Source organism: Lathyrus oleraceus, chromosome 5 (genome assembly GCF_024323335.1).
Source record: "Lathyrus oleraceus cultivar Zhongwan6 chromosome 5, CAAS_Psat_ZW6_1.0, whole genome shotgun sequence".
NCBI classification, from domain to species: domain Eukaryota; kingdom Viridiplantae; phylum Streptophyta; class Magnoliopsida; order Fabales; family Fabaceae; genus Lathyrus; species Lathyrus oleraceus.
This window is the reverse complement of record NC_066583.1, coordinates 337,906,872-337,978,960: the sequence shown is the minus strand read 5'-3', so window position 1 is coordinate 337,978,960 and position 72,089 is coordinate 337,906,872. Positions and strand designations below refer to the sequence as shown.

At 38.0% G+C, this 72,089-nt stretch overlaps 1 protein-coding gene and 1 non-coding gene across 2 annotated transcripts; one reads left to right on the top strand and one right to left on the bottom strand.

Moving 5' to 3' along the window:
* Window positions 1-33,011: 33,011 nt before the first annotated feature.
* Window positions 33,012-33,644, bottom strand: LOC127080534 (uncharacterized). The gene has a single exon (XM_051020852.1). The coding sequence runs from the start codon at window positions 33,642-33,644 to the stop codon at window positions 33,012-33,014; it is 633 nt and encodes a 210-aa protein (XP_050876809.1).
* An 11,813-nt stretch (window positions 33,645-45,457) lies between these two features.
* Window positions 45,458-45,564, top strand: LOC127088795 (small nucleolar RNA R71). Its single transcript, XR_007790611.1, has one exon. It is a non-coding gene; the product is annotated as a small nucleolar RNA R71 (small nucleolar RNA).
* The last annotated feature ends 26,525 nt before the right edge of the window (window positions 45,565-72,089 follow it).

Sequence of the window (72,089 nt, the reverse complement as noted above, 5' to 3'; positions counted from 1 at the left end):
TTTGACTGTGCCATATATGTTTGACCGGCCACGTCTGATTAATGAAACGCAGAGTTTCATATGCTGCGCGCCACTTTTTGAATTTTCCTGCAGTTCGATTCTGGCTCACCACAATTATTCAAATGCATTTCATATTTATTTTCTTTTCCCTCCATATATTCATGTACCATGCTTCATGCATTTTTCATTTTTTCTCCATCTTACAAAATCCATAAATAATTGAATAATGCTCCAAAAAATATGTGGTTTTTTGCATCATGTTACATTTTTTGTCTACTATTTTATCATCATTTTTCCATAAATTGTGCATGGCTGGAAATTGTTTTTGTGCTAGAGACTTGAACACATGTCCATTTTGTACCTTGCCTTGATCATACTTTTGTGAAATGCTGAGATTTTATCCAATGCTCATGAAATTTTGTATGCTATAACTACACATCTTGCTTGACATTTTGGTGTTGAGTTGGTATTTTCATCATGTGCCATTGCTGTTTTATGATCATGTTAAGGTAGGTGTGACAATTTGTGTCACACCTTGTGATGTTCAACTTGATTGATGTATTTGCCATGCCATATGATATCCAATTGCCTTGATTTTTTGTATTCTGCATGCTATAGATGTTGTGATTGCTCATGATTTGTTTTGGAATTTTTGGATTGATTTCTGATTTAATTGAGATTTTTCATTCTGGGTGGTCATATGTGAGCTTTTACATTGCCTTGAATTTCATTTGATCATGAAATGCTTGTTCCTTATCCAATGCTTGTGAAATTTTGCATACTATTTCTAGACATGTTGAATGTTGTTTTGGCTTTGGTTTGAGGTTTTTACCATAATCCATCTCTGTTTTATTCCTATGCTAAGTTGGTGTGACAATTGGTGTCACACATGTGCTTGTTATGCTTGCCTTGACTTATGCTATGTGATTGCCATGCTTAATGTTGTCCAATGCCTCTAATTTTTTGTGTGATGATCAGGTTGTGTGTCCTGTTTGCTCATGAATTTTGTTGAGATTATTCGAATCATTTTTGAATTAATGTGCATTTGTTCATTCTGATGTCACAATGTGGTTACAATTTGCATACCTTGTCATGTTTGGTTCATGAAATGAATTTGGTTAATGATATTTACATGAGACCTTTTGGAGTATGTTCTTGATTGAATGAAGTTGATTCATGTTAAATTTCATGTTCTGTTTTGAATGTTTGACCCTCTTTTGACCCTAGGCTTGGACCTAGTGGTTTGGACTTATCATTTGGATTGTGGATTTCAGGTTAAGAAGCACATTGCCATGATTGAAGTGGTTCACTCTCTTAAGTTGACTAAGTGGTTGATGTTGACTAACCTTGAATTGTTTTGCAGGCTTTGAGACCAAGTGGCTTAATAGCTTGTGCCTTGCTCACTGTTGCATTGCTTGCTTATCTGTCTGATTGTGTGATTGACTGTCTGTTTGATTGTTCAACTTGTATACTGATTGGGTTAGATTTTTTTCAAGTACCTAAGTTGCTTTGAGTTCTTATTGAACTTGCTTTTGCTTAGCTTGGTTGCTTAACCACTGAGGTATAACTCTCTGACTTCATGTAGTCTGGAAGACCTGTCCTGTTATGTGGGCAGGCACCTGTCTGAAGCCCTCCTTAAGAGGCAATGCTTGTGTTTGTTTATCTTTGTGCCAAGCAGGAAAAGACCTCTATGAGGCAATTGGCAGATAAAAGAGATGTGCAATCCATCTCCTGCTATTCAGTGTGTCATCCACTTGGCTCGCACACCTTGTGTTGATGCATTGTGGATATTAACCCAAGATCATGTTGTGTCAGTCATCTGTGGAGAAGAGTTCCTACTTTCTGAACTCCCACACTTTCATTTGTCTGAAGCTCTCCCAGGCCAGGGATAAGAGCTGTGAGGTCTTACCCTCACTTCCCATTTCATCTGCTTCACCCTAACTCTCAATGTTAGGGTTAAGAGCTAATCATACTCCATTCCTGTGGCTTGTTTGTTGAGGTTGACATGACCCCCTGACTAAAGCCTAGCCTTGTGTGAGCCCACTTTGTTTGTATATAGTGTGTGCTAATTGTGTGTATGTTTGCTTTGCCTGTGCTGTTTAGGATAGCTTGCTTCCTGTGCAAGTTAGATAGAAACCTTAACTTAGGACCATGGTGAATTTATATGATAACTATTAGGCTCGAGTTAGTCTCCCTTCTAGTTTGTCATTTCCCAGTCTCTGGTTAGGTTAGAAGTCCTTTATCCCTGCGTAGGGGAACTACGTCGCCCTGATCCTCATACCAGATGAGGTACGTAGGCAGGAGATGAGTTGATCTCTCTGGGTGCCCTTTTGTTTTGTTTGTGTGAGTTGTTTCTCCTTTTCTGGTTGGAGTCCGATGTAAGTCCAGCGATTGGCATTCGGTTTCCAGTTTCTTTGTTGGAGTCTGACATAAGTCCAACGATTGGCAGTCGGTTTCCTGTGTGTGTGTTTGTTGGTTCGGAGTCTGATGTAAGTCCAGCGATTGGCATTCGGTTTCCATGTTTGCTTGTTTGTGTGGAGTCTGACATAAGTCCAGCGATTGGCAGTCGGTTTCCTGTATGGTTTTGTTTGGCGTGCGTTAGCCGAGCTACGAGTGCTCTGATTCTTCTTCAGTCGGAGAAGATACGTATGCATAGGATGCGACATCCTAGCGAGCACGTTTCCCCCGTCCCGAACTACGTCGACTCTGATGTATGTGCCTGACAGACTACGTAGGCCCAGGATGCGATACCCTGCTGTAGCGGTGTATTCGTCGCTATATGATTTATTGATTAGACCATAAGCAAAGCATACAAGGAATCGAGTCGCCACCGCACTTTTATTTATCCTAAGGACTGGTTAAAAAGCGAACAAAAACCTAAGAAGTTTTACACGTAGAAAACTAGTGAAAAGATCAGAGAGTCTGGGTAAGGGGTAAGTTACGCAATGGGAAGGTGTTAGGCACCCATCACGTCCTAGGTACTCCTAGGGAGCCCTTTTCACACTTGTTGTATAAAAAATGTTTATTTGTTTATGACATATTGTGCAAACATGAATGGGAAGATGAGAAAAGAATGTACATTTTTATTATTTTTGTGTTCGAACGGATGAACTCGTTGCCTACGTACCTTCCATCAAAGGTAAGGATCAAAACGCCGTAGTTCGGCTAAAAGATTTCCAAAAATTAGTGAGTTCAATTTTAAAACACAAGCACTAAGGCTTTTCATTACCAATGGGAGAAAACTCAACCCGAATCAACAATCCACCATGCGAGGACGGCTTCAACATACTAGTGAGGGGTTAACCCTATAATAAGTATGGAAGACTTACAATCAACTCACTAAGGATAAGGTAAGATTTAAATCAACCATTATGGTAATTGAAACCTATGGCTAATGTATGAAAACATACTGGACAAAGCCAAAACAATTGAATGGGTGAAGTTAATTGATTATGATTATTCATAAAATATGGTCAAGTTATGATTAAGGTTCAATTCAAAGAAGTGTTATGAAAAAGTGAAGTTTGAAAAGTCAAGGACTTAAGGTCCAGGTTTCTAATTTGAAAAGACATGAAGATGTTTGCACAACAAGTCAAAGTTTTCTGAAAACAACATGTGAAAAGGTTTAGGATAATGAGGGTATGGATGGTGGAATGTAAAACTTCCTAGAAAGATTCACCTCTTGAGATCATATAGAAGATGATTCAAGTGTGTCCTTAGGAATAGGCAACAAAACAAGTAAGCAAATAAAAAGCAAGGTGATACCGGATGCCATCAATGGACTTATACCAATCTCACAATCAAAAGCGGATACCGGATACCAATAAATGGATTTACACCAATCTCCTAAAACAAAACAATGATACCGGATGCCATCAATGGACTTATACCAATCTCACAAACAAAAGCGGATACCGGATACCAATAAATGGGTTTACACCAATCTCCTAAGGTAAAGCAAAACTTGGATGTCAGATGCCAATCTATCTGGACTTATACCAACCTCCAAAGGATGATCATAGGAATACAAATGCCAACAACATGGACTTATAATTGCATCCTCACATACAACAAACAAGCAAAAGCAATGGACATAAGTAGCCAAGTGAAATGGTCTTACACTTTATCCCTTCCAAACCATAGGAACAATGGCCAATGAATGGACTTACAGTTGTCCTCAATGGGTAAACCAAACAAACCACAAGAGTATGAAATGATGATCATGCAATAATGAACAATTAATGATGATAAATGCACAAAGGCATGCAAGCAAACATGTACAAATGCAACAAGCAATCAATCAAACAAAGTCATTTAGCACACTCTATATACACACAATTTTGGCTCAAGCAAGGGTTAGACTTTAAAGTCAACTGGAATGGGGTAAGTGGTGCTCTTAACCTTGACATTGAGAGCCAAGGTGAAGCAGATGAAAGGATATGAGGGGTGTACCTCATCACTCTTATCCCTGGTCAGGGAGAGCATTGAATATCAGAAGGTGTGGGAGTTCAGAAAGCTGGAACTCTCTCCACAAGTTAAGGACTCGATAGATCTTGGGTTTTTACTCACTATGCATCAACACATGTGGTGTGAGCAAGGTGAGAGACTCACAGAATAGTAGGAGATAGGCTACATATCTCTTTTGTCTACCAATTGCCTTATTAGAAGGACTTTACCTGCTTGAGGACAAAAATAAACAATCACACACATTGCCTCTTAAGGAGGACTTCAGACAGGTGTCTGGCTAAATAACAAGCCAGGTCTTCCAGACTACATGGAGACAAGAGATTCTACCTCAATGCTTAAGCAAATCAAAGCAAGTTCATAAAGGAACTAAAGCAACTATGGTACCTGAAATCAATCAAATATAATCAGTATTCAAGTCACAAAGTCAAAACAGACAAGATAAGAACCAACAGTCAACACAATCAATCACATGTGCAAAGCACAAACTCAAATCAAATGAGTTAGCATCCTACAAAACAAATCAAGTTAGTCCATAACAATCAAATAAACCAAACTCAATCAACTTGAATTAATCTCCTTAAAGCAATTGCTTCTTTAACCTGAAAACAAACTCAAATGTGAGAAGTAAACCCTTAGGCCAAAGCCTAGGGTCAAAGGAGGAGAAAATATTTAAAACAGAACATGAAACTTGATCAAAATCAATATTAATCAAATAAGAACCAATTCCAGTTGGTCCCATATCAAAACTATACACCAATTGCATTTCATAAGCAAATCATGTCAAACTAGGCAAGTTAAGAACTCAATGATGTAAACAGAATGAACACAAGCATATCAATACCAAAATGGATCAATAAATTCCAGGAAAAATCATGCTTAAACAGAACACATTGAATGAGCAGCATACCAAATTTCATGGCATTTGGATAAAGGGAAGCAAGTCAATCAAAATCCCTAAGTCAAAGCATGTTCATACAAGCTCATACAAGACCACAAATCATGTATCAACTTCATGCAACCATAAAACAGTGACCAAACATGAGAAATGAATGAGATCAAGGCCATGGCAAACTTTAAGATGTCTACAATACACATGCCAAATTTCAAGTTCATCCAATAAACCACAAGGATTTCACAAATCATATGATATCATGACTCTCAAAATATTCACAATTGGTCAAACAGAGGGAAAATTCTCAAACAAATAGAAAATGCATTCAAAAATTCCAAGAAAAATCACCAGCAAACTAGACATCCAGAAGTATCAACATACAAAAATCCAGGTCATTTCAAGTTCAATAGGCATGGAAAATAAAATCAAGAACATGAACACAACATGGTGTGACATACATTGTCACACCTCAAAAGATTACATCATATCTCACAATCCAGAAATGCAAAATTAGCAAACCATATACCAAAATGACCAGGAATGAGTCTAGATCATGCATATAAAATTTCAGCTCCATAGGATCAACCATCAAGATTTCATGAATGAAATGGCAAAGCATAGGCAAAAAGCATACATGAACAAAATCATTAGACCAAAACGAAAACCAGCCGTGCACAACTTTTGCTATCATGCTAGTAAAAAACTAGAGAAAAAATGGAGATCAATGCAAAAATTCCCACTCAATTTGGATTAAGAATGAAGTTTTTATGATTTTTTGAAGATTAATCATGAAATGAAATAAAAATTTGAAAATTAAAATGAATTAATGAAGCGCGTGGCAAAGTTGTAATTATGCTGAACATTTGAATATGGCGCCAAGCAAAACGCGGTCGTTTAGACCGAACCCTAGGCATGCACGCCCATGCAGTACGTATGAATCCGCAGGAAACACAAAGGAATCCGCAGGTAATTCCGTGGCCAGGCGATGAAGGTTGCGGATAAATCCGCAGGAAATCTCCAGCCAGCAAGAACAAGTGAAGATCCTCGCGATCTTCATGAACGATTTTCCAGAAAAAAATGGAAAGTTCCAGAAACGAAAATCAGGCATGGCATCATGTATATCCATCATTAGGCATCAACAAACAACAACTAATTCATCAAACAACAACAGATTAAGCATGGATCGAGTGAATCAAGAATCAACATGAAAATTTTGAATCAACCGTTCTCTCTCAGTTTGGCATGGTTTCAAGCGATTCAAAGCTTAAACAACTCAGCAAGCAATGATCTATAACATCATGTCACTTAACAACAAAATAATGGAGGTCGAATTCTTACCTCTTGTAGAACAGAGCTCGATTCAGCTGCAATTAAGCCTTGCCATGTCCAAATGCTTCTTCTACAACGCTTATGGAGATGCTTAGAAGGAAGATCGAAGCTCAGCTTGGCACGATTCTACAATTTCAATGCTTCACCATTGTTGTTCTCACTTTGAGCAATTCCAAATATGCACGAATTCAGGTGTTTCTTGGCTTGAGAATTGTTCAGTGATGATGCTAGATGATAAACAGAGCAAGAACTATGCAAATGCTTTCAAGAAATGAAAGAAAAATTGAGAAAAGATTAAGAAAAATTTGAGAGAAAAAATTTAGATCTGAATTTGTGGATTGGGTTAGGGTTTTTCTGTTATGATTTCACTATATATACTCCTAATTAACCAAGCTTAATCATGATTAATCAATTGGTAATGGAAAATTAGTGAAAATCAAATGTTTGGGGCAAATGGACAAAACCACCCTTATGCATGTGCATGGCATGCTACAGTGCGAAATTCCCCTTGAAATGCACTTCAAATATTGTTTGGATGCAATTGGAATTGATTTGAAATGGAAAAAATGCCTAATTTTCAAATTCAAATTTTGCCACCAAAAATTCAAATTAATTCACTTGAAAAATGGACTTTTTATGTGATGATTTTTTGTGAGCTATGATGCATGATTATGATAGTAGGGATCAAGAGAAACTTGCTCAAAAAAGAACCACATCAATTGGCCTTTCTATGCAAAAGTTATGCCTTGTTGAAGTTCAAAATCCATGGACAATGATTTGATCATAACTTGCCAACCACACATGAGAAATGGATGTTCTTGGACTTTTTGGAAAGGCAAGAGCAAGATCTTAAACTTTCATGTTGGATAAATGTTGATTTGAAGCTTTCTTGGTGATGTAAAGTTGAGGAGAAGGACTTTCCATTTTTGGCAGTTGGAAATTACAGGTCATTACTATTTTGGGAAACTTTTTGTCTGACCTCCAATTCTTCATTGTTGATGTTTGACATGTTATATGAGGCTTGTATGGACATGAATGAGACCTCTCAAACCATTTCCCACCATCAAATCACTAATTAAATGCACAGTTGACCATAGTTGACTTTGCTAGGGTTTTGGTTGACTGAACCATGCTTTGATGAATTTCAAGCCTCTTTCTCTTGAGATCTTGATTCAAAATGATGTCAAAACTCATATGAATCTCTTATGAATGATCATGGTGCCCAAATTCTTCAAGAATGGCCACCATCCATTGCTCAATGACCTGCTTGATTGATTTGACCTAATTGCTTCATCTGCAAGTAACAAGGTTAGATGACAATATTTTTGTACTTTTGGGTTAATAAACAAATGAAAAGCAATGATATACAAATGCAATACATGCTTGGTGATCAAGAACCACACTCACAAGACAACCCACCCACAAAGAAGGAGGCAAAGGTGCACAAAGATCCTTGAGGCAATGATATGATATGATATGATGCCATGAGGGATCTTAGGGACAAAATTGGGGTCTTACAGATGCCCCTATTTAAGGTCATTCTAGCCGGAGAAGTGAAGTTTAGAAATCTTCATCTCAACGCGGTAGAATGGGCTTAAATAATAGTAATGAGACAAATTTTGGTCCCTAAGAGACCTCATGATGCAAATGTATGCATGTAAAAGACACAAACTCTGTGGGGATAATGATTCACACAGAAGAAAAGACGATCCATCGGAGCAATACACTCACCAGGAACAGAGACTCTAACAGGACTCTTATGGACTCTTATAGGGGATAACAGAAATCGGACTGGAGACTTCACTGGGTAAGTGAAAGGACTCACACTGGGGAACAAAAGATTCCCAAGGACAAACTCCATCGGAAAGACAGCAAGCTGACTCAAACTATTCACAAAGGATACTTCGGATAAAAATCCGGACTCGGACCAGGAAAAGATCCACAAAGAATCTCCCTGCCGGGAGAATGCATATACTGGGGAAAACGCCAATATAGCAAAAGGGTAAAATCACAACAAGAAGCTCCCCTGGAAAGGTCTAACAAAGAGACTCCTGGGGAAAAGCAACAAAATGAGGTGTTACCGGTATAAGGGTAACAAGCTCAGGAAGAATGAATGTCTAAGACCGGTATAAGGGTGAGAGATATCAATCAACCAACATCTGAGAAAGACCTGAAAAAGGTACATAAACTCAGGGAAATCTGACTCCACAGGGGACCAAGGTCATAACAGGGAGCAGAAAGGAAGGAACACCAGGGATACCGAGGTATATAATAGGTGACCGACCAAAGCGTGAATTGGTATATATGCCAAAACACTCATCATCCGAAAGGAGGGCTTGGAAAATCAAATCGACTTACAGGATGGACATTTGAATCCACAATGGGAAAACGAATCGTACTCAACTGGGGACACAAACCCAAAGAGTGCATGAGATATAATATCCATTACCGTCAGAACATGGATAGAATACTCGCATGAGATATATTATCTATTACCGGCAGACCGTAGATAATACACTCGCATGGTAAGACACCAAGGATACCGGTTACTGGGTATATAATAGGTGATCTACCGAAAACGTGAATTGGTATATATGCCAAAACACTCATCATCCAAAACACAAACTGGTTAAAGGATGGGTATTCGATTCTACAAAGAATACGAATCTCACTCTACTGGGGGAAGATCAACAAAGGATTCCAACCAAAGAGCGCAAGAGACATATTATTCATTACCGGCAGACCGTGAATAATATACTCGAAAAGGAAGAGATACCAGAGATACCGGTTAGGGCATATAATAGGTGATCAACCAAAAAGAGAGACAATCGATACCAAGCATCCGGGTAAACGAAAGACAACTCAAAGGGGATAAATTTCAAGCATCCGGCAATTATCCAAAACACAACAAAACGTTCGATTCCGCAAAGGGAAATAACGAATCTTACTCGACAAGGGAAACACAAAAAGCTTCGACTGAAGAGTGCATGAGATATATTATCCATTACCGTCAAAACGTGGATAACATACTCGCATGGAAGATTATCCACAACCGGTTACTGGGTTAACAAAGGATAAATCGACCGAAAAGAAAGGCATCGGGATACCAAAACTAGGTATATAAAGATGACCAATCAAAAGGAAGCAACAATCATTACCAAGCAAACGGGTAAATGAAAGGCAATCTGCTGAGGATGCATTGCAAGCATCCGTCAATTATCCACAGGGACTGGCTGAGGATCCATTGATAAACAATCAATGATCCGGGGAACAAATCACTAGCAAACGGTGAAAAGACCCACTGGCGACTTCAAAAGGGATAACATTGCGAGCAAACGGCAATGATCCAGAAGACAACTTGCTGGGGATAAATTGCTAGCATCCGGCAATTATCCACAAGCAAAGAGGAATATCAATCATCGAACAATGAATGAAGATAACCACAAAGAGTAACCGGCAACAAGGTTAACTCTGCAAAGGGAGAAATTAGGGTTTACAACTACCGAATACGGGGTAGAATACCAAACATCTGGCTAAGGAAACAAAAGGTTTTACTGCTACCGACTACTGGGTAGACAACCAAAGACTCAGCTGGGATAAAATTGCAAGCATCCGGCAATTATCCGACTGTACCACAAGGTACAAAACTCCGATGGGGGAGAAACACAAAACATGGGATTTACAACTACCGAATGCGGGGTAGAAGACCGCAGACTCCACTGGGACAAGGTGAATGAAGGCCAAATATTGAGCACTTATTCAACTTATACCACAGGGAGACACCAACTCTGTTGGGGATAAAACCACAACAGCACAACATCCACCATCAACCAGAACGAACCACAAAGGTTACCTCTGCTAGGGAAAAGGAGATAGGACTTACAACTACCGAATACAGGGTAGTAACCATACTCTGGTGAGAATACACACGAATTAGGGTTTACATCTACCGAATACTGGGTAGAAAACCAACAACTGCGCGTGGGAATGGAACGAATCACAAATCCGCACGGGAAACAACAAATAGGGTTTATATCAAACCACAAACTCTGCTGATGAGCAGGCAAACAGGATTTACGACTACCGACTACTGGGTAGAAGACCAACAACTCTTGCTCGAGGAATAAAAGGTATATAACCATAAATTCCACCAAGAAGAGGGAACATAGGACTTACAACTACCGGTACAAGGGTAGAGGCCCGAAAAATTCCGCTGGGGGATAAAAGAATTATTGTCGGTTACTGGGCAAATCATTCGTTCATTCCACAGGGAAGCACAAGAAACGGTTGACAAGTGCCAATTCAGGATCAATCCGAAAAGACAGACTAAATCAAAACTCGTCCTATAAGGATATAACTCAATAGGAACAATTCATCCCAATATACGTGTTGGGAAGAAACAGAAGAAACCGTCATCCACGAGGATAATCTCAGTGGGGAACTGCAGAAGGAAAAGGCAGACACTTTCTGCTTACGGGCCTGACTCTATATGGAGAGATTTAAACACCCGACATCTGCTTAGGGAGATCTATAAAGAGATCTATATCACCCATAGCAGGAGAACAACAATCAAGAGATATATGGCAAAAATGCAACATGAATATCTGAATGTTTTTATGAATATGCATGAATATGCGTAATTTATGTTTGATGAATGCTGACAAAACAGACATATCTAACACAACAGACCCAGGAATCGCACGCCCGGTACTATACTTCCAGGGGAAAAAACCAACTGGAAACGCCAATCTGCGGAGATCCACGTGCTAAAAAGCAAAGATCTGCGGGAGGCAAAACAAAAGATATCACAGAATCTCTGAGTAATGGATCAACAATCACCCAACTGGAGCAGAAAGTCACAACAGGCAACAACGGCCACAAAGACAAATCTGTTGGGGAGGCGGGAGAAGTCCCAAAATATCTGCAGGGGAACAAGAGCTCACTGCTATGAAAGCGACTCCACATAACTCCACCGGGAAACAACCCACGACAGGAGAATCATCCGAGTAGAATCTAACTGCACAATCAACTCTACTAGGGAAAGCTGTCAACTATCCTTCTAGGGAACAAACCATTGAAGGAGAAAGCACCACACAAGTAGATTCTGCGACACGCCACTCTACTCGGGGAGAACATACATCCGACGGATCAGGCAAGTAGAATAAGCTACTCTACTGGGATCACTAGCAAATCAGGAAATCACTCCAACCTTTGGGATGCTAGAGCCACCAACCGACCCTTACTGGGGATTGAGAGAGTTTTCAACAGGCAGAAACTGCCACAACAACCATTCTGCAGAATACGCTAGAGAAAATGGATGAACTACTGAGATATCCACTCATTCAACCACTGAATCCTCAAAAAAAGAACGCAACCATGCTGAGGAGAGAAACAACAACTCCGCTGGCGCCTGCACCGGGGAGATAGATAAAGTACGGAGATGTCAACCCACTGACTGAATCTTCCAAACACAACATCCATGCTGGAGAGAAACTGCTGCTGGAGGAAAACTGGGTCTTCAACAACACTCTGCTTACGATTATACTGGGGAACAACCCCACCAACAGCTCTGCTTGCGACAATGCTGGGGAAAGCGGTAAAGTACCGGGATATCAATCCACCAACCACTGAATCTTCAAAAAGAAGGCAACCATGCTGAGGAGAGAAACAACAACTCTGCTAGCGACTGCACCGGGGAGGAACGGAGTACCTGGGTTCAAACCACCAACTACCGAATCTACCACAAGGAGAACACCCATGCTGGGGAGATTACCGCTGGAGAAGAAACTGAGTCTTCAACAACCACCTCTGCTTGGGGAACAACCCCAACAACAACGTTGCTTATGGAACAATCCCAACAGCAAAGCGGGAGAAAGAGGATACAACCAAATGCCAGGAATATGAACCAATGTCTTGCTTGTTGGGAATCATACCACCCTCTGGAGAGCACTGAGACATTCCTGAGTATCCTTTCATCATTATGGATATTCACTTTGTTTAAAACAATGATTTGAAAAATTCTTTGTTTAAAACAATGATATTTTATCAATTAAAACATGCAAAACATTTGTTGAACGGAAACAAATAAGAGTGCAAATAATTGGATAAAAGCTCAAATTTATTTGATGGAATGGTAGCCTGCAAATGGCAAGACTCCATAGATCTGTACAAATTTGAAATCAGTGACATATATTGGAAGAGGGCTACATTGAACATAATGATCCTTTCTCTACCAATTTGAATCTCGATGTATGCGAAGCTTCAATCGACAACGAATCGAGAACCCTCTGACGGAAAGATGGTTGCGGAACAGAAAGTCTTGTCAGGACGCAGGTACTTGCCAAATCCCTAATTTTTGCCTAGATTGCCCCAGGGTGAGGTACTCAATCTAGCGGGATGCAAATATCATTTTTCTGAGTCTCTAATTTTTGCCTGGATTACCCTTGCGGGTTCTCCACCGAGATGCTCAATTTTGCCTAAGCCGCCCTTTCGGGTTTTCAACTTAGCGAGCTATTCTGTTTTTCATTTGCAAATACCCCCTTTTTTTTTAGGCAAAGTATTTCTTGACTGCATCTAAATTCACAGGACGAGTGAAATCCTCCCCATCCATTGTTGTAAGCATCAAAGCACCGCCTGAAAAGGCTCTCTTGACAACATATGGACCCTCGTAGTTTGGAGTCCACTTGCCCCTGGAATCGGGCACGAAAGACAAGACTTTCTTGAGCACGAGGTCACCTTCTCGGAACACACGAGGCTTGACCTTCTTATCGAACGCTTTCTTCATTCTCTGCTGATACAATTGACCATGACACATGGCAGTCAATCGCTTCTCTTCAATCAAATTTAGTTGGTCGTAACGACTCTGAATCCATTCAGCATCAGTCAACTAGGGACTTGAGGGTATGCTTTTCTTTTTCCTTTTTCCCTTTGAAAAAAATTTCTGATTTTTGATTGATTTTTTCTTTTGATTTTGTTTTTTCACCCTCTTCCTCTTTTTTTTTTTACATTACATTTGTAATGCCCCAGTTTGACTGTTCTGCTGATTCTCATGATACAGCTGAATGAGCTTCTCTTTGTGCTCAAGAAGACGGGTAATCTCATCAGGAATCCCCTTCAACATCATCTTCCTCTGCTTCGAATACAAAGAATTCAAAATTGGGAGATGGCGTTGGATCATTATGTTCAATGGGTTTAGAAATCCCTGCATAATGATTCTGGATAATGAAAAGCTTTTGAATTTAAACAAGCAAATCATTTATGCAGATGAAAAATGTTGTTTTATTTGTTTTTCAGGGTTTTTTGTGATCACTGATTTCATGCAAAAACAAAAAGTGAAAACAAATGGAAAAACAAATGTTTGACAATGCATTAATTGAATGAAATATCATTGTATTAAATGCTGCCAACAATGTCATCACTTCTCCTTTTGGCATGGGAGAAGGGTTTTGAACAAAGTGAACCATTACTCTGATCTATGGATGACTGTAGGAACATCTACAGCGACCCAATTGTGGCAGACACCACCAGGAATGACGAAATTGTTCAGATCCTCTGCATCCTCTTCCAGGATAGCAGCAGCCTCTTCAGGTTGATCGTCATGGATGAATCCTCCACTCGTGAACAAACCTTGCTCATTAAATGCCCCAGAACAGTAACCAATGCCAGCCCGGGATCTATTGTCTTCAAGCTCGATCACCTTCCCTAATCCAACAACTGCACCACATTCAATGGCCAGTTTCGCATCTTGGTAGGAAGCAAATGAAGGAGACTTCTTCTCAATTGGTTCATCAATAGATAAAGCTTAGAACGGAGTTCCAACTTCATCCTGAGCATCAATATATGAGAAAGAAGATAGATGGCTAACCAGGAGAGCCTTTTCTCCCCCTACCACAACCAGTTTCTTGTTCTTGACAAATTTAAGCTTCTGGTGTAGGGTGGATGTCACGGCGCCAGCCTCATGAATCCATGGTCTGCCTAAGAGACAGCTATAAGATCGGTGGATATCCATTACCTGGAAGGTAACTTGGAAGTCGCTAGATCCAATTTTGATTGGGAGATCAACTTCCCCAATCACAGTTTTGCGCGACCCATCAAATGCCTTCACAACAACACCACTCTGCCTCATAGGAGGACCTTGATATGACAACTTGGAGAGTATGGTTTTTGGTAATACATTAAGAGACGATCCAGTGTCCACCAGCACGTTGGACATGGCATCAGATTTGCAATTCAGGGAGATGTGTAAAGCCATGTTGTGATCTCTTCCCTCCTCAGGGAGATCAGCGTCACAGAAACTCAACGTGTTGCAAGCAGTGATGTTTTCAACTATACTATCGAACTGCTTGATCGTGACGTCGTGATCAACATACGCCAGATCCAAGACTTTCTGCAGAGCCTCCCTATGGGGTTCTGAATTCAACAGCAGCGATAAAACGGAAATTTTGGATGGCGTTTGTAGAAGCTGATCTACAACATTGTACTCACTCTTTTTGATGAGCCTCAGCATCTCATCAGATTCTTCATTCATAATGCCACTCGGGCCAACTGAAGAAGTAGGAGCCTTTTGTACAGAGGAGGAGGGTTGTTCGGCAACAGCAAGTGCCGGATTCTGAATATTAACAGCTGTCCCAACCGGATGCTCAACAGTATCAGAAGCAACAGGAGCCTTGGGAGGGGCAGAGAATACTCGACCACTACGGGTCAACCCGCTCACATCAGCGATATTGGTCACAGACGTTGAAGGCAAAGGCACTTCTACCCCATCTTGCACAGCAACGGGATTATATCTGAACGACACAGCTCTGTCAGAAGCATAAGGCACAGGGCCTGCAGGTTTGATTGTTAGGGAAGGAGAGACCTTCGGCTTGCTGCTATCGTAACGGATAACAACAGGCTCGGGCAACTTGAACACAGAGGAAATAACATTAACCTCCGGTTCATCCTCATCAACATTGCGATTCTGGAGAATCTCAATGGTACCCTCATCCAACAATTCTTGAAGTTCTCTTCGCACCTGGTTACAACCCAAACGGTTGACCGAGCAGATGCGGCACTTGTCGTGGTCATGCTCCATGTGGTTATACTGACACAGAAACCGATGTAATTCGACCAACGATTGTCTAATATGGCTGACATATTTGACCTTGTACATCCCAGGGCATCCCTGGACCATATTCACAGATTTCCCATGCGCGGGCAATGGGTCCTTGGTAACATTCGGGCCTGAATCTTCAAAGCTCAGAATCCCACATCTCATAAGGTCTTGAACCTTAGTCTTGAATGGATAGAAATTCTCAATGTTATGACCCGGAGCACCGGAATGATAAACGCAGTGTTGGTCTGGTTTATACCACCATTGGGGATTTGCAGGAACGGCAGGAGGATCCCTGGGACTAACCAACTTCCTTTCCAACAAGGAAGGATAAAGCTCTGCATATGACATACGAATTGGATCAAAGCTGATCTTTTTCCTATCATAATTCAAATTAGCTTGGCTGGTTGTACTTCCACGAGGCTGATAAGCCTGTTGCTGTGGACGCGGTTGTTGCTGATGTTGAGGTTGCTGCTGATGCTGATGTTGAGGTTGCTGGTATTGAGCACTGTCTCTGAATACAGGTGCTATATGAGCCACCTGGTGCTGATTGTTGTTGCGCCGTGCAGGCTTCCTCTGAACAGAGGGTCTTCTGGGCTTGGCATGGGATTGCACAGCATGTGCCTCCCCATCCTTCTTCTTAAACGCCCCATACCGTTTAGAAGAAGAGCTCTCATCCTTTGCCAAACGTCCTTCACGGACACCTTCCTCCAGTCGCATCCCCATGTTCACCATCTCGGTGAAATCAGAGGGAGCGCTTGCTACCATCCGCTCGTAATAAAATGAGCTAAGAGTCTTCAAGAAGATCTTAGTCATCTCTTTCTCCTCTAGCGGTGGAGTAATCTGAGCAGCCAGCTCTCGCCACCTCTGGGCGTACCCCTTGAATGTTTCCTTGTCCTTCTGAGACATGGCCCTGAGCTGATCACGGTCAGGAGCCATATCAACGTTGTACTTATATTGCTTGACGAAGGCTTCGCCAAGATCGTTGAAGGATCGGATATTAGCACTGTCCAAACTCATGTACCATCTGAGCGCAGCACCTGACAAACTGTCTTGAAAATAATGGATCAGAAGCTGATCATTATCAGTTTGGGTTGACATCTTCCTGGCGTACATGACCAGGTGAGCAAGAGGGCAGGTGTTCCCCTTATATTTTTCAAAGTCAGGTACTTTGAACTTAATCGGTATCTTCACTCCGGGAACAAGACATAACTCGGCAGCAGACTTGCCGAACAAATCTTTACCTCTGAGGGTCTTCAATTCCTTCCTCAGCTCAAGGAATTGGTCATTCATAGCGTCCATCTTCTCATTAACATCCGGTCCCTCAGACGGCTCGGAATGATAGATGGTGTCGTCTACCCTCGGCATGGTATGCACGACAGGAGGAGCAGCAACAGGGACCGGGCTAGATGTCGGCATGTGAGCAAAGGTTGGGGCAGGGATATCAGGCATGAAACCTGGAGGCATACCCCAAGGGAACCCGGCTGGCATTGCATGAGACGCGAAATGAGCACTGGCGGCTGGCACAGTCGGAACCATAATCTCAGAAATAACTGTCCTCTGGACAGGAGTTGCAGGCGGTTGAGCAGGTTGATTCTGGGCAGCAAGAAGTTGCTCCATCAAAGTGTCAAGTCTGGCGACCTCTTCTTTCAATTCACGGTTCTCTTGCTCTAGCTGATCCATAACTCTTGCAGAATTGGCTCGAGTATAGTACCGGTGAGTCAGCTTGTCTTCAAAATAAATGAAGAACACAGAGTCAGAACAAGAAGACCGGAAATAAGGTACCTGTTTATGCAAAATGATGTATGAAGTGCTTATGCATATGCTTTGTTTATTTTCAAGGAACCCTTAGGGTATTATTTGCAATTTTTGATCATTTAAAGCATTTTAACTTCATATGGAAAATATCTCATTCAATATAATCGAGACAAAGAAGTACAACATTTTTGATCATATTACAAAGAGAAAAGGAAAACAACATCCTATGGATCCCTAATAGCTCGGGATGCTGGAAGACGAGAAACACACAGCTTCTTGATCTCTCTCTCATAGGCAGCTTCCATATCTGCTTTCTCCTTAGCCAGATGATCATACTTCCTCTTCCAGAACTTGGAAGACTGAGGAAGCAAGGAAGTCCACGTGTCGTTGGGATCATCGATCACCCGATGCTCGAGAAATTGAATCAGAGCGTCCTTCTCCTTAAGCTGCTGAAGCAATTCTTCTCTTTCACGGATCCAAGCACGTGAAAGGTCTTCTTCTCTCAACTCCTCTACACGTTGGGTAGGGAGGGTTGAAGGCCCAGCCACATCCAATGGTGTAGGTCTCGGATGATCATATGGCATAAGGTATACGGCCGCTCTCTGTCTAACCCAAGAGGTATATGGCTCCAAAGCAATGCAATTCTTCGGACCTAGTTCATTCCTACTCTTCTTGCAGATCTTGCGCCAAGCGCGGACAAATCTGGCTTTCAGGCCTTGGGGATCTTTACCCTCCTGAAAGAATACACCTTCTAACAGAATGTTATGAGGTTTATCCTTTAGGGGGAACCCAAGCTGACGACGTGCGAGAATGGGATTGTAGTTGATCCCACCATATGTACCAAGAAGAGGCACATTAGGGAATTCACCACAATAGTCAATGATCTGGACGGTATCATACACGCGATCATACCAAGAGATATCATCATTAGTGAGAGACATGAGTCTCTGAGACCACCATAGACATCCCTTGTTCTCCTTGAAGACAAGAGTCTGCGGCAAGTGCGAAATAAACCACTTGTACAGCAGAGGCAGACAGTAGACGATAACTCCTCCACCCTTTGCATTCCTCAGATGCAAAGAGAAATAGGCATCACCCAACAAAGTCGGAACGGGGTTAAGGACTGAGAAGATCCTAATGGCGTTCATGTCCACAAATTTGTCGAAGTTGGGAAATAATACCAATCCATAGATGAGCAGCACAAATAAAGCCTCAAAGGCATCCTCACTCATAGCCTTCCCATAGATGGTAGCTTGAGCAACGAGGAAATCAGAAGGAAGACCCTGAATTCCACCTTTGGTAGTCAGATTAGCTTTAATCAGCGATTCATCTATGTGCAACAAGTCCGCAATCTCTCGAGCGGTCGGAATACTCTCTAGGCCACTGAACGGCACCTGATCCAGAATCGGAATCCCAATAAGATGAGAATACTCCTCCAAAGTAGGCAGTAACTGGAAGTCCGGAAATGAGAAGCAGTGATACAGAGGATCATAAAACTGAGCCAAAGTACTCATCAATCCCTCATCAACCTGAGTAGTCAACAGAGGTAGAAGCTTCCCATAGCGAGCTTTGAAACCCAAGGGATCTAATACATAAGATGTCAGATTCCTTAACTCTTTCACATCAGGTTGTCTAAAGCTGTACTTCTTTGTATGCCTTTTCGGTCTTTCCATGTCTGAAAATTTTGCAAATAACCCTTTTAAGTTCCTTGAAAATTTTCTTTTTTCTGATGACATGAATGCAGATGAATGCATGAATGCAACAAATCACACTCAAGGATCAAGCAAGGCACACCAAACAAAGGTCGTGGGAAAGCTCATTGTATCCCTAATATCAATCATCCATTTTGGTGGATTTAGGTTTTCACCTTATCTACACCCAAGTTCCATTGATATTAACGGTACATGAACCGGCTCTAACATCCTTAATATCAATCATCCATTTTGGCGGATTATGGTTTGCACCTTATCAACGCCCAAGTTCCATTGATATTAACGATGTTTGAACGACTCAACCACGAATCACGGGTTTGCTGAGAGTCACGAGCATGGAGTCCTGGTTAAGAACCACCCAAAGGGAGTGTACTAGGGTTTAAACCTGCCAGACATGTTCTACCAGAGGTTCCCATAATCATCGTCCCATCTCTCGGATATTATCGGAGAAACGAATACTCGTATTCCAAAAATATTCTCGAGAGAGACTCTTATGAGTGTAGTATCGCATAACAATTGCATCAGATCTTACATCTGAACGACCTCCGCACTACGTCCTAAAAATAGGCCAAGATGGGTTTGGTAAACTAAGGTCCTTGGCTTCTAAGGCACATGATTGAAAGAATAATGCCTAACCACAAATAACTGGTGTGACATTATTAATCCAACATGACCTCCACCAAGTGAATGGACTTGCAAGTCAACTTGTTAAGGAATACTCCACACAAGTCGACAAGACTACGCCATTCTCCTATCCTAGAGTGCACTCGAGTTCGGGTATAGAACTCATCTCATAGAGATCACCAAAGCAAACAGCAATTGTATATCAAGCAATTCAAACATTACAATCAATACAGTTATCCCAAATTGTACAAAAATATGTCAAATAACACATAAACAGATATCATACAACAAGGGTGAAAAGTAGGCAATACCACCAGGGAAGGTCTAATGTTGTCCCCAGCAAAGTCGCCACTTTTCTGTAGCGGTGTATTCGTCGTTATATGATTTATTGATTAAACCATAAGCAAAGCATACAAGGAATCGAGTCGCCACCGCACTTTTATTTATCCTAAGGACTGGTTAAAAAGCGAACAAAAACCTAAGAAGTTTTACACGTAGAAAACTAGTGAAAAGATCAGAGAGTCTGGGTAAGGGGTAAGTTACGCAATGGGAAGGTGTTAGGCACCCATCACGTCCTAGGTACTCCTAGGGAGCCCTTTTCACACTTGTTGTATAAAAAATGTTTATTTGTTTATGACATATTGTGCAAACATGAATGGGAAGATGAGAAAAGAATGTACATTTTTATTATTTTTGTGTTCGAACGGATGAACCTGTTGCCTACGTACCTTCCATCAAAGGTAAGGATCAAAACACCGTAGTTCGGCTAAAAGATTTCCAAAAATTAGTGAGTTCAATTTTAAAACACAAGCACTAAGGCTTTTCATTACCAATGGGAGAAAACTCAACCCGAATCAACAATCCACCATGCGAGGACGGCTTCAACATACTAGTGAGGGGTTAACCCTATAATAAGTATGGAAGACTTACAATCAACTCACTAAGGATAAGGTAAGATTTACATCAACCACTATGGTAATTGAAACCTATGGCTAATGTATGAAAACATACTGGACAAAGCCAAAACAATTGAATGGGTGAAGTTAATTGATTATGATTATTCACAAAATATGGTCAAGTTATGATTAAGGTTCAATTCAAAGAAGTGTTATGAAAAAGTGAAGTTTGAAAAGTCAAGGACTTAAGGTCCAGGTTTCTAATTTGAAAAGACATGAAGATGTTTGCACAACAAGTCAAAGTTTTTTGAAAACAACATGTGAAAAGGTTTAGGATAATGAGGGTATGGATGGTGGAATGTAAAACTTCCTAGAAAGGTTCACCTCTTCAGATCATATAGAAGATGATTCAAGTGTGTCCTTAGGAATAGGCAACAAAACAAGTAAGCAAATAAAAAGCAAGGTGATACCGGATGCCATCAATGGACTTATACCAATCTCACAATCAAAAGCGGATACCGGATACCAATAAATGGATTTACACCAATCTCCTAAAACAAAACAATGATACCGGATGCCATCAATGGACTTATACCAATCTCACAAACAAAAGTGGATACCGGATACCAATAAATGGGTTTACACCAATCTCCTAAGGTAAAGCAAAACTTGGATGTCAGATGCCAATCTATCTGGACTTATACCAACCTCTAAAGGATGATCATAGGAATACAAATGCCAACAACATGGACTTATAATTGCATCCTCACATACAACAAACAAGCAAAAGCAATGGACATAAGTAGCCAAGTGAAATGGTCTTACACTTTATCCCTTCCAAATCATAGGAACAATGGCCAATGAATGGACTTACAGTTGTCCTCAATGGGTAAACCAAACAAACCACAAGAGTATGAAATGATGATCATGCAATAATGAACAATTAATGATGATAAATGCACAAAGGCATGCAAGCAAACATGTACAAATGCAACAAGCAATCAATCAAACAAAGTCATTTAGCACACTCTATATACACACAATTTTGGCTCAAGCAAGGGTTAGACTTTAAAGTCAACTAGAATGGGGTAAGTGGTGCTCTTAACCTTGACATTGAGAGCCAAGGTGAAGCAGATGAAAGGATATGAGGGGTGTGCCTCATCACTCTTATCCCTGGTCAGGGAGAGCATTGAATATCAGAAGGTGTGGGAGTTCAGAAAGCTGGAACTCTCTCCACAAGTTAAGGACTCGATAGATCTTGGGTTTTTACTCACTATGCATCAACACATGTGGTGTGAGCAAGGTGAGAGACTCACAGAATAGTAGGAGATAGGCTACATATCTCTTTTGTCTACCAATTGCCTTATTAGAAGGACTTTACCTGCTTGGGGACAAAAATAAACAATCACACACATTGCCTCTTAAGGAGGACTTCAGACAGGTGCCTGGCTAAATAACAAGCCAGGTCTTCCAGACTACATGGAGACAAGAGATTCTACCTCAATGCTTAAGCAAATCAACGCAAGTTCACAAAGGAACTAAAGCAACTATGGTACCTGAAATCAATCAAATATAATCAGTATTCAAGTCACAAAGTCAAAACAGACAAGATAAGAACCAACAGTCAACACAATCAATCACATGTGCAAAGCACAAACTCAAATCAAATGAGTTAGCATCCTACAAAACAAATCAAGTTAGTCCATAACAATCAAATAAACCAAACTCAATCAACTTGAATTAATCTCCTTAAAGCAATTGCTTCTTTAACCTGAAAACAAACTCAAATGTGAGAAGTAAACCCTTAGGCCAAAGCCTAGGGTCAAAGGAGGAGAAAATATTTAAAACAGAACATGAAACTTGATCAAAATCAAGATTAATCAAATAAGAACCAATTCCAGTTGGTCCCATATCAAAACTATACACCAATTGCATTTCATAAGCAAATCATGTCAAACTAGGCAAGTTAAGAACTCAATGATGTAAACAGAATGAACACAAGCATATCAATACCAAAATGGCTCAATAAGTTCCAGGAAAAATCATGCTTAAACAGAACACATTGAATGAGCAGCATACCAAATTTCATGGCATTTGGATAAAGGGAAGCAAGTCAATCAAAATCCCTAAGTCAAAGCATGTTCATACAAGCTCTTACAAGACCACAAATCATGTATCAACTTCATGCAACCATAAAACAGTGACCAAACATGAGAAATGAATGAGATCAAGGCCATGGCAAACTTTAAGATGTCTACAATACACATGCCAAATTTAAATTTCATCCAATAAGCCACAAGGATTTCACAAATCATATGATATCATGACTCTCAAAATATTCACAATTGGTCAAACAGAGGGAAAATTCTCAAACAAATAGAAAATGCATTCAAAAATTCCAGGAAAAATCACCAGCAAACTAGACATCCAGAAGTATCAACATGCAAAAGTACAGGTCATTTCAAGTTCAATAGGCATGGAAAATAAAATCAAGAACATGAACACAACATGGTGTGACATACATTGTCACACCTCAAAAGATTACATCATATCTCACAATCCAGAAATGCAAAATTAGCAAACCATATACCAAAATGACCAGGAATGAGTCTAGATCATGCATATAAAATTTCAGCTCCATAGGATCAACCATCAAGATTTCATGAATGAAATGGCAAAGCATAGGCAAAAAGCATACATGAACAAAATCATTAGACCAAAACGAAAACCAGCCGTGCACAACTTTTGCTATCATGCTAGTAAAAAACTAGAGAAAAAATGGAGATCAATGCAAAAATTCCCACTCAATTTGGATTAAGAATGAAGTTTTTATGATTTTTTGAAGATTAATCATGAAATGAAATAAAAATTTGAAAATTAAAATGAATTAATGAAGCGCGTGGCAAAGTTGTAATTATGCTGAACATTTGAATATGGCGCCAAGCAAAACGCGGTCGTTTAGACCGAACCCTAGGCATGCACGCCCATGCAGTACGTATGAATCCGCAGGAAACACAAAGGAATCCGCAGGTAATTCCGTGGCCAGGCGATGAAGGTTGCGGATAAATCCGCAGGAAATCTCCAGCCAGCAAGAACAAGTGAAGATCCTCGTGATCTTCATGAACGATTTTCCAGAAAAAAATGGAAAGTTCCAGAAACGAAAATCAGGCATGGCATCATGTATATCCATCATTAGGCATCAACAAACAACAACTAATTCATCAAACAACAACAGATTAAGCATGGATCGAGTGAATCAAGAATCAACATGAAAATTTTGAATCAACCGTTCTCTCTCAGTTTGGCATGGTTTCAAGCGATTCAAAGCTTAAACAACTCAGCAAGCAATGATCTATAACATCATGTCACTTAACAATAAAATAATGGAGGTCGAATTCTTACCTCTTGTAGAACAGAGCTCGATTCAGCTGCAATTAAGCCTTGCCACGTCCAAATGCTTCTTCTACAACGCTTATGGAGATGCTTAGAAGGAAGATCGAAGCTCAGCTTGGCACGATTCTACAATTTCAATGCTTCACCATTGTTGTTCTCACTTTGAGCAATTCCAAATATGCACGAATTCAGGTGTTTCTTGGCTTGAGAATTGTTCAGTGATGATGCTAGATGATAAACAGAGCAAGAACTATGCAAATGCTTTCAAGAAATGAAAGAAAAATTGAGAAAAGATTGAGAAAAATATGAGAGAAAAAATTTAGATCTGAATTTGTGGATTGTGGTTAGGGTTTTTCTGTTATGATTTCACTATATATACTCCTAATTAACCAAGCTTAATCATGATTAATCAATTGGTAATAGAAAATTAGTGAAAATCAAATGTTTGGGGCAAATGGACAAAACCACCCTTATGCATGTGCATGGCATGCTACAGTGCGAAATTCCCCTTGAAATGCACTTCAAATATTGTTTGGATGCAATTGGAATTGATTTGAAATGGAAAAAATGCCTAATTTTCAAATTCAAATTTTCCCACCAAAAATTCAAATTAATTCACTTGAAAAATGGACTTTTTATGTGATGATTTTTTGTGAGCTAATGCATGATTATGATAGTAGGGATCAAGAGAAACTTGCTCAAAAAAGAACCACATTAATTGGTCTTTCTATGCAAAAGTTATGCCTTGTTGAAGTTCAAAATCCATGGACAATGATTTGATCATAACTTGCCAACCACACATGAGAAATGGATGTTCTTGGACTTTTTGGAAAGGCAAGAGCAAGATCTTAAACTTTCATGTTGGACAAATGTTTATTTGAAGCTTTCTTGGTGATGTAAAGTTGAGGAGAAGGACTTTCCATTTTTGGCAGTTGGAAATTACAGGTCATTACTATTTTGGGAAACTTTTTGTCTGACCTCCAATTCTTCATTGTTGATGTTTGACATGTTATATGAGGCTTGTATGGACATGAATGAGACCTCTCAAACCATTTCCCACCATCAAATCACTGATTAAATGCACAGTTGACCATAGTTGACTTTGCTAGGGTTTTGGTTGACTGAACCATGCTTTGATAAATTTCAAGCCTCTTTCTCTTGAGATCTTGATTCAAAATGATGTCACAACTCACATGAATCTCTTATGAATGATCATGGTTCCCAAATTCTTCAAGAATGGCCACCATCCATTGCTCAATGACCTGCTTGACTGATTTGACCTAATTGCTTCATCTGCAAGTAACAAGGTTAGATGACAATATTTTTGTACTTTTGGGTTAATAAACAAATGAAAAGCAATGATATACAAATGCAATACATGCTGGGTGATCAAGAACCACACTCACAAGACAACCCACCCACAAAGAAGGAGGCAAAGGTGCACAAAGATCCTTGAGGCAATGATATGATATGATATGATGCCATGAGGGATCTTAGGGACAAAATTGGGGTCTTACACCTGCCGAGTTAGTTTCTTTTGTCTTTCTGTGTCTCCTTTCAGCCTGTGTGTGCAATTTGTTTGAGCAGTTTTCAGCAACCTTATCCTTTCTTTTGTGCGTGGATCCCGTCGAGTACGACGGATGCGTAGGGGTGCTAATACCTTCCCTTCGCATAATCGACTCCCGATCCCATCTCTCTTTGGTCGCGAGACCATTCCTTTCCAGGTTTACTTCGAGCGTTTCCTTTCCCTCTTTTGGGATAAATAACGCACGGTGGCGACTCTGTTGTTTCGTTTTCCTGCCGGTTTTTCGCGTAATGCGACAGTCATGACAAGCTCTAAGCGCATCCCTTTGTTCCTCCTCTGGGACACATCTTATGACTAATCCATCTACTCCTCTCTTGTATAGGAATAGGTCATCCCATAAGTAGAAGCTGCAATCATGTAAAAACTTTTTCTTCTTGTTAGCATCGAAATCATTAGGGATTACACCACCTACTAGATAATTCGCGTAGTCTGTGAACCAAGGGATACCAATGACAGCTAGGATGTGTTCATCAGCAAACTCATCCTTTCTTGGTCTCTTGTCTTCCGTTTCTTCAATTGGTGACATTTGATACAAATGATCGGCAACTGTGTTTTCACATCCCTTTTTGTCCCTAATTAACACATCAAATTCTTGGAGGAGCAAAATCCATCTCAGAAGCCTCGGCTTAGAATCCTGTTAGGCAAATAAATATTTCAAAGCAGCATGGTCAGTATAAACAACAACCTTATATCCTAACAAGTATTGCTGGAATTTATCAAATGCATAAACCACTGCTAACAACTCTTTCTCAGTAGTTGTATAATTCATCTGCGCTGTCCTAGAACTGCCCTTACAGCAATATCACGAGCATCGCATATGATCTCAAACGGGAGAGACAAATCTGGGACATTTGGTGCCGATACTAATTGGTGCTGATTTTCCATCAGTTTGTTCAAGAAATGGGTACCTTCATCACTGATAAGTGCTCTCGGCACTCCAAATCTCGAGAAAATATTGTTCTTTAGAAAAGTCACTACAACTCTGGAATCATTAGTGGGTAATGCCACCGCTTCCACCCACTTTGACACATAGTCCACTGCCACTAAGATGTAAGTATTTCTAAATGATGGTGGAAACGATCTCATGAAGTCTATTCCCCCCACATCAAACAATTCGAATTCCAGCATAACGTTTTACGGTATCTGATTCCTTTTAGAAATTTTACGTGTTCCTTGACATATGTCGCACTCCTTGACCATGTCTTGGGCATCTTTGAACAGTGTGGGCCAGTATAAACTCGACCGGAGGACTTTCGCTGATGTTCTGTCATGAGTAAAGTGTCCTCCATAGTCTGAGTCATGACAAGCTCTAAGTGCATCCCTATGTTCTTCCTCTGGGACACATCTTATGACTAATCCATCTTCTCCTCTCTTGTATAGGAATAGGTCATCCCATAAGTAGAACCTGCAATCATGTAAAAAAAATTCTTCTTGTTGGCATCGAAATCATTAGGGATTACACCACCTACTAGATAATTCGGGTAGTCTGTAAACCAAGGGATACCAATGACAACTAGGATGTGTTCATCAGCAAACTCATCCTTTCTTGGTCTTTTGTCTTCCGTTTCTTCAATTGGCGACATTCGAGACAAATGATCGGCAACTGTGTTTTCACATCCCCTTTTGTCTCTAATTTCCACATCAAATTCTTGGAGGAGCAAAATCCATCTCAGAAGCATCGACTTAGAATCCTGTTTATCAAATGCGAAAACCACTGCTAACAACTCCTTCTCAGTAGTTTATAATTCATCTGTGTGGTGCTAGAACTGCCCTTACAGCAATATCACTAGCATCGCATATGATCTCATATGGGAGAGACCAATCTGGGACATTTGGCGCCGATACTAATTGGTGCTGATTTTCCATCAGTTTGTTTAAGAAATGGGTACCTTCATCACTGATAAGTGCTCTCGGCACTCCAAATCTCGAGAAAATATTTTTCTTCAGAAAAGTCACTACAACTCTGGAATCATTAGTGGGTAATGCCACCGCTTCCACCCACTTTGACACATAGTCCACTGCCACTAAGATGTAAGTATTTCCAAATGATGGTGGAAACGGTCTCATGAAGTCTATTCCCCACACATCAAACAATTCGACTTCCAGCATAGTGTTTTAAGGTATCTGATTCCTCTTAGAAATATTACATGTTCTTTGATATCTGTCGCACTCCTTGACTATGTCTTGGGCATCTTTGAACAGTATGGGCCAGTATAAACCCGACCTGAGGACTTTAGTTGATGTTCTGTCATGAATAAATTGTCTTGCATAGTCTGAGTCATGACAAGCTCTAAGCACCTCCCTTTGTTCCTCCTCTGGGACACATCTGATGACTAATCCATCTACTCCTCTCTTGTATAGGTATAGGTCATCCCATAAGTAGAACCTGCAATCATGTAAAGCATCGAAATCATTAGGGATTACACCACCTACCAGATAATTCGCATAGTCTGTGAACCAAGGGATACCAATGACAGCTAGAATGTGTTCATCAGCAAACTCATCCTTTCTTGGTCTCTTGTCTTCCGTTTCTTGAATTGGCGACATTCAAGTCAAATGATCGGCAACTTTGTTTTCACATCCCCTTTTGTCCCTAATTTCCACATCAAATTCTTGGAGGAGCAAAATCCATCTCAGAAGCCTCGGCTTAGAATCCTGTTTAGCATATAAATATTTCAAAGCAACATGGTCAGTATAAACAACAGCCTTATATCCTAACAGGTATTGCAAGAATTTATCAAATGCATAAACCACTGCTAACAACTCCTTCTCAGTAGTTGTATAATTCATTTGCGCTGTCCTAGAACTGCCCTTACAGCAATATCACTAGCATCGCATATGATCTCAAACGGGAGAGACCAATCTGGGACAATTGGCGCCGATACTAATTGGTGCAGATTTTCCATCAGTTTGTTTAAGAAATGGGTACCTTCATCACTGATAAGTGCTCTCGACACTCCAAATCTCGAGAAAATATCGTTCTTTAGAAAAGTCACGACAACTCTGGAATCATTAGTGGGTAATGTCACCGCTTCCACCCACTTTGACACGTAGTCCATTGCCACTAAGATGTAAGTATTTCCAAATGATGGTGGAAACGGTCTCATGAAGTCTATTCCCCACACATCAAACAATTCGACTTCCAGCATAGCGTTTTGAGGTATCTGATTCCTCTTAGAAATATTACATGTTCTTTAACATTTGTCGCACTCCTTGACTATGTCTTGGGCATCTTTGAACAGCGTGGGCCAGTATAAACCCGACCGGAGGACTTTAGTTGATGTTCTGTCATGAATATAGTGTTCTCCATAGTCCCTGAGTCATGACAAGCTCTAAGCACCTCCCTTTGTTCCTCCTCAGGGACACATCTTATGACTAATCCATCTACTCCTCTCTTGTATAGGAATAGGTCATCCCATAAGTAGAACCTGCAATCATATAAAACCTTTTTCTTCTTGTTAGCATCGAAATCATTAGGGATTACACCACCTACCAGATAATTCGCGTAGTCTGTGAACCAATGGATATCAATGACAGTTAGGATGTGTTCATCAGAAAACTCATCCTTTCTTGGTCTCTTGTCTTCCGTTTCTTCAATTGGCGACATTCGAGACAAATGATCGGCAACTGTGTTTTCACATCCCCTTTTGTCCCTAATTTCCACATAAATTTCTTGGAGGAGCAAAATCCATCTCAGAAGCCTCGTCTTAGAATCCTATTTAGCAAATAAATAATTCAAAGCAGCATGGTCAGTATAAACATAAACCTTATATCCTAACAGGTATTGCCGGAATTTATCAAATGCATAAACCACTGCTAACAACTCCTTCATAGTAGTTGTATAATTCATCTGCACTGTCCCAGAACTGCCCTTACAGCAATATCACTAGCATCACATATGATCTCAAACGGGAGAGACCAATCTGGGGCAATTTCCGCCGATACTAATTGGTGCAGATTTTCCATCAGTTTATTTAAGAAATGGGTACCTTCATCACTGATAAGTGCTCTCGGCACTCCAAATCTCGAGAAAATATTATTCTTTATAAAAGTCAGTACAACTCTAGAATCATTAGTGGGTAATGTCACCGCTTCCCCCCACTTTGACACATAGTCCACTGCCACTAAGATGTAAGTATTTCCAAATGATGGTGGAAACGGTCTCATGAAGTCTATTCCCCACACATCAAACAATTCGACTTCCAGCATAACGTTTTACGGTATTTGATTCCTTTTAGAAATTTTACGTGTTTTTTGAAATCTGTCGCACTCCTTGACCATGTCTTGGGCATCTTTGAACAGTGTTGGCCAGTATAAACCCGACAGGAGGACTTTAGCTGATGTTTTGTCATGAATAAACTGTCCTCCATAGTCTGAGTAATGACAAGCTCTAAGCACATCCCTTTGTTCCTCCTCTGGGACACATCTTATGACTAATCCATCTACTCCTCTCTTGAATAGGAATAGGTCATCCCATAAATAAAACCTGCAATCATGTAAAAACTTTTTCTTATTGTTACCATCGAAATCATTAGGAATTACACCACCTACCAGATAATTTGTGTAGTCTGTGAACCAAGGGATACCAATGACAGCTAGGATGTGTTCATCAGTAAACTCATCCTTTCTTGGTCTCTTGTATTTCGTTTCTTCAATTGGCGACATTCAAGACAAATGATCGGCAACTGTGTTTTAACATCCCCTTTTGTCCCTAATTTCCACATCAAATTCTTGGAGGAGCAACATCCATCTCAGAAGCCTCGGCTTAGAATCCTGTTTAGCAATTAAAAATATTTCAAAGCAGCATGGTCAGTATAAACAACAACCTTATATCCTAACAGGTATTGCCGGAATTTAATAAATGCATAAACCACTGCTAACAACTCCTTCTCAATATTGTATAATTCATCTGTGATGTCCTAGAACTGCCCTTACAGCAATATCACTAGCATCGCATATGATCTCAAACGGGAGAGACCAATCTGGTATAATTGGGGCCGATACTAATTGGTGCTGATTTTCCATCAGTTTTTTTAAGAAATGGGTACCTTCATCAATGATAAGTGCTCTCGGCACTCCAAATCTCGAGAAAATATTTTTTTTCAGAAAAGTCACTACAACTCTGGAATCATTAGTGGGTAATGTCACCGCTTCCACCCACTTTGACACATAGTCCACTGCCACTAAGATGTAAGTATTTCCAAATGATGGTGGAAACGGTCTCATGAAGTCTATTCCCCACACATCAAACAATTTGACTTCCAGCATAGCGTTTTGCGGTATCTGATTCCTCTTAGAAATATTACATGTTCTTTGACATCTGTCGCACTCCTTGACTATGTCTTGGGCATCTTTGAACAGTGTGGGCCAGTATAAACCCGATCGGAGGACTTTAGCTGATGTTCTGTCATGAATAAAGTGTCCTCCATAGTCTGAGTCATGACAAGCTCTAAGCACATCCCTTTGTTCCTCCTCTGGGACACATCTTATGACTAATCCTTCTACTCCTCTCTTGTATAGGAATAGGTCATCCCATAAGTAGAACCTGCAATCATGTAAAAACTTTTTCTTCTTGTTAGCATGGAAATCATTAGGGATTACACCACCTACCAGATAATTCGCGTAGTCTGTGAACCACGGGATACCAATGATAACTAGGATGTGTTCATCAGCAAACTCATCCTTTCTTGGTCTCTTGTCTTCCGTTTCTTCAATTGGTGACATTCGAGACAAATGATCGGCAATTACGTTTTCACATCCCTTTTTGTCCCTAATTTCCACATCAAATTCTTGGAGGAGCAAAATCCATCTCAGAAGCCTCGGCTTAGAATCCTGTTTAGCAAATAAATATTTCAAAGCAGCATGGTCAGTATAAACAACAACCTTATATCCTAATAGGTATTGCCAGAATTTTTCAAATGCATAAACCACTGCTAACAACTCCTTCTCAGTAGTTGTATAATTCATCTGCAAAGGGTTCAACACATGACTAGCATAGTAAATAACATGTAACAACTTCTCTCTCCGCTGTCCTAGAACTGCCCCTACAGCACTATCAGTAGCATCGCACATGTTCTCAAACGGGAGAGACCAATCTGGTACAATTGGTGCCGATACTAATTTGTTTTTCAATGTCTCAAAAGTTGCGTCACATTCTTCATTCAACACAAAAGCCTTATCCTTAACCAATAGAGTGGTTAACGGTTTGGCTATCTTAAAGAAATCTCTTATGAACCTGCGGTAAAAACCCGCATGTCCTAAGAAAATCCTGATAACTTTTTCGTTTACCAGAGGAAGAAGTTTAGATATCACCTCCACTTTTGCTTGGTCAAATTCAATTCCCTTGTAGGAAATTGTGACCCAAGATTATTCCTTATCACACCATGAAATGGAACTTCTCCCAGTTCAGAAGCAAATTCGTTTGCTGGCACCTGTCTAAAACAAGAGAAAGGTTAGTCAAACAGTTATCAAACAAAGACCCAAAGACAGAAAAATCAGCTATGAACACTTCCATATGCTTTTCAAGCATGTTAGCAAAAATGGAAGTCATGCAACGTTGGAAGGTGGCTGGTGCATTACACAACCCGAATGACATTCTTTTGTAAGCAAATACACCATAAGGGCATGTGAATGTTGTCTTCTTTTGATCTTCCGGAGCAACTGCAATCTGATTATACCCGAAGTAGTAATCATGACCAGCTAACCTTTCCAATATTTGATCAATGAATGGCAAATGGAAGTCGTCTTTCCTGGTCACAATGTTTAACCTCCTTTAGTCAATACATACTTGCTAACTTGTAATTGTCCTTGTAGGGATTATCTCATCCTTCTCGGTTCTAATGACGGTGGTTCCCCCCTTTTTGGGGACCACATGCACCGGAATCACCCATGAGCTATCAGATATAGGGTAGATAAGACCAGCATCTAATAACTTCACCACTTCTTTCTGGACCACTTCTTTCATTATTGGGTTAAGTCTCCTTTGGGGCTGGACAACAAGTTTGTGATAGTCTTCCATGAGAATTTTATGCATGCACACTGTAGGGATAATACCTTTCAAATTCTCAATTGCCCATCCGATAGAATTCTTGTTACTTTTTAGGACTTGGATGAGTTTCTCTTCTTGGATACTCTTTAGGCTCGAATTTATTATAGTCAGGCATTTACCTTCGGAATCGAGGAAGACATATTTGAGATTCTCGGGAAGTTGTTTCAACTTCGTCCCCTTCTTGGACTCTTTATTTTCCTCTGATGATTGAGGTTGTCATAAATCTTCCCACCGGTGTGGTCGAGATCCTTTCCAAGGGGGTTGTGCGTTCATCACGGCTAGCACTTCTGATTCTCTGTTGTCCACTTCTTTATCATTGTAAAAAATGGACAAGCTCAACACTCTTTTTAAAGGTAACTGCGGTGCATTCAAAGGACTATCATAAGCAATCACTTGATCTATAACCTCTATTGTATGACTAGTGTCAATATCATCTTTGTATTTCATGGTGTTTCGAACATCAATTTTTAATTCCTCGTCATAGACCTTCAAAGTCATAGTACCTTCCTCTATGTTGATCAAACATCTTCCAGTCTCTAAAAAGGGTCTCCCAAGAATGAGAGGAATCTCTTCATCCTCAGGCATTTCTAGAATCACAAAATCCACCGAGAATACAAACTTATCAATCTTCATTAGAACATCGTCAACTATCCCATAAGGTTTCTTGACCGAATGATCGGCAAATTTAAGTGTCATCCTGGTATCTTGCACAACCCTTATACCCAGTTTCTTGTAAATGGATAAAGGCATGAGACTCACACTAGCTCCTAGATCAATAAGAGATTTTTTGAATGACCTATCAACAATGGTGCAAGGGATGGTGACAACTCCTCGATCTTTCTTCTTCATCCGAATTTTCATACCCTACAAAATAACACTACAAGTTTCTGTTAGAATAATCGGGTTTGTGTCAATGGTTCGCCTCTTAGAAATGATGTCCTTCATGAACTTAGCATAGGTAGGAATTTGTTCAATTGCTTCCAAAAGCGGAATGTTGATTTCTAGCTTCTTTAACAACTCTAAGAATTTCTCAAAGTTTTTCTCATGTTGCGCCTTTTTATTGTTTTTGATGGGAAAGGGAAGCTTAATGACCGATTTTGGTTCAATGACTTTTTCTTTCACCACTTGTTTAGGTGCAACAAATTCTTCCCTTACAGCTTCATTTTCCTTGATCTTAAGATCTACTTCAAGTAGTTGATCTTCATCTTCAGCTTTCTCCTCAAGGACTTCATGAGATTTACCACTTCTTGTTGTCACAACACTAACATTATTGTGCTCTCTAGGATTTGTCATAGTTGTACTCGGTAGAGCACCTGGTGCTTGAGAACTCGAGGCTAATTGTTATGCTATCTGACCCATCTGAACTTCAAGATTTTTTATGGAAGCGGTAGTGTTTTTATGATTGTTTCTAGTTTCTTCTTGGAATTGAACATTATGAGTTGCCATTCTTTCAATGGAAATTGATGCGTGCTTTTCGCAAGTATACGAACGCGTCAGAGTAATATAAAAGATTATCGAATCCACAGAGACCAAGTGTCAAGCTATCGTTATCTATTGGTATGGTGTTTATCAAAGGTAATTGAAATAGGTGTTTTCAGAGTGTGCACTGAAAATTAAAGTGTTAAAAAAATATTAATTAATAAAGACGGGGTCGAATGTAATTCACATAATTAATTGATAATCCAAGTACTTTCTAATAGAATTACTTATGGGCAATGTTTCCTACTTTGAAAAGAACTAATTTAACGGGAACTGTCACTTTCGCGTATTCAGAACCGAGTTGTACTCCCTAATCGAACCCTCTTATTGTCACTTATAAAAAGGCGCGCATTGCGTTAGAGTAGTAAACCTATTTTTAAGAAATATAGTATCTTGACTAAGTTGAAAAGTATTATAACCTGGATTTCTTAACCAAAAGAGGTTTTTACGAACCAGACTCTAAACTTATAAACGCGTCCGAAAATAGTTTTAAAATCTCTTTTCTTCTTAATGTTAAAAACTCCTAATGAACTACACAAAGCGCTTTCGCTATTTTTGAAATAGTTAAAAACAATTAAGTTTAAATAGACATTGGACGGCTTTCGATCTTACCCAACGGAATTGAAGTGCGGGAAAACTTAATTTGAAAGTTAAAATAGCCCTTAAGTGCTTCTACGAACAATTGTACGGATTACCGGTTCAATTACGATCCTTACATTCTAACCTTATAAATTTAGCTAGACATGGTAAAGTAAACGTGCATTAAAATAAATAAAAGTAGTGCGAGTGCGGAAACTAAATAAAAGTAGTGCGAGTGCGAGGAAATAAATAATTTAAAGCGAGTGCGAGGAAATAAATAATTTAAAGCGAGTGCGAGGAAATAAATAAAGTAAAGCGAGTGCGAGGAAATAAATAAAAGTAAAGCGAGTGCGAGGAAATAAATAAAAGTAAAGCGAGTGCGAGGAAATAAATAATTTAAAGCGAGTGCAAGAAAAAAACAAAGTAAAGCGAGTGCGAGGAAATAAATAATTTAAAGCGAGTGCGAGAAATAAACAAAGTAAAGCGAGTGCGGGAAATAAATAAGATAAAGACAAGTAATAAAAACTTGCTCCAATCGGAGGGCTGAGTAAATTGCAATGCGGAAATGAAAATGGCGGCAGGATTAACTTCCTCCCAAAGTGCTCCAAACTCGATTACAGACTCTATCACATACTTGATTACACAATTGTGGTAACACTCCAATGCGAAGCGATTACCACTATAAAATACTGAATATATGCCTAAGTGAAACAAAGTTGCTTCTGAGTTTGCCTCTGTTCTAAGTTTGGATGATTGTAAAAGTGAATTCGAGTTTCTATTTATAAGCAAGTAAAAAGATGGAAATGACTTGGATGCCCTTCAACTTGAAAATGGAGGGAAACTGTTTTCCTCTTGTGGCACCCGCCACAAGGCCATGGCGTCCGCCACAAGGCCAAAGTGAGGCGCCTTAGTGGATGTAGTGGAGAACGTGGGAGTTGAGGGAAGTTGAGCTTGGACACGTCATGGCTTGGTCTGTGGCGCGCGCCATTGGGTAGGCCATAAGCACAAAATGCTGAATTTTAGGGTTTTTGGCTCTTTTTCACTCCTTTTCTCGATCGGGGCTCCGATTAAAGTAAAAACCTAAAAACAAAGGAAAACATAGAAATAACACAAAAAAATGACAATAAAACAACTAGAATGCATGTGGAATCAGAGTCAAAAATACGTAAATTTCAGTGTTATCAAACTCTCCCACACTTAAACCTTTGCTTGTCCTCAAGCAAAACATTATAAAGCTCATGAAAGAAAAACTTGTGTAAACGAGTGCTTCAGGTAAAAATTCTAAGTTCAAGTCGGGATGCAGTGATAGGTACTAACTGAGTGAACTAAGGGTATCATGATGACACTAATCCGCAAATACGGACATAAACTTCATTCCTATATTAACCAATCCATATTATCCCACAATACCTAGGCTTGCCTCTTCATCTCTTTTTGTGTCCTTTTCATTCAGGCGCAATCACATTAAGCCCGTTATCCGTACATGCTTCATAGTAGAGTGGCCTGTTAGTGATTATGATCAGAGCTTGGGGTTTCTGGCACATAAACATGTGTAAACCCTTTTATTGGACCCAATTGTAGTTGTGGGGGATCGGATCGTAATCCGCCCTACCGAGTTCAGTGCCAGATACCTCTGAACCAACTAGCAGTGGGTACTGCTTTTCTTTTTCTTTTTGTAGCAATTTTTTATAATTCTTTGGTTTAAATGACTTTGTGAGGGTCACCTATACCGGAGTTGCCTTTTTGCTTTCTTTTATTTTTTTGTTTTTCTGGATCATTCACTTATTTGCATCGGTCCCCTACGTAGAGGATGCGTAGGCCGGAGCTTACTGCTGAGATAAACTACTAAGGACTTATACGGAAATGATGATTAAGGCCATGGTATATGGGGTTTCGGGAATGATTCTATTTACGAAGCTTATGGTGCTAAAACAGATACTGATGTTTCGCAAAGTTCTCCCAAGTCACCGCATCCTTACTCAAAACATGTCTTTAAAACCTGAAAAATTTCGGAATAACACTATTTTCTTTTGCAAAAAAAAATTTGTGGGGCTAAAGGTATGGGGAGGTAGGATTGTACTAAAGATCTACTATATTTGGTGACTCGTTAGACTCATGCATTATACTAAAAAGCAAAATAGACAACTAAAAAGGAAATAACTATCTAAAAATAGCAAATAAAAACTGGAAATAAAAGGAAAACGATAAATGCTCCTCCAACACTTAAATCGAACATTGTCCCCAATGTTTCGAAATAAGATAAGGAAGAGTTACCTGGCAACCTATTGCTGACCACTAGTGCCCTCGCCATCCTGAGGTGGATGACGGGATCGGGTACGACGACGGTCTCTCTTATCCATCCTCGCCTGCAGTGCATCCTGAGCGGTCCTCACCTCTCGAAGGTTACCTAAAATGGAACCTTGAGTAGCTTCGATGAGTGCCATGTGTCGTTGGTTGTATTGTTGTTGACGGGCTTGCGTATTTGTAATCACTTGCAGGGACTGTAGAACAATGTTGTAGGACCTGTCTGTCCTCCGCTGTGATTCTTGCATAAAGCTCATGTTGTCCGCCATTTGTTGCTGGATGGTAGAGAGGAGGTCATCTCGCCTTTGCTCTCTAGCCATGTGGTCACGCCACATATCCTCTGTAATATAGAAGGTAGGAGTGGTACCTGCAGAAGAAGAAGATGGTGCGATGTGTGGTGGTGAAGGATGATGGGGGGACACATGGGGTACGGGAGATCTCTCTCTCCGATCATATTCATCATCAGTGTCTGGTCCCGCCTCATCAGGAATGTTAGGAGGAAGAGGACCCAAAACAGGTGGAGCGTCTAAATCGTAGGTCCAATTCCTCTCATCTCGTATATCTGTACGTCTAGTGCAAGGTAGGACAATAGATGGGATGGCTACACCATGAACCATAAGTGTATAACCTCCTTCTCTCCTTGAACGGCACAATTTCATGTCTCTCAGAAATTTTAGGTTAATTGTGCGAGGAGGTAAGGGGTCTAGGGTAGCCAACTCATTGTTCAGGTTAAGTGCCCGAGCAATAGACGTAATCAATCCACCAAAAGAAATCGGTCCCGCTTTATTCAAAGTTAAAATCATATGGGCAAGCATGAACGGAACCGAATTAATTCGCCTATTTGTGAGGCTTCCTTGCAAATATAGAAGCTCTCTAGCGTTAACCTTATTTGGATTCTCCCGGCCAAAAATAGTGCATGCCAATAGATATCTAAAAACTCTGATGGTCGGGTTATGGATAGTTAAGGCAAGAACTCCTTCAAAAGAGTTTATGGAAGTGTTTGATAAATGCTCCCAGAAGGAAAATACCTCAACAGACCATTTGGAATCCAAAGGGGCCTCACAAATAGCACCTTCCCCATGAGGGATCCCTAACAAGCTGGCTAGTTCGTCAGTACTGAACTCGTATTCAACAGCAAACATTCTAAATTTGACAGTACCAACTGTGCTAGCAGTGTTAGGGTTGACAATATAGATTAAGGAACTCAGAAATTCAATTGTCAACCGCTCATAGGTTGGTTCTTTGATGGTAAAGAAATTATGCAAACCTAAGTTATCTAATAAATGGAAAATGCTATGATAGACACCTAAAGCATAGAGACAGTTTTCGTCAACATACCTTGTCGGGAGGATTTCCCGATTTTGCAACCGTTCAATAATTTTTCTTTGTCTCTCCCCCGGTTTCCCTCCTCGAAGAATAAATCCGTTAAACTCCATTTGAATGCTCTTGAAGAAGATGAAGTGGTTGGTGAAAAGGTTGGATTTTTACAAAATCCGACGGATGAAATCGAAAATGGGAAGTGGATTAATGATTTGTGTGGTATGGTGGTTAGGAAAGTATGAGCTTTTTGTGGGTTCAAGGACTTTTTTCCAAGGTGAAAAAATGGTTTTGGGAGGTTGTAAGTTGCAAAAATGGTGAAGAAAAGGGGTCTGCCCTGACCATTTACAGACGCTGTGGCGGGCGCCACAGGTCCTATGGCGGGCGCCACAAGGCAAAATCTGGTCGGGCCGGATTTTGGTCCTTTGGTTTGGGCTTCTCTTGTCTTTTGGCTTTGAGGGGTCTGGATAGCATTTGTCTTGTGATTCTCCTAGTTTCTTTGACTTGCATAATTTTATAAAAGTAAAAACGAAAATAAAAAAATGAAACTGAAACAAAAAAAAAACAAATTAAATATAAATAAATAAATAACTGAAAAATTAAAATGCAAATAAAATAAATATAAAACATATATAGATAACAATAGAAATACTAATGTATAGTAGTGGTGTATATAATATTCTAAATGCGATAATATAAAATAGATTATGCAAATACGATAAATATATAAAAGCGAAATAAAATGAAATGAAATGGTGAGATCAGGTAGTAGGGGTGTCGTCCGCCTGAGTGGATCCACGGAGCACGGCTATCTCCTGCTTGAGCTCTGCGATCTCCTGATATAGACAATCGGCTTCAGTAGCATGGGTGAGATCAGACACTCCCATTTGCAAAGTTAGGTCCGCCACTTCCTGTCTAAGCTCTGCAATCTCTCTACGGCACTCAGCAATCTGGGTGCGTATGTCGGGTGTCTGCAATGAATGATTATTAGAGAAAACAATGATTCTAGGAGATGGTGGTGTAGGCGTGTATTCAGCAGCAGGTGGTGATCTCGTTGCCTCGACGGTCTCTCCCTGGCCCTCTAGAGCATAACTCCAATTCGCTGGATCATGCACACTGGTCATCATAGGGTCTGGCAGTGTGAAATAATGGATGGCCTCACTGTCGACTAGCAATCGGAACTGACATGGGTGGAAAGGGGCTCTCCTCATCAATCCTCTGGTCAAACAGAAATCGATGTCCATGGTAGTGTATCCACAGTAGATCCGAAGATGTGACAGTTTGCGAGACAGACCTAAAGCGACAGCAATCTGTGTGATGATTCCACCCACATGGATTACTCCTTCGGTGGATCTGGAGATACCGCTGAGACTGTATAATAAAAAGTTCCCACATGCTACTGGACGAGACTAGGATGCACAAAATAATAGGAAGATCTCCTCTTCACTCAGTAGTGTCTCTACATCCGGTCTTCCCAGGAAGGAATGTGCTAATATCATCTGAAAATATCTGAAGGTTGGGTTATGTATGACATAAGATAGCTGCATAGATGGATCTTGGCTTCCGCCACCTGATATATCACTCCAAAACTTCTCCACCTCCTTACCCAGAAAATATCCCATTGGTGTCTCCGGGATAGCATCAGGAGTGGTCTGGAAACCCAACAGGTCGCCGAACTCTTTCTGACTGAAGGAGTACTCAACTCCGAAAAGTATGAAAGCAACATACCCATCTGGTCCAGAGTATGGGTCATAGTCGAATGAACTCAGGAACTCCAAAGTCAGGTTCCTATATGTGTTACTCAAGTCATCAGCAAATTCGTCCCAGTGGAGCTGGTGGCTAAGGAATCGGATACTCGGCTCGATGCCCAGTGCCTCCATACAGTGCTGATCAGGGTAACGTGTGGGTGCCATAGGGCGCTGATACAAAGCAATGTTGCTCTCTTTCTGAGCATTATCTCTATAGGCCACATGCATGTCATCGAAACCCTGCATCCTGTAAACGTTAAGAAAGTGATCCTGAAAATACAAACCATTCAAATTTTTAGTCTCGATGCAAAATATGATAAAATAAAATTAAAATAAAAATAAATAAATGCGAAAAGGTAAAATGAAAGAAAAACCATGGGTTGCCTCCAACGCAGCGCTTGTTTAATGTCAGTAGCTTGACGATTAGAATTTATACACCGTAGTAGTAGGAATTGGTGGATCAATCAGGGTGTGGCTTGAGTAGTATGCTGGAATGCCTCCTCCTTCGTAGAGCTTCAGTCTTTGTCCATTTACAATGAATGGACTACAGGTTTTGTTCTTGATTTCTACGGCTCCGGATCTCAGAATCTTGGATACTTCGAAAGGACCAGTCCATCTTGAACGTAGCTTTCCAGGGAAGAGTCGTAACCTAGTGTTGAAAAGGAGAGCAGAATCGCCTACATTGAGTTTTTCTTTACTATTCTTTTGTCGTGATAGGCTTTTGTCCTCTCTTTATATATTTTTGCATTCTCGTAGGCCGATTGCCTAAGTTCTTCTAATTTATGAATGTCTAGGGTACGCTTTTCTCCAGCGGCTAGGTAGTCTAAATTCAAAGTTTTAATGGCCCAGTAGGCTTTATGCTCTAACTCGAACGGTAAGTGACAGGATTTTCCATAGACTAGTTGGTAAGGAGTAGTTCCTATAGGGGTTTTGAAAGCGGTTCTATAGGCCCATAATGCTTCTTGAAGCTTCTGAGACCAGTCTCTCCTAGAAATAGAAACAGTTTTCTCTAGGATTTGTTTTATCTCCCTATTAGATACTTCTACTTGGCCACTAGTTTGTGCATGGTATGGTGTTGCTACTCTGTGTTTAACTCCATATTTTATTAAAAGTTTGTCAAATATTCTCGATATAAAGTGTGATCCTCCATCGCTTATGACTAAACGTGGTGTTCCAAATCTAGGGAATATATAGTTTTTAAATAGTTTGATCACTACCCTGGTGTCATTTGTGGGTGCGGTTATAGCTTCAATCCACTTAGACACATAGTCTACAGCTACTAGGATATATCTATTTCCTAAGGATGGTGGAAAAGGTCCCATGAAATCTATACCCCATACGTCAAAGAGTTCTACTTCCTGAATGTTTCTTAGAGGCATTTCATCACGTCTTGAAATGTTTCCAGTGCGTTGGCATCTATCACATTTGACAATGTAAGCATAGACATCACGCCACATGGTAGGCCAGAATAGGCCAGCTTGAAGAATCTTGGCGTATGTCTTAGAGGTGCTCGCATGTCCACCATAAGGTGCAGAATGACAATGCTCAATAATATTATTTACCTCTTCTTCTGGAACGCAACGGAGAAAAATGCCATCTTTACCCCTTTTGAAAATGAGCGGTTCGTCCCAATAGAAGTTTCTCACATCGTGGAAGAATTTCTTCTTGCGGTGGTAATCAAGATCAGGGGGTACTATATCAGCAGCTAGGTAATTAACGAAATCTGCATACCAGGGTACGTTACTTATTGCTAAGGAATTTTGAGGGTGCTCATAAGGATCTAGGTTATTATCTTCAATGGTTTCTACTCTGGCTATCAGTCTATCATAGGCAAAATCATCATTTATGGGTATTCGTTCTGGTTTTAGATGTTCTAGCCTAGAAAGGTGATCGGCCACTACATTTTCAGTGCCTTTTTTATCTCTTATGTCTAAATCAAACTCTTGTAGTAATAGAATCCATCGGAGTAACCTGGGCTTGACATCTTTTTTACTTAATAGGTAACGAATGGCAGCATGATCGGTGTAAACTATAATTTTTGCTCCTACTAGATAAGATCTAAATTTATCTATAGCGAAAACTACGACGAGTAATTCTTTTTCAGTTGTTGCGTAGTTAAGTTGGGCAGCATCTAGGGTTCTACTGGCATAATAAATAGCATGTAATTTTTTATCTTTCCTTTGTCCTAGAACGGCTCCAACTGCATAATCACTAGCATCGCACATTATCTCAAAAGGTTCAGACCAATCAGGTGGTTTCATAATGGGTGTCGATACTAATGCTTGCTTTAAAAGATTAAATGCGTCATTACATTTTTCGTCGAAAATGAATTCAACATCTTTCATTAAAAGTCCGGTTAAAGGTTTTGTTATTTTGGAGAAGTCCTTAGTAAAACGCTGGTAGAATCCAGCGTGTCCAAGAAAGCTTCGAACTTCTCTGACGGTTTTTGGGGGTTTTAGCTTTTCTATAACTTCTATTTTGGCTTTATCTACCTCTATGCCTTTTTCGGAAACTATATATCCTAAAACTATTCCTTCGGTCACCATGAAATGACATTTTTCCCAGTTTAGCACGAGGTTAACTTTCACGCATCTCTCCAGGATTTTCTCAAGGTTAGAGAGACAATTGTGAAAATTGAATCCGCAAACCGAGAAATCATCCATAAACACTTCCATGATACCATCTAGGTAATCTGCAAAGATTGACATCATGCAGCGTTGGAAAGTAGCTGGGGCGTTACAGAGGCCGAACGACATTCGTCTGTAGGCAAAAGTTCCATAAGGGCATGTAAAGGTAGTTTTTTCTTGATCTTCGGGGTGAATAGGCATTTGGAAGAATCCAGAGTATCCATCTAGATAACAGAAGTAAGAGTGTCTGGCTAGACGCTCCAACATTTGGTCTATAAATGGTAAGGGGAAATGGTCCTTCTTAGTTGCTTTATTTAATTTTCTATAATCTATACACATCCGTCATCCTCCTTCTAAACGTTTCGCTACATGTTCGCCTTTATCGTTTTGCACGACTGCGATGCCTCCCTTTTTAGGTACTACATGCACAGGGCTCACCCACTTACTATCCGAGATCTGATAGATTATACCTGCCTCAAGTAACTTAAGAACTTCCTTCTTAACAAAATCACTCATTATAGGGTTTATTCTTCTCTGATGCTCCCTAGAGGGTTTTGAATCTTCTTCTAGTGAAATCCGATGCATGCATACGGATGGGCTTATACCTTTCAGGTCAGAGATATTATATCCTAAGGCTGAGGGGTGTCTTCGTAAAACGTCTAAAAGTTGGTTCGTTTCCTCATGGCTCAAGGTAGCGCTAACTATCATTGGACGGTTCATCTTTTCATCGAGGAACTCATATCTCAGGTTCTTAGGCAGTTCCTTAAGTTCTAAGGTTGGTTTCTTAGGGCATGGCATAGGATCTGGGGTAAGGGATAAACATTCGTAAAGGTTATCATCGATGTAAGGTTCTTTAAAGTCATCATCTTCCTTTATGGGGGTCGATGGTAACTTAATTGTTTTTATAATTTCTTTTTGTTCTAATTCTCTAACACATTTATCAATGATATCTAAGGCATAACATGAGTCTCCCATCACAGGTGCCATAAGAAATTTCGAAAGTATAAATTCTATTTTCTCGTCACCTACCTCAAATGTCAACTTTCCTTTCTTGACATCTATTATGGCTCCTGCAGTTGATAAGAATGGTTTACCTAGAAGGATTGGTATATCATTGTCCTCTTTGATGTCCATGACAACAAAATCAGTAGGGATAAATAACTGACCTATCCTAACAGGAACATCTTCTAAAATGCCTATCGGATATTTGACAGATCTATCGGCTAACTGAAGTGACATCTTAGTGGGTTGTAATTCTCCTAAGTTTAACCTCTCACAAACTGCTAAGGGCATTAAGCTCACACTAGCTCCTAAGTCTAGAAAAGCTTTATCGATGATTTGATTACCCAGAAGACAAGGAATGGAGAAATTTCCAGGGTCTTTATCTTTCTTTGCTAATTTATCCTCGGAAATAGCATTACATTCCAAAGGCTTCGGATCGTCAAGTCTACGTTTGTTGGTAAGGATGTCTTTCAGAAACTTTGCATAATAAGGTATTTGGGTGATAGCTTCTATGAAAGGGATTTCTACATGAAGTTTTTCTATAACTTTAATAAATTTTTGATAATGTTTATTGATATGGGTTTGTTTGAGTCTTTGCGGATATGGTATAGGTGGTTTATATGGCGGGGGCGGTACGTAAATTTTATCTTTAGGTTCTTCTCCTTTCTCTTGACCTTCCTTGTTTTCAGATTCCTCTGGTTCCTTTACTTTGTCCGGGGGTTTGATACATTCCTTAGAAGTTTTGGGTTCACTCAATCTTAGGTTTGGTGGCTCATCATAAGCGTTCCCACTTCGTAGGGTAATGGCATTGGCTTGTCCTCTCGGATTTTGTTGAGGTTGTCCAGTGAATTGTCCTCCAGGTGTAGTCTGAGGGGCTTGGTTTAAAGCCACCTGAGAGATCTGGGTTTCAAGCATCTTCGTATGAGTAACTATTTGGTCAACCTTGGTTCCTAACTGAGTAATCAATTCGTTAACATGAATGTTTTGGTTCATGAACTCCTTGTTTTGTTGGGTTTGAGCGGTGATAAAATTTTCCATAATTTTCTCAAGGCTCGGCTTTGGTGGTACAGGTTGCATAGGTTGATTTGATCTAGGGGCTTGATAACTAGGTCTCGGAGGTGCATTATTTTGAATACGGTTATTGTTTTTATAGGAGAAGTTCGGGTGATTCCTCCATCCAGGGTTATAGGTATTCGAGTATGGGTTCCCTTGGGTGTAGTTCACTTGCTCGGAGTGGGTTTCGTTTAATAGACTGCATTCTGCGGATTGGTGTCCTTTGGTTCCACATATCTCACAATCCGACGAAACTGCGGCTACATTATTCGGGTTTATGCACATATGCTCGACTTTGAGGGCTAATGCGTCCATTTTAGCTTGCATCATGTCTATAGAGCTTAGTTCATGCGCTCCTCCTTGGGCTTCCTTCTTCTCAACTGTCGCTCGTTCGACTCCCCATGATTGATGGTTTTGAGCCATATCTTCGATGAGGGCACTAGCTTCAGGATAAGGTTTGTTCATCAGAGCACCGCCTGCGGCAGCGTCGATGGTCATCTTTGTGTTGTAATGAAGTCCATTATAGAAGGTTTGAATGATTAACCAATTTTCTAAACCATGATGTGGGCATGCTCGTAACAACTCTTTATATCTCTCCCAAGCTTCGAACAGCGATTCTCCTTGGTTTTGGGTAAATCTAGTTATATGGTTTCGAAGAACGGCGGTCTTACTCGGGGGAAAATATCTAGCAAGGAAGACTCTTCTAAGGTTATCCCAAGTCGTAATGGAATTGGGTGGAAGGGAATCTAACCATGATAGGGCTTTATCTCTGAGGGAAAAAGGAAATAATCTTAAACGTATTGCCTCAGGAGAAGCTCCATTGGTTTTGAAAGTATCTGCTAATTGAAGAAATATTTTTAAATGTTGGTTAGGGTTCTCGGTAGCGAGACCCGCGAATTGTCTCTGTTGCACTAGTTGCAACATAGAAAGTTCAAGTTCGAAATTATTAGTTGGGATGATTGGGTTTACTATACTAGAACTAGGTTCTTCATTAGATGGTTGAGAGAAGTCCTTAAGAGGTCTTTGGTTTTGATCTTCGGCCATAGCTCTCTTAATTCTATGAAAGAATAAACGTGTGCGAGCGTAACGTTCAGGTTCCGCCAGAGGGTTTACTAAATTTAAACTTCCGGTGCTGCGAGTTCTTCGCATTGACCGGCGGGAAATAACCTAAGTCTAAACGATATAACAACGGGTAAATGAAATTTGACGAAATTGGTCCCCGGCAACGGCGCCAAAAACTTGATGTGTGCTTTTCGCAAGTATACGAACGCGTCAGAGTAATATAAAAGATTATCGAATCCACAGAGACCAAGTGTCAAGCTATCGTTATCTATTGTTATGGTGTTTATCAAAGGTAATTGAAATAGGTGTTTTCAGAGTGTGCACTGAAAATTAAAGTGTTAAATAAAGATTAATTAATAAAGACAGGGTCGAATGTAATTCACATAATTAATTGATAATCCAAGTAGTTGCTAATAGAATTACTTATGGACAATGTTTCCTACTTTGAAAAGAACTAATTTAACAGGAACTGTCGCTTTCGCGTATTCAGAACCGAGTTGTACTCCCTAATCGAACCCTCTTATTGTCACTTATAAAAAGGCGCGCATTGCGTTAGAGTAGTAAACCTATTTTTAAGAAATATAGTATCTTGACTAAGTTGAAAAGTATTAAAACCTGGATTTCTTAACCAAAAGAGGTTCTTACGAACCAGACTCTAAACTTATAAACGCGTCCGAAAATAGTTTTAAAATCTATTTTCTTCTTAATGTTAAAAACTCCTAATGAACTACATAAAGCGCTTTCGTTGTTTTTGAAATAGTTAAAAACAATTAAGTTTAAATAGACGTTGGACGGCTTTCGATCTTACCCAACGGAATTGAAGTGCGGGAAAACTTAAGTTGAAAGTTAAAATAGCCCTTAAGTGCTTCTACGAACAATTGTACGGATTATCGGTTCAATTACGATCCTTACATTCTAACCTTATAAATTTAGCTAGACATGGTAAAGTAAAAGTGCATTAAAATAAATAAAAGTAGTGCGAGTGCGGAAAGTAAATAAAAGTAGTGCGAGTGCGGGGAAATAAATAATTTAAAGCGAGTGAGAGGAAATAAATAATTTAAAGCGAGTGCGAGGAAATAAATAAAGTAAAGCGAGTGCAAGGAAATAAATAAAAGTAAAGCGAGTGCGAGGAAATAAATAAAAGTAAAGCGAGTGCGAGGAAATAAATAATTTAAAGTGAGTGCGGGAAATAAACAAAGTAAAGCGAGTGCGAGAAAATAAATAATTTAAAGCGAGTGCGAGAAATAAACAAAGTAAAGCGAGTGCGGGAAATAAATAAGATAAAGACAAGTAATAAAAACCTGCTCCAATCGGAGGGCTGAGTAAATTGCAATGCGGAAATGAAAATGGCGGCAGGATTAACTTCCTCCCAAAGTGCTCCAAACTCGATTACAGACTCTATCACATACTTGATTACACAATTGTGGTAACACTCCAATGCGAAGCGATTACCACTATAAAATACTGAATATATGCCTAAGTGAAACAAAGTTGCTTCTGAGTTTGCCTCTGTTCTAAGTTTGGATGATTTTAAAAGTGAATTCGAGTTTCTATTTATAAGAAAGTAAAAAGATGGAAATGACTTGGATGCCCTTCAACTTGAAAATGGAGGGAAACTGTTTTCCTCTTGTGGCGCCCGCCACAAGGCCATGGCGCCCGCCACAAGGCCAAAGTGAGGCGCCTTAGTGGATGTAGTGGAGAACGTGGGAGTTGAGGGAAGTTGAGCTTGGACACGTCATGGCTTGGTCTGTGGCGCGCGCCATTGGGTAGGCCATAAGCACAAAATGCTGAATTTTAGGGTTTTTGGCTCTTTTTCACTCCTTTTCTCGATCGGGGCTCCGATTAAGTAAAAACCTGAAAACAAAGGAAAACATAGAAATAACACAATAAAATGACAATAAAACAACTAGAATGCATGTGGAATCGGAGTCGAAAATACGTAAATTTCAGTGTTATCAGAAATCTCCCAATCTTCTTTCTTAGGGGCTTGTTGTTGCTGTTGTTGTTAATATTGAGTTTTATATTGACCTTGACCTTGTTGAGGAACATTCCCTTTCTGATCTTTCCATGAGAAGTTAGGATGATTCTCCTAACCTGGATTGTACATGTTGGAATAGGGATTATTCTGCTTCAAAAATTTTATTTCTTCAACTTGTTGAGGAGTTGCAAAGTAATACACTATTTGGTGCTGTCCATTACAAATCTAACGACAGGCGAGAGGAGAAGGTTAGACTTGAACTACCTGTTGGGTACCTATATTCATCACTTTCAGCTTCTTTTCGACTTCAGCAGCGATAGTATCTTCTATACAGATTCTATTAGTTTCTAGCTTCAGATCAATAACTCCTTCAGATTTACTTATACATCTGTCATATAACTCCAAGTGCTCATTAGCGGCAATTGCTTCAATGATCTTTTTGATACCTGTGGCTTTTGAGAAATTAGTTGAGCCACCGGCTGCGGTATCAATCAACTGTTTGGTCTTTATTTTGAGACCATTTACAAACATCTGCATCTGTTCCGTTGGATCCATATTATGAGTTGGGCAAGCCACTGGGACCCTTTTGAATCTCTTGTAGGCATCTCCCAAAGGTTCACCCTCTTTCTGGTTAAAGTTCAGGATTTCATACCTTTTTCTCAGAAACACCAATGCTGGAAAATACTCATTCAAGAAAGCCTTTTCCATCTCTTCCCATGATGTAATACTACCAGCCATGAGAGAATAGAACCATTCTTCAGCTTCTTCAGCTTCTTCAGCTAAGGTGAATGGGAACATTCTTAACTTCTTTACTTCCTCTGTGTGACCATCAATTTTTAGAGTGTTTCTCATGGTCAGAAATCTCTGCAAATGCTTGATTGCATCTTCATTTACCTTTCCAGTGAAATGCTTTCTTTCAAATTGATTGATTGTACATGGATGTAGCTGAAAAATTAGCCACATTCACCAGTTGGTTGACAATTGTTAATCTACTGGCCGGTGCATTTGTGCCTCTGTAGTCACCCAAAAATATTTCTGGAGGTAGTGGATTCTCACCCATTATTTCGATCTCTCTCTCCGACCCTGAATCTGAATCTTAATGAATGTAATGTTGTTCTTCTTCTGATTCCAGTCTTGCTAATCTAGCTTGTTTAAGTCTTGCACGCAAAGTTCTTTCGATTTCTGCGTCAAAAGGAAAATCAGTTGAGGCCTTACCTCACATACAAATATCATACACAAATTAGTTAATGATGAGCGAAATAAATAACTAAAAGAACAGAAATTAAATTTTAGTTGCAGAGCAACAAAATTTCAATTGAACTAAATAGAAACTTTATATTTGGTAGTCCCGGGCAACTGCCCTAAAAACTTGATCGGGAAAATAGCAAGTGTACTATTTTGCTGATGTAGTAATAATAGGGAAATTTCCCAAGTATCGATCTCGAGGACCACGTAAGACTATTAGTTTAAATCATGATTCAATTGAACAAAAACAAGAGTTTTGGGGTTGGAATAAATCCGCACTATAATTAATCTAAACAAAATATAAAATATGGCTTTTACACAAATATGAGAATTATGTCAGGGTATGGTGTGTAATTTTTCCCTGCAATGACCTTGAATATAAATCTCCTCAACTTGTTCAAATATTCAATTACCAGATCTTAATATTATTTCCTCCTAAAACCTTAGAGGGAAACATTTGATCATTCATCCTAATAACTAAGTCCTTAGGGAATTATGATGAAACCAAGCTTTTGAATTAACAAGAAATATCCAGTAATTATGGGGTATCCCTAGCCCTAGGTGATATCTACTACAGTTTAATCGTGCAAAAACCTTAACAATTATGATCCCACAAATTGTTAATCGTATAACAATCCTTATTTGTCCGATAACGAAAGCATTAAAAACATTGCACAGTTAAATTGAATAACAAACTTATAATTGAGGGAATTAGGAATTCAAAGTCATTACATGATCAAATCAGGGACACCCCCTGGCATTTGGGGGTTTATCCGCTCATATTATTCATAGAAATACAATATTCAAATTGCACATTACAAGATATGAGGATTCCGTTGATCCTCAATGCGATCGCGCTTGAAGGACCTCCGTTCTCCAAAACTCTTGACAATCTCAATCTTTAATCGTACGATTCCTTTCTCGTGCAAAAAAGTCCCTCTTCTTTTCCTCAAAAAGTCCTCTAAATAGTCACTGATTAATTAACCGATGTAGAAAATACTCAAAATACCCTCCGGGGTCAGAAATTCTAAAAATCAAATAAAATTAGAAGATGAGGCGTCCAAGCCAACACGGGTCATGTCAGGCAACACGGTCGACCGTGTTGGCTTACTGTTTCTCTATTTCCACAATGCTAGTGCCAAACTTGCTGACATGGGTCATGTCAGCTGACACGAGCATCTGTGTCAGCCTATTGTTTTCTTCCAAAATTGATTATTTTATCCTTCCCATGACACGGGTCGTGTCAGGCGACACGTGTGGTTGTGTCAAGGCCATTGTATCTTCAAAACTCCTTCTTCGTGAGTCCGGAATGCCCGATTTTCTTGGTGAGTCTTTGGGCATTCTTGCTTGAACCTGAAAACCAATAGAACTACCAAAAGAAAGCATAAAATATAGTACATTAACATAAACCAAAGATAATAACCGAACGCGAATGGAAATGCGAACATACAATTTACTTGACAAAATAATAAAAAGGTAAAACAAAGTGTTACCAATTTCGCGAATTCATGCCGAATAAGTCTTAGAAAACTAGTAGAATTGGTGACCGATCACAATCCCAAACTTATCCCATTGCTTGTCCTCAAGTAATGCTTGGGACAGCAGGACAGTCACTCCCAAATTCTTCCAATTCACTTACCATAATACTATCGTGATCTTTCGCGACTTCCTTTCCACTTTTCGTTCACTATTTTCTTCTTCCCCGACTTTCGACATTCCTCCACACTTTCATATTGAAGCACCTTTTCACTTATAGCTTTTCACACTCTCACCAAATCTCTCTGGGTTAAAGTGTTTACACTCAAAAGTCAGGGCATGCAGAGTCAACTCATAAGTTTGAATAACATCTATTTTCATTTCAAATACACACCACACACACTATTCGAGGGATTTTAAGGTTGTAACGGGCATGTGCTTAGGCCCAAATGATGATTGTGATCAGTCCAAATTCGTTCATAAATGATGCTGAGAGCATAACATGAATCCATGCAAAGGTGTTTAACATTTGAGTTCAAAAGTTGCCAAATTGGGCTATGCAAAGATACCATGCGCAAGTCCCTCAATTTTGATCCAAATGCAATGATCTTGTTACTTTGGAAAGCTACCATCATGGGGAAAAACTTTAATGTTGGGACTTTTTCAATTTGAAGCTTGGATCATGATGAAGTTTAGACTTGAAGTTTGAGGAATCAAACATACTTGAAATTTTTCTAATTTAAAAGTAAAATGACTCCTTTTTCCACCTTGAATAACTTTTGCTATGAGCTTCAGATATCTTTGGTTCCTTATTCAAAGTTGTATCTATTTCAATTATATTAAATTTGGTCATAAATTTGACATCATTTGGAGCTTTCATGATGGAGTTATGGATTTTATAAGTTGAGGAAAATTGTTTGTTCAATGATAAGGACCAAAATGGACCTATAATGTTTCCTCATGGAACATGACCTTTAAAGTGGAATTTTACATTTCTGAAAGGAGAAAAGTTGAATAAGATATCTTGAAATTAATCATTAAACTTAGATCATCTTCATATCATAAAAGTTGAGGAAGTTATGGTTCTTGGAAGTTAACCTTCTATCTAGGGCACAGACAAAATGACATATAATCTTTCACCATAAAAATGACTTTCCAAGAAAAATTAGATCTTTATTCCAACATTAAATTTGTTTTTAATGTCATAAAGAGTAACTTTGTCTTGAAATCATTTTCATATGACAAAAATTATAGGAGATAGAGTCTAGGGAATCCTAGATTTGACTAGTTGACTTCTCTGGTCAACCTCCTTGGACCAACTTGCAAACTTGAAGTTCCTTTGCTCTTTGGGACTCATGGAGAATCATATATGATTATGGTAAAGTATAATGGAGTATACCATGATATATTTTACCAAATGTTGAAGAAACTTGATGAGGAAGGCACACAAGATACCTAGATGAATTAGGGCTTCCTTGACAAACAAGCTTCAAACTCTTGATGGATTCTTGATCAAAATGCCAAATAAAGAACATGGGGATATATATATATGATGTTTTGAATTAATGTATACCTTAGATTGTTTGATCCTTTGCACTAAGGGTCTCAAATCCTAGATGTGAGCTTGATGAGGCACAGGTGGATACACACACTACCTACAAAAGAAACAAAACTACACTAAATATATTTTTTGGATTTTGGTTAGTAAAATAAAGAAAATAAAGTATGATACAATCACAGATGCTTGGTGATCTCTCCCAATGCAAACCCAATGAATGATAGGTGAGGAGGATATCAAGGTGTGATCCCAATGCTAATGCTAAGTTAATGTGATGGCATGAGGGATCTTAGGGGTCAAAATTAGGATCTTACAGCGACCGTCGAAAGTGCTTTTGCTGCAATGTTTCATGAGACCATTCATGTCGGGGACTCATCTCCCGCAATAAAAATTCTAACCAACCCTAAAATTGCTCCTACTCCCAAGGCGAGGAAGGTGAGGAAGGATCCCTCATGGAAAACGACTGGCACTGCAAGTAAATTGGCTTCTAACGAGAGCATCAACTCCAGCCCATATGCATAAACTTGAAAAGTAGACTTCCTCTTTCGTGTCCCCTTTTTGTATCTCTTTTTTTCTAAGTGTTAAGATTTTGAATTCTGCAGGACAAGGCGTCGATCATACCTGCATCATCCTTTACTCAAACAATGCCCCAAGCAGACAGCTCACCCACACACCAACTTACTCATGTTACAGACACCTTTGAAGAGGTCAAAAAGCATGTAGAAGTCGATGACAACATCTCTCACCATTCGAATGAACAAGTAGAACCATCCCTATCGGATTCCTCAATGTCTAATGAAGGCGAAGGGCATCACATGGATATGGATGAAACTTCTCCAATGGAGAATTTTGAGCAAGAAGAACCTCAACATCTGACTCCTTCTAGTAGCCTTCAGCCAACTCCGATGCTCACTAACAAGAAACTGTTGAAACTTTCGCCAATGTTGAACAACCTGACGTAGAGACCAATCTAGTTATCAAACAAGCAACTCAATCAATGTTGAAAATAAAACCAACCCCTCACCAAGAAATATCTTATATCAAGAAGAATTGGATGTGTTGAAGCGAATCATTCCCCGTGCTTACATGAAGATGGTGCTGAGCAGTAATGGTAGTTCCACTAATCATTGTTCAAGCTCATTGACTGTTTCTAGAGGAAACAATGGACCTGAGACCGTTGATGAGGTCCTGAAATAACTGAAGGTCTAACTTGTAGGAACCAATCTCTTTGAAGCATTAGAGAAAGATTTTATATCTGTCTATGGCATCAAAATGTTGTTGAAAAAGCTCGATGTTCCATATACCCCTAGTGAAGTTGTTGATTTCTTGGTGACTTTTGGACCCCTCTTCTACCATATCATTAATGATTTCCAGAGAAACAGCGATGCTAAAACAAATATGACATCTAAATTAAATGAGAGGTTGAAGGCATGGAACCTGGGCACCGAATCTGACCAACACACGGAGCAGTTGGAGGAAAATCTTCTCCTAGAGAATGGAGTTAATGCTGCTTTAGATGTTAATATCCTTAGTTTGAAACAGAAGATCGAAGCCTTGTAGAAGAAGGTGCAAGAGGCCGAAGGTGAAAAGACCTCAGTTGGGATCCAACACCTAGAAAATGTGACCACTCTTGACTGAGCTAGATTGCTTTGCTTCCCAAATTCCTCAGGCTGACCGTCGACTAAACACAACCAATCTTTAATATGAAAAATTCAAGACTTCTTTCCATTTCTAAGGTTGAAATTTATTTATCCATTTGCTTTAAGTATTTTGTCACTTGTAGTAATATTTTTTGGATCTTGTAACTTCTAAATATGCCCTTGAAGCATTTCGAAATTTTAAGGCTATTATTTTTTAGCCTTCTTAATTTCGAAGTTATTTTTTATTCTGCATTGATATGTATTTCCTACAAAATAGCCCTATATTTTTTTTAAATACTTGCCATTTATTCGTAGGTTTCGACCTTCAGGGGTCAATTCTTTAACTTCATATGCGTTATTCGTATATGCTTGCAGAACTTTAAATGTCCCTTCCCAATTTGTGGACCACTTGCCCAATGTTCTATCTTTTTTATCCATGGGCAATATGACTTTCCGCACCAAATATCCTAGGTTGAACATCTTGGAATTAAATTTTTTATTGTAAGTTTTATACACTATCTCTTTCCGTTTAATCGAGACACCTAGAGAAGTTAACCTCTATTCGTCCAAATCCACCAACTCCTCGAACATCATACCCCAATAAAACTCAGTTGGGATCTCAGCTTGCCTTTGAACCCTAACTGACTATAAATGGACTTTCAAAGGGAGCATTACATCATGTCCATAAACAAGCTGGAAAGGTGTGGTATTAGTTCACTCTTTAGGATAATTTTGACATGCCCATAGCACTTGGTTTAAGGTCTTGTGCCAATTACTAAGTTTCTGACTCACATGCTTTTTTATCAAACCAATTAAAATCTTGTTCGCCACTTTGACCTGACCATTAGCTTGGGCGTAATAAGGTGTCGAAGTTAACAAGTTCAACCCTATTTCTGAGGCAAAGTCCACCATTTTTTCCGTGTAAAAACTGAGCCTTGGTATGTGGTAATAGTTTCAGGTATTCCAAACCTATGTAAAATATGATTTTAAATGAAACTGATTACTTCTTCTTGGTCGACATTCGGCAGAGGTACAACTTCTTTCCACTTTGTGAAATAATCTATTCCCACCAAAATGTATCTATGCCTTTTTGACGAAGATGGATTAATTTCACCAATTATATCTAAAGCCCATCCTCTGAAAGGACGTGGCTTCACTATCGAATTTAACTCATTAGTAGGCACATGTTGAATACTTGAGTGCTTCTAGTATTCTTGGCACCCCTTGGCAAAATCTATGCAATCCTTTAACATGGTTGGCCAATAGATCCCCAGTCGGCATAACAACCATTTCATCTTGTGACATGCCTGGTGTGAGCCACATGATCCTCTATGTACCTCGGAGATTGCCAAATACGCTTTACTTTTTCCAAGGCACTTAAGGAGAATTCCTTTAGGAGTTTTCTTCAACAATTCATTGCCCATGATTTAAACGTGGTCAAAATATTTCAGCAAAGAGTTGGCTCTGACAAAATATAACATTAAATTCTCTTTGATGCATTTATACTCATTTTTCAATTGTCTAACCACTAACTCTGAATCACCCTTTATTTCATCGTCTCTTGCCCCCAAATCCAATAAAATATGAAAGCCCATTATCAAAGCTTCATATTCAACCTGATTGTTAGAACATGACTCTTAGATCTTAAACTTGAACTTGGTTGGTATGTTTTCTGGAGAAATGATAAATATTCCTACCCCGGTTCCATATTTATGTCTAGAACTGTCGAAGTATAACTTCTGAGGTCTAGTTCCTACCTAGGCTACTATCGATTCGACCACTGAATGGTCTACGATGAAGTCTGCGACAATTTGTCTGTCTACTTCTCTTAAAGGACAGTAAGTCAGTGAATATTCAGTAAGCACTTAGGCCCACTTTCCTATACGACTATACAATATAGGTTTTGATAACATATGCTTAATAACATCGAAATGCGAATAAACATAAACTTCCACATGTTTTATACAATTCTTCAACTTAGTACATAAGAAGCATATGCATAAACATAAATTTTCAATCGGGTTATACCTAGTCTCTGGATCTATTAATATTTGACTGAGGTAATAAATGGATCGTTCGACACCATTATCATCCTCTTGAGCTAACATACTTCTTATGGTTGAATCTGATGCAACTATGTACAATTTCATGCTATTATTTCTACTTGGAAGTAATAAAACGGGCGGCTTCATTAGGTATTCTTTGATGTTGTCAAAAGCCTTTTACTGCCCATTTTCCCAAATGAAGTTGTTGTCTTTCTTGAGTCGAAGCAGTGGCAAAAAGGATTGGGTATTGCCACTTAAATAGGAGATGAATCTTCTCAGGAAATTAATTATCCCTAACAAAGACTCAAGTTGCTTCTTTATCAAAGGAGGCTTGAAATCGGCAATTGCATTCGTCTTATTTTGATTGATCTCTATACCTTTTTTGTGCACCACGAATCCTAAGAAGTCTCCTAACCGTTCTTATAAACTTGCTTCTGAGAAGCACCTCGATCTCCTCCTTGATCTTTAACATTATATCTCGTGCAAACCTCCAGGGTAGCTGCTTCACCGAATTCTTGCCTCATCCCTGGAATTTCATTGTAGTCCCAGGAAAAACAATCTTTAAATTCTTTGAGTAGCTCGACCACTTCCTTTTTCATGCCTGGTTCCATCTTGGTGCTGATGTACATTGGCCTTTTTACTGCTCCGTCACCCAAACTACCTATTCTAGGTGGTCTCGGGCCTACATTTTCTTGTTAGTTTCTTGTGGGTCTTTTTCAAACCCCAAAGGCTAGTTGTTGTGTATGCAATCGAGCCTCTGACTTTCTGAAGCTGTTGTCTTGACCTTTAGGCCATCTTTAAATTTGTCAGAGCTTTCGACATTGGCTTCGCAAGCCATATTCTGCAAGTTTGCCAATCTCTGAGGTCAATTTTAATCTTCTCCCGACTAGGTAGGCCAAAATTTGAGTCAATGATCTTTCCTCAACAGTCATTTCATTGACAATTGTCCACCCTGTATGGGGCAGACTTTCTCCTTCGATAGGCTGACTCTTCGCCTGCTCTTTGTCCCAAATGAACCCATAATTGGGGTGTAGGTTCAGGGAATAATTATAGATTCCTTTTGAGAGGTATAAACCTTCTCCTCTGCATATCATGGTGGGATTTTCGCCAAGTTCCTATCGAAATCCTTCCTTCCGACCTTCCCAACTTCAGCCTTGTAGTAACTCTCGTCGGCTTCTATGTTCTCAACAATGTCATCCTCACGCCATATGGACACCCTCTGGTATAGCGTCAAAGGAACCACACCTATATCTTAAATCCATTCACGAATGAGGAATAACTTGTAATTTGCGTTGGATGCTATCACCATAAACAATGTTGGCCTTGAAGTCGAGTCAACTGATATGTCCCTTTGAATTACTTCTTGATTGTAGCTTGTTTATCCCTCATAATTGGACAAAACCATGTTGTGGGGTCGAAGATCCTCCTCAATCTTCCCCATCTTCTTAAATAATAAGTGTGACATCAGGTTAACTGTCGTACCATCATCAATAAACACTTTATTAACGGCCATGCCATCTACCTTGACCCTGATGAATAATGGTTTTAACTGATACATCATTCTAATGTCAGGTATTTCAAAAAAACTACATTTCATATTTAAAATAATATTATAGATAATTTTGGTGAATTTGATTCACATATATTTCTAAATTTCAATTTTAATCTCTAAATTGAGCAAGTCTTTTTGAACTTTTGCTCCCCAAAAGTGAACCAAGAGTGTAGACTACAATCATTGACATTGAAAACACAAAACTACACTTAATAGAATACGGAATCGAAAACTTTAAAAATACTCCATCTTTCTCATGATATAAGTTTGTTTAAAAAACTAGTGTCATAATATAAGTTATATTTTATTAACAATTGACACACAAATCACAAAATGTGTACGCTTTATTGATTTTATCAAATTATTTTTTATTAATTAATAATATGAGGAAAAACAGAGTTTTAAATAAGAGAAACAAAACTAATACTCAAACAACCTATAAAATGAGGCATAAAGTTTTGCTTGATTGACCGACAAATACATGAAAGAAAAACTGTAAGAAAAAATATATATGCAGACCAAACTAGTAAAAACTAAATTTAAGATGAAAAGTGGATATTAAAAAAAAATTAAAAGAGGCAAAACCTAATTCAAATCTATTTATTCCTCTCTGATAGAATATAATACTAGTATCCAAAGAACTAAAATACCGTAGTCGGCAGCATATAATTTAACAATTAAATAAATATAATAGTATCTATCATACAATTACTTTTTTGAAAAATTGAAATTAGAAAAAAGCAGTGGCACGTTATCCAGTCTAATTAAGCTGCTTCTACTTTCATGATGCAAAAGAATAATTTATAACCAATTTAGCCTTCTCAACTTTCCTCAAAAACTTCTTTTAAAAAGTTACCACACTTTATTTACAAATAATAATACAAAATTAAAAAAATAAATATATTTTTTTTATAAATAAAAAGCTTTTAATTAATTTTAAATAAATATCACAATAGTAATTATGACTGTTAGTGTATAAATGAATTATAATTTATCAGTAAATAACAGTATCAATATCAACACTTTTAAATATTATTTTATAATAATAATTTTAAAACAATCATTTTTTATAACCTTTGTGAGAAGCATCCCCACATTATAAGGTTTTAAGAATTGAAATATAATAGCAATTATAAATTTTTTATTTGTTCTATAAATTGGCTTCCCCACACTCCATTTTCCTTCCTCACTACACACATTCTTCTTTCACGAAACTCTTCTCTTTCTTTTTCTCTGATGTTCATGTTTTCATGTCTTCAGGTGCAGCCATTCTTGACATTTAGAAAAGAGTATGGGAGAGTCTGTAAAGCTCAGGAGGGATAGCGCCATTGTTACCGTACTTAGTTATGGTCGTAATTGGCGCTATCCATCCTGAGTTTCACCGGTTCTTCTTACTACAGCATCAGAACAGAAACGTATTTCTCTAACTGTTCTAACTCTCATCACCACCATGGTATATATAATGAGTTGTACGTTTTTCATGATTATCAATTTTCTTAATTATCAAATATATCTGCAGCTTCTCAGAGTTACAGTTACATATATATGCATGCTAGCTTCTATTCCATTTTCTTCAGATTTGTTCATTCCTTTCAACATTTAGATCAAATGTTTATATCTAAAATTTGTTTTTTTATTTATTTCTTGAGCATATATAATTAAAGGAAGTGAGATTATGTTTAGTTAAGTAGTAGTACTATCATAGTTCATAATGATGTAAATTTCATTGACCCAAAGTGTTTTTGCACAGTTTTTATTTTTATTTTCTGTGAATTCGTTTCACATGTTGTTCAATCTTTCCCATTATTTGAGGTCAGATTAGTTTCAAGTCTTTTCTTCAGAAAGACTGACAAAGGAAGGAACGGAAACTCTGAAACCAGTTCCAAAGCCTTGACTGTTGACTCATATACGCAACAAAATACTATAATATACTCCACCATTTTAATACTACTGTATAGTTCAGATATATTAATTTTTTATATTAAAAACTAGAGATGGTATTATAAGTGTTATTTTTTAAATGTTTTAATAACTATATTATTTTATTTAAGTTTATCTTTATTATTTTTTAGATGCAAGATATTTTAATTAAGTATATTGATTTGTATATTATTTTCCATTTGTAAGGCATTTTACTTGTATTAAGTTTTGTATTTTTTGAGATCTAAATCTGTCTGATAAAATTAAGAGAATTTCCTGTTAAGATTTAAAGTCCTTAAGCATAATTTTCTTAGTATGGATGCATCATTAAGATCTAACTCTGTCTCACAATGAATGCATAATTAAAAATTAAAAATGATATTTATTAGTATGGACACTTTTTTTTTTGTTACTCATCTTTTTCTCTGATATAATATTTATTTAATAAAGTAGTTCCACCTAAACATTTAATTATTACTAAATATAAAATGATTTCACAAACAAAATTTGAATTTAGTATCTTAAAGCTTCTATATCAAATTCTTACTATCAAACTCACATTTTGTGGGTGTTATAAATAAATGTTAAATTTAATAATTAAAGAATACATATTTAATTAGACTTTTCCAAAAAAAAAACATTGGAGTATGAATATCTTAAATGTTGTACTTTTGGAGCTTCATTTGTTAAAATGGAGTTTCCGTATTCAGTATCTTTAGTATTTTATGCTTTTGTATTCTTTTGCAGTGAAAAAAAATATCTAACACTTATTAGTAGTATAAAAATTTAACATATTTAATTTAGATCTTAAATGATGATATTTAAAATGAAAGTGATAGAGAGAGAGAGTATCAATATCTTATTCTGAGAATGACAGAAGGAGAAGGTCACTGAATCATTGCTTTTGGATTATTTAATTTAAAAAGAAGTAATGAGTTAGTTGGAGTTTTAATGGCGAGTTCTGAAGATAGCAGTCTTTCTCTTTCTGGCCAAAAAGCCAAACCCTACGTTGGAACCAGAAAGCTATCTAAGCTAGGGTTTCTATTCCACTTCTGAAACTTGTTCAGAATTAAGGACTTTTTCATTCAATTATTATAAATATAGCATGCAGTAGTAGGTTAGTTACTGTGGATGTTGACTTCTTTTTACTAACTTTTTTTTACCTCACTTGTCTCGTCGCTTTCCTTAATTTCTATAATTATACCATTAACATTTTCATAATCTCCACATTTTAAAGTGGTTTGATATCAAATGTTAAAATTTGATAATTTTTTAATAACTCACTATGATTGAAATTACCGATTACTCAACAAATTTTGTACATAAATCAATGTAGGATGAATATTTCATCTTAGCTAAGAAGTATGCTAAGATTATATATTCAACGAGTACATAATAAACGTATATTAACATGTTAAATGAATAATATGTCCAAGTAATAAAATTACTAATATTATAAATAATAATTTTAACATATCTATACAAACACATCATACAATAACGACAAATTTCATCAACATACTTAATTAAAACATCAACATACTCTAACAAAAAATATGTAAATCAAATCATAAATCACTACAAGAAAACTTCTCTCCAGCCATGTGATATAGTAACGTGAAAATCATGTGGCAAAAAAAGGGAATTGCGACGTGATAATCACGTGGCTACATGTTTTTATTATTAAAAAATTGAGAGTCAGACGTGCGCATGGGAAAGGATGAAGATTTTTTTTTAAAATGGTGTGACGTGGTAATCACGTCGCAACTTGAAAAGTAAAATAAATAAATAAAAAAAAGGTTGGCGTGCACAAGTTGGTAGATAAGGGAAAATTTAAAATTTTCAAAATTTAAGTTGTGACGTGAAAATCACGTTGCAACTTTAAATTCAAAAATAAAATAAAAACGTTTAGGAGGGGAGTTAACTGTGAGGATTTGGTGAGAGAGATAGTTGACTGTCACCTTTATGAATGTCATGTCATGTTATCCACATCACAACTTTATAGTTGTTGGGGAGTTGCGACGTGAATTTCATTTCGAAAGGTTGCAGCGTGAAATTCACGTCGCTGATTGCTCTATATATTTTTCAGATTTTCTCTCTCTCATGCAGCCCAAATTCAGCTTCTTTCTCAAATTTTCTCTTTCAATTTTTTCGCCTCTACTATTTTTCCTCTTCCAACATATTTCCTCCTCCAACATTTTTCTTCTTCTTTCTCAAATTTCAGCTTTCAATTTTCATCTTCAAATTAAAAGGTATTTCAAAACAACCCAAATTTTTCATTTTTTATTTGTTAAATATTCTGGGAACTCACTGTCGCAACTCACTTTTTTATTTTCATTTTTCTTTTTTCATTTTTCATTTTTCGTTTTTCATTTTCATCCCGTCGCAACTCACTGTAACCTTTTTTGCCATCATCGCTACTACTGAATTACAACAGATAAAGTAGGAAAATATATGCAGAATATTGTGTCATGAGTATCACGTGGTAAATTGTTGCTACTTGATTTTCACGTGGCAAAGTTGCGACGTGACTTTCATAACGCAATAGAGTTGTCACGCGTGCTCCTGCCGTGTGAAAGTTCACGTCGCTAAAAACGTGTTGTGAAGTAATTTTTCACGTTGTGACGTGAATATCACGTGGCTACAGACAATTTTTTATAGTGAACTTACGAATGAAACAAAATTATTTATGAACAAACAACAACTTTTATCTACAAAATCATAAACTAATTATACATCCCGAAATTCCTAAAGGTCAATCTTTTGTAAACCGAGTACGAAGAAGCAAGTGGGTCGAAAATTCATAGCCTTGCCCAAGTCGGAACCCGGTTAGGGTTTACTTAAAATATGAAGCAAGCACATCAGAATCGGTCCCATAATAACTCTGACAAAAGAAGAAGTCGGTCCCGATCTGGTGAACGGTGCTAGGGATTCATATGAACAGTCACAATGAACGGTTAGGAAATACCTCCATGATTGCATGAGAGTTACAGGAACTGGAGGAAAAGACTTTATTTGATAATTATATAGGACAACATACTTTATCTAGAGCCACATTAATAAGGGATATGAAGAAGCATCCCTTTAAGGACCATTTATGGATGAAGGAGTATAACAGAAGACTTCCCCCATAAAGAAGAGGACAATGGATACCTCCTAACTAAATAGGACGATTGTAACTTCACCTGACTAGCTTCAGAGAAGTTTCTCCAAATAGTATTTAGCAAAAACACTAACCTTAACATAAATTTATCAAACATGCCTCAAAAAGAACATTTATTAACATACCTAACAAAAACATCAACATACTTAAAAAAAATGTAAACAAAATCATAAACTTATGAACAAAACAAAATTATTTATCCACAAACAACACAAAAAATATCATTTATCTTCAAAATTCTAAACTAACCTTAACATAAACACAACACATTTATCAAACATAGCTTAACAACAACATTTATCAACATACCTAACAAAAACATCAACATACTTAAACAAAATCATAAACTTATGAACAAAACAAAGTCAGTTATCAATAAACAACACAAACAAAATCATTTATCTACAAAATCATAAACTGACCTTAACATATACACAACACATTTATCTAACATACCTCAACAATAACTTAAAAAGTTTACATATCGCGTCTTACAGTAATAAAGGAATGGAAATTTAAAAAGAAACGGTTTACATATGTACATTTACTTGAAAAGATTTGTGGAAAACGAAAACAAAGAAATGAGTTTGATTATTTCGTGACACTTTCCCTTGATTCATACTAGTCAGAGAAGTTATGTTGGAATTTTTTGAAGTTAGGATGGAGTTTTGAGAGATTGGGACAAGGCGAGAGAAGTTATGGTTTCACACTTATAATGCATATTATTCTGAAGTGAATTAAACTAGTTTATATATGTAAATTATTTCACAACGGTTGATAAAACCAATTGTGGTGACATATTCTGATATTTTACCACGGTTGTTGATTTGGATTGTGGTGACAAGTTTTTAATTTTTATTTAAAATTATAAATAAAGAGAACACCCTTTAATTAACGAAAAACACAAAAATTGTAGGTGTTGGATTTCGAAGTGTGTCACTCTTAACATATCATAACAGTTGTTAATTGTGACTATGGTTATGTAATTTAATAATTAAAATAAAGACGCCTAGTGAATATATATTACCTCGGTTGGATATGCGGACGTGGTAAGAGATTGTTATGAAAGGTCTTTTGTAGTAGGGTATGTTTCATTTAAATTGGTAGAATATATTAAAAATAATACAAAATCAATGATACTGACATTAAAAATTACAATAAACTACACTAGGAAGTATCGTGACGTCCGTGATGGAATCAAGATAAATTTGTTCATTCGAGACGACTAAGCTAAGTTAATTCTTAAGAATAACTATTCATAACTTATGTGTTGTGAAATTGAAATATTTAATCACAATAATAAATTTATTATGCGAGGAAAACAATAATGATAACCAAAATAAACGGTCTTCAGTAAAAATAACTTTCAGTGCAATAAGACAAGAGTTTAACTTCGCAGAAGATTAAAGACAGAAAACATGAGAACTTGTTACTCCAGTTAGATCAAACGATCCACTCTTGGGGAGAAAATAATTCTCTGATTCATTATACTTCCAAAAGTTGTTACAAAAGATTACAAATGAGCTGTAAGAAAATAGTCACCCAAGTTTTCAAGAACAAGCCCTATTTTCTATCCAAATGTTTCCCAATTTATCAAAACTTTATGCATATAAATCACATAAGCTCAATATATTTAGAAGTGTTTCCTAATTCCCATAGATATCTCCAAAAATTTGCCAAGTTCTAAGAATACGCTTTTAAGAACTTACCCTTATCTCTCTAAGATTACCATTAGAATTCTTAAGCCCTTATTTTTGTCTTCAACTCTAAAGTTATGAAGTTTGCGAAGACAAGAATGATAGAGATACATATTTATAATTGTTGAAGCCCAACAAAAAATTAACACACCTAAAACATAACTCATTAACAAATTTGTCCACAAACAAGAATAACAAAGTCTTATACATGAAAGTTGAATGGACAAGATCCAATAATTGATGAACCTGAATCGCCCACCAAAATCGACCCAACCGTTATTGCTAGCCAATGACTAGACTCGTTGCACTGGCCTTCCATCGGCCTCTGTTGACTTCCGAATTAATTTATGGTTTGTTTAGTCTCAAAACATACTTCTTTTCTCTTAATCACTTAAGATTTTAAGGCATATTTCAACACCGTGAATGGTTAGTAAATATGAAGAAAGAATGAGATTAGCTCGTGATTCCAAATTGTGCTCAGCATCCATGTCTTACTTTCTCAGATGTTCTTAGGAAAACATATATACTAAGGAGTATGAGCTACTCATGGCCAAGAAGAAAGTGAAGGCCTTATAGGAGATTAGACAAGTTAGTGGATGTGGAGTAGAAGATGAAGGAGATATCTTTTAAAAATGAGAGATCGCAAAGGGATACATTTTTTGTCGATATTATAAATAAGGATCTAGATAAGTTTTTTAAGAAACGGAAAAGTTTGAGGTTTGATCTTGAGAGGTTGGAAAATAATGTTGAGAAAGTCACTCAAAATGTCGATTTCGAGTATGTGGACCTAAAGCTAAAGTTGAAGGTGTTTGAAGTTGAGGTGTCGAAGTAACATATTATGAATATGTCTTTACATAACAAGAACTCCATTTCCAAGAAAAAATTGATAACTTAAAGAAGGTCAATCATGATCTATAAACTAGTAGGGCTTTTAGTTTGTTGTTGGTTTTGTTGATGTAGTTGCTCAAGTAAAACTAGGGGCTCTTGATGGTAGTATGTATGAAATGTATTTCATTAAGGAAATTGAGGACTATATTATGGTTGATGTCTTTGATGAAGGCAATGATGAATGTGAATACAAATGGAGTATTATGAATTCGAAGGTAGAGTCAAAGTGTTGATGAAGAAAATGAGTAATTCCAATTTAATGTTAAAAGAGAGGTCGTTGGTAGCGAAGATGATCATCACATGAGCCTTGAAGTTGAGAAGCTTGGTGAATACTTACTGAAGCAAGTCGATGTTGGAGACGTAGTCAAAATATGATTTGCCCTCTTACTTTGAACTATTCCTTTACCTTATCATTTTATTTTATAAACTAGTGATTTCATATATAAATAAAATTCTTAAGTAATATGTATGTTTGAAGATGTGTAACATTTGCTCACGAGCTTAGCTTTGGTTGTTTGTTGTTTGTTAATCATATTGCTTTCATCATTAGTTTCGTGACCTTGAGAACAAATTTTGATCAATAATAACTATGCGTGCCTTACTTGTTGAGAAAATTATGGATGAACAACAATGGATATTCCTCGATTTATTTTTTATCGAGAAGTTATTGAAGCTTTCCCTTCAGTGGTGGGAAACTTCAAAAATTTGGTCATTGTAAATGGAATTCCCACCTAACAATAACCCTAGATGATTTTGAATGGGATTTCTCTTTGAATTTTACTCTTAGTCTTGTCTTTTCTCTAATGTTCATACATCATGGAAGATTTGAAATCATTATTGTTGGGTGTTACATCTTTCTTTGAATGGGTTTTGTGCAAACGCCTTTTGTAACCGTATATACCATCTTTATTAAATCTTATGATGTGGTATGGTATTTTAGGAAAAGGTCATATCCACATGATTGTTTCCATAAACGAGTTCATGAATTTCCTTAATAACATATTATGCTTCTTTTTTTCTAAGCAAAATAAAAAATGTCGACAAAATCCCCTTGTGTATAACTTATCAACAATGTTGTTGTAGTTTGTTGAAGCTTGCTTGACTTTCCAAGCTTCCTCTTTGGTACTTAGTAGTACCTAATTTGAGAGATAGTATTTAAGCCCATTCATCAATGTCCGTTTGATAGTTATAAGACATACTTAGACTTTAGAAATGTTGGATGTTTACAGAGTTTGGAAAACTATGTACTTATGTTGAACAGGTGCATTCTTGCTAGCTAGATTTGTCAAATTATTAGATTTAATGTTGTCACCTCGAGGGATGTGATTGATGTTGATCTCTTTCAATTTACTCATGAATGAGTTAACTTTGTTCATGCAGCTTATTAGGGTTTTCTCATTTTTTTATTATTCTTTGACTTTATTCTTGACGAGATGAGAATTAATTTTGACATGAAGACGTGACACCCTTATCTCCTAACACAATTGAAGACATAAAAATAGAGCTTCATCTTATGATTGATCATTTATACTTTTTAAGTTGAATTATATGGCCTAATATTTATTGAGGTCCATATTTCCTTTGAGGATGATGCATGTTCCTCTTCCAATGTATTGTGTGAACCTTAAACAAATTTTGTACACAAGTCAATGTATGATGAATATTTGATCTCAACTAAGAAGTATGCTAAGACTTGGTATTTAATTTCTTATCTTGGTTTCCAAAAATATTCAAACTCAAAGAGCTATATTGACCATGTCACTATCCTTCCTATCAACTAGAACTATTGTAGAATCTTCTTGATAGGAAATTTAGTTTATTACTTCTGCTCCCTGAAACATTTTGTTTACAAAGTATATTGGATATAAAACTCATGTATTTCTTCAACTAATGTTGGACTGGTGGAATCATATATGGATGTTAAATAGATAGTCAATTTAGTATATGGATGAAGGTTATGAAAGGAACTTTTTAGTTCTTTTAAGGCATGTTCACAATGAAAGGGTTCATTGAAAACACTATGGTTTCTTAAGGACTTGATATAATTATAAATAACAATATGGTGACTTGGATATAATTTGAGACACATTTATTATTTGTTATGCTAGTCATTATATTTATTTTACAAACTTTGGAAATCACATCTCTAGCGACACTTTGATTTTATTTGGGTTAATATTTATTTCCATTTAGGTAGTCAATCATGAATACAAAATACATAGCCTTTTGAACTCTGAGTGTAAATTTTTCTAAGTTCGACTTCATGTTACACCTTTTAACTTGTTCAAATATAATCATATCTTCATAATGGATTTATATGCATCGAGTTTTGATAACTATATTGTTCCTAATTTGTGTTTCAAATACTTTTTCCACCATTCTTAGGAGGTTGTCACGCTGTAAAAAATCCCAAGAGAATGGTCTTCGCAACCAAGAGCGGATTCAGAAGTCGGTTATGCAAGGGGAAAGTATTAGCACCCCTCACTTTTGTTGTACTCTAAGGGGACCATTGTGCTTATTCTTCGTACGTATGGATCTTGTTATGCTCGTGCATGGGAGGCTTAAGCTTCGATCATGGTAAAACGGAAGTAACATGCCCTTTTTGAAAAGGTCTTGGATGCCCTAAGGGGGAAAATTGGATTTGATTGGTTGTGGTTGATTTTAGTACAGAGACAAGTATCATGCCACAAGCCAGGTATGAATGACAATATGAATACTTGGGATTTGAGAGGACAGTTGCATCCTAACCCCTTTTTTTCATCCCAAAGAGTGTTGATTATGAAATAGTTTAGAGATTTTAATCATTGGTACTTAGAGAGATACAATTATTTAACCCTTGGCTAAGTACGACCAACAATCAGAATACTCGGGAGTTGAGAGGACAATGGCATCCTAACCACTACGTTTCTCTCTCAGAGCACCAGGTTGAACTTATTTTATTGTTAAGTGTTTTTAGGAGGAAGTCAAGTAATCGGGCCATAATTTAGGTACGACCGACATCCTAAGTACTTGAGTGTTACGCACAAGTACGTACATCTCACTTTTACATTCCAGTTTATTGAGAAAAGATTTTGAAAAGTCACTCGATGTGTGATCAAGTGTTTGGAATTTATTATTAAAAAAATGTGTGAAGAATGAGATAGAGATAGGGCTAGGTGTGGAAGTAGAGAGCGGATTGGATAAAGATGACTAGATACTTGACGTTGGATCAAGCACTCACATTGCTTTGAAGTGAATTTGATTTGGAAAACACTTTACATTGGATCAAGTGTTTTTTTTGGCTTTTGAAAAGGATCTTTTTATCGTTTGATTTTATCTTTTTAGCATGCATGCATTGAAAACATTAAAGGAAATTAAACTTAAGTTATTACACTTTCATGGGAGTGGGGGACATATGACCCATAATAAGGGGATGATACCAAGCAATACAAGGGAAGAGAATGGAATCTAACAAGTTACAAACCAATTACCATGCCTAAAACAATCAAGTGGCATGGTATCCTTAAGTGTAAACACACAATACAAGGCAAATGATAATTGTAAGCAATGGTGATGATGGGAACATAATATGGATTAAACTTGAAGTCACATGATGAAGGTAAACACAGAAGGCTAATGGAGTTAGAATGGGATCAAAGTAAATGGAAAACATACATAAAAAGTTAAACACATTTAATAGCAATTTTCAATCAAATGGAAATGGATTCAATCATGAACGATCAATGAACATTAACCATATGAACATGATGGGAAATGATATCTAAACAAGGCCTAATATCCAAACAAATTGAAATGACATTTTTAATTTAACAAGAAAATCACAATCTACTGGACAATTTGAATGGCCAAACAAATGATCAAAATCAACATGCCTAACATACAACCAATGGATAAAAAATAACAAGGTGAAATGATATGAGTCATCAAGCAATACCACATTCTAACCTAAGTCAACTATGCAAATGAACTAAAAAAACTCATTAAAACCCTAATGAAAATTACACTAATCATGGGCAAATTGATCAATTTTTTATCACAAAAAATAGGTCACCATATAGTATAAAAATAATTGGAAAGAAAATTGAAAAAAAGAAAGGAAAAAAATCATTTTAAAATGAATAAAATAAAGGGGGTTCAGAATGGGAAAAAGGGTGTAAAAACAGATTTCTGGCGCATGGCCCATGTGAAGGCCCATTCCCAAATTGTTGTTTAGAGCCAGGGGTGTACAAGCAATGGTGGATTCAACAAATGATGTTAGGCTAATACAAAGTAGATCCCAAACGTGCAAGCCATAACAAGTTTGTTATTCAACACTTTGAAATTTCAAATAGAAATGATATGCAAATTGAATTTAAAAAACCCACGCTAACAAGAAAAGGAACCTCAAGAAACTCAGGTCACCTACCACCACCAACCGTCGCACCGAAGGTTGCCTCTTGTAGCGGTGGTGCATCCAAAATTTAATTAAAACTAAAACCACCTCCTGATGTGCAATGACTCACTAATGATGAATATGGGGATGATTTCATAAAAATATCACTCAAAAGCTCAGATAGAAGGCAAATGTGAGACCCCAATTTTGACCCTAAGATCCCTCATGCAATCTCATCATATGCATTGGCATTGGAATCACACCTTGACATCCTCCTTACCCCTCATTCATTGGGTTTGCATTGGGAGAGATCACCAAGCACATTTTGATTGTATCATACTTAATTTTTATTTTATTTACTAACCAAATACCAAAAATATATCAATATATAGTTTGTTGCTTTTGTAGGTAGTGTACATGCTCACCTATGCTCTATCAAGCTCATATCTAGGGTTTGAGACCCTCAATGCAAGGAGCCCAATCAATAATTGGTTTACATTTTCTCTAAGTATCATATATGTATCCCCATTATCTTTACATGTTATTTTTATCAAGAAATCATCAAGAGTTAGGAGTTGGTTTGCCTTGGAAACCCTAATTCATTTAGGTATCTTGTGTGACTTCTTCAACAAGTTTCTTCAATAATTGATCAAATATTTCAAGTGATAATTCACATTACATAATATTATGCATATATGATCCTCCATGATTCCCAAAAGTCAAGAGAATGTCAAGCTAGCAAGTTGGTTCATGGTGGTTAACCAGAGAAAGTCAACTAGTCAAAACTGGGGTTCCCCTAGACCCTATCTCCTACACTTTTTGTCATATGAAAATGATTACAAGGTAAAAGTTAATCTAAATGACATTACAAACAACTTTCATGTTTAAGTCAAGAGGTAATTTTGCTTGTAAATTCATTTTTTATGGTGAACGATTATAGGTCATTTTGTCTGAACCCTAGTTTGGAGGTCAACTTATCAAGACCATAACTTGCTCAATTTTTATGATATGAAATCCACTAAAATTGCATGATAAAATTCAAGATGTCTAATTAAACTTTTATGTTTGGACTAAGTGCAAATTCAACTTGAAAATTCATGTGCCAAGAGGAAACATTATAGGTCATTTTGGACCAATACCATTGAACAAGTGATTTTCCTCAACTTCTACAATACATAACTCCTTCATTCCAAATCCAAATGAGGTCAAATTTGTAACTGAATTTAATATGTTTTAAATATATACAACTTTGATGAAGGAACATGTTTCATTTGAAGTCCATAGAAAAAGTTATTCAAGGTGGAAGAAGTGAACATTTGACTTGGGACTTAGAAAATTTTCAAATATGTTTGATTTCCCAAACTTCCATCTCAAAATTCATAATGATCCAAGCTTCAAATTAAAAAGTGTTCAACATGAAAGTTGTTCCTCTTGATACCACCTTTCTAAAAATTCCAAAAGCATCTCATTTGGACAAAGTATGAGGGACTTGCGAATGGGTGTAAAGTAAAGAACCATTTGGATAATTTCAAGTTCCAATTTTCACACACATTTGCATGAGCTTGTAACATGATTTCAGCACATTATACATTGAATTTTGGATCAGAACACATCATCTCATGGGCCTAGTGCACGCCCGTGCATCCATGCAAGGGAGAATTTGAAATTTTGCTAAAATTGGAAGTGTGCAAATATCAATCACATTGGCTATAAATAAGACCCTTCATGCTCAGAATTATGGACCTCATGCCCAAGCTTTAAACCTGCAACCATAAACCCTCACCATTGAAGGATAAACTTGAGGATTTTCTTTGAAAATCGAGTTTCAATTCTCCATCTGTTTTATGATTGAAACTCCAAGAGCCCATCCCTTTCCTTGATCTATTTCTCTTCCATCAAGCATATGGAGCAAGGACAAGCATAATTGGAAGCAAGATCGAGCTAATCTGAAGCTCCATTGAAGGTGAATTTTCAGATTTTTCATCTCTTTGATTCTCCCTCAATTCTCCACCATTCTTGTTGATTTTTGGTTGTCTGAAGTCCTACCAATGTAGGCAAGAAGATCGAGTTGCTTTGAGGTCAAACCGAAGCAACTCAGTTCATGATCCTCAAAATTCAAATCGTTGTATATTTTTATATACTTGGAATTGGACAAAATTGAGGCCAGATTCGTGCTCCTGAGCATTTTTCCTTCAAATTAGTGTACTCATTTTCCATTTTTCTTTGAGTTGAGCTTGGACCAGTTCGGTGGTCCTCACAGGAGAAGATGACTGGAGCTAGGGCTTCGGTGGTGTGTTGGCAAGGTTTCAACCATCTGATCTGGTTCACAGATTCTAATCTCATCCATCCAAAGTAATTACCACGCGTGTGGGACAATTGACTCGTGTACACATGGAGCGTGCGTTTTCATCCATCTGATCTGCCACCTCAATTAATGAGGGAGATCAGATGGTTCTCATTTTTTTGAATTTCTGATTATTTCATTTAATTGCTTATTTTTAATTAATTCATATTAATTTCATTATTAATCCAAAAAAATATGGGACTTTTACCAAAAGAATTCAAATATTTTTCTCTTTCATTTTATGA

What these genes read in the sequence shown, in the direction of transcription:
- LOC127080534 (XM_051020852.1), bottom strand. Translation starts at nt 33,644, where the DNA reads ATGAAGAAGAAAGATCGAGGAGTTGTCACCATCCCTTGCACCATTGTT.